The sequence below is a fragment of the Sciurus vulgaris genome, assembly GCF_902686455.1.
Source record: "Sciurus vulgaris genome assembly, chromosome: 1".
In the NCBI taxonomy this organism is placed as follows: Eukaryota; Metazoa; Chordata; class Mammalia; order Rodentia; family Sciuridae; genus Sciurus; species Sciurus vulgaris.
Window position 1 is genome coordinate 67,871,370 of NC_136461.1, and position 72,089 is coordinate 67,943,458.

General features: G+C 35.4%; 1 pseudogene across 1 annotated transcript; it reads right to left on the reverse strand.

Annotated features, from left to right (window-relative positions):
* Nucleotides 1-25,064: 25,064 nt before the first annotated feature.
* On the reverse strand, nucleotides 25,065-28,276 carry LOC306664789 (PDZ domain-containing protein 11-like; annotated as a pseudogene). The gene is made up of 3 exons: nucleotides 28,193-28,276; nucleotides 26,779-26,931; nucleotides 25,065-25,478 (listed from the first exon to the last, which is right to left on the reverse strand). The product of its transcript is annotated as a PDZ domain-containing protein 11-like (transcript).
* Nucleotides 28,277-72,089: the final 43,813 nt, after the last annotated feature.

The window sequence follows — 72,089 nt, forward strand, 5'->3', positions numbered from 1 at the left end:
TAAAATCACCTAGTACTATTGTGTTATGGTCTATTTGGTTTCTGAAATTGAGAAGGATTTGTTTGACATACATGGATGAGCCACTGTTTGGGGCATAGATGTTTATGATTGTTATATCTTGCTGATTTATGCTTCCCTTAAGCAGTATGAAATGACCTTCTTTATCCCTTTTGACTAACTTTGGCTTGAAGTCCACATTATCGGAAATGAGGATGGATACCCCAGCTTTGTTGCTGAGTCCATGTTCATGATATGTTTTTCCCCATCCTTTCACCTTTAGTCTATGGGTATCTCTTTCTATGAGGTGAGTCTCTTACAGGCAACATATTGTTGGATCTTTCTTTTGGATCCAATCTGCCAGTCTATTTCTTTTGATTGATGAGTTCAGGCCATTAATATTCAGGGGTATTATTGAGATATGATTAGTATTCCCGGTCATTTGGCTCATTTTATTTATTTATTTATTTATTTTGACACGACTTGGTTCTTCCTTTATTTGACAATTCCTTTAGGATAGTTCCTCCCATTGCTGGTTTGCTTCTTTGTTTTTCATCTCTTCCTCGTGGAATATTTTGCTGAGAATGTTCTGTAATGCTGGCTTTCTTTTTGTAAATTCTTTTAGCTTTTGTTTATCATGGATGGATTTTATTTCAGCATCAAATTTGAAGGTAAGTTTTGCTGGGTATAAGATTCTTGGTTGGCATCCATTTTCTTTCAGGGCTTGAAAAATGTTGTTCCAGGCCCTTCTAGCTTTTAGGTTCTGGATTGAAAAATCTGCTGATATCCGTATTGGTTTCCACCTGAATGTAATTTGATTCCTCTCTCTTGCAGCCTTTAAAATTCTGTCTTTATTTTGTATGTTAGGTATTTTCATTATAATGTGCCTTGGTGTGGGTCTGTTGTAATTTTGTATATTTGGAGTCCTATAAGCCTCTTGTACTTGATCTCCCATTTCATTCTTCAGATTTGGGAAATTTTCTGATAGTATTTCATTGAATAGATTGTTGATTCCTTTGGTCTGTTTCTCTAAGCCTTCCTCAATCCCAATAATTCTTAAATTTGTCCTTTTCATGATATCTCATAGTTCTTGGTGATTCTGTTCATGATTTCTTGCCATCTTCTCTGTTTGTTCATCTTTGTTTTCAAGGTTAAATATTTTATCTTCAATGTCTGAGGTTCTGTCTTCCAGGTGTTCTACCCTATTGGTTATGCTTTCTATGGAGTTCTTAATTTGGTTTATTGTTTCCTTCATTTCAAGGATTTCTGTTTGGTTTTTTTTCAATATCTCTAACTCTTTATTGAAATGATCTTTGCTTCCTGTATTTGCTCTTTTAACTGTCGATTGGTGCAATCATTCAATGCTTGCATTTGCTCTTGCATCTCGTCATTTGCTTCCCTGATCATTTTAATTATGTACATTCTGAACTCCCTTTCTGTCATTTCTTCTGCCATGTTGTCATTGAGTTTCATTGATGTAACATCTAGATTTGTGTGCAGCATTTTCTTTCCTTGTTTTCTCATATTGTTCAGGTATCAGTTGACCGCTGTGATATTGCAGATTTCCTCTATTGACTTATAATGTCCCTGAAGATTTCTAGTATATTCCCTCTTAGCCTTCAGTAGCCTGAAGTCTTGGAGGAAGTTGATAATGCAGTGCTCCCCAAGGAAGCTGACTCCCTAGGAGTGGTGGCCTTCCGGTGGGGTATATTCTCTGCTAGCGTGTAGAGGTACCTTCACTTGCTGATGAATGGTCATCCAAAGGGGAAGTAGGATGTGGGCTGATGCAAGGCCAGTTTGGGCCTGTGTCTCTGGTTTTACAGTCCTTTTGGGCGAACCTCACCCGACAGGGAAGACTCACCCGGTGGGGAGGTCTCGCAAGTCGGTTCCCCTCCCAGAGGTTCCGTTCAATTCACAACTACGCCTGGGCTGGGCAGCCTTCTTCTGCAATGTTACCAGGGACCCGGACCTATCTCCTGGGCCTGGAAGCCTCGCCCTTCCCAGACGAATCTCCTTAGGCTGCCTCTCCTCAGAGAAGCTGCCTGCAGTCCTGGAGCCTTCACTCTGCCCCTCAGTTTGTCTGTGCAGCTCTTCCACCAAGAAGCCGCCTAGGCCCTGGGACCCTGCTCTGCACTTTTCGCCTGACTATGCGGCCCCTCCTCTGAGCAGCCATCTGGAGCCCCTTACAATCGCTCTGAGTCCCAGTGACCCGCCACATGCCTTTTCCTCCGGCAGCCACCTGGTGTTCCGTGCGGTCGCTCTAAGTCCAAGTGACCCACCACGCACCTCCTTCTCCACCAGGCAGTCACCCAGAGATCTGGTTTGTTCGTCACGAGTCCCAAGAACTCACTGTGCACCTCCTTGTCCCGACTGCCACCCATAGCCCTGGTGCAGTCACTTCAAGCCCAAGCACCCCGCCGCGCTCCTCCTCCTTCTCCAGACAACCCCCCTGTGTTTAGGAGCAGATGCTCTGGGTCCAAACCACTCACCACGCTGCTCCACCGGATAGCCGCCCGGAGCCCTGGTGCAACTGCTCCAAGTCCAAGTGACGTGCCGAGCCCGTATTTCTCCTTCTCCTCTGGGCAGCCCCTTGTGTTCAGGGGTGGTCGCTTTCAGTCCAAACAGCTCACCGCGCACCCTCTCTTTTGGGCAGCCTCCCAGAGCCCGGGTGGGTTGCGCCGAGTCTAGGTGCTGTGGTGAGCAGCCACCTCTCCAATGCTCCCATTTGTCCCTGTTCACTGATCCAGCGGGGGGAGGGGCATCTCACCAGCAGCTCTACTTCACAAATTTCCCTGCGTTCGGGGCTACCGCCCCGTCCGGGACGCCTCCCCAATGGGAGACACTCACCCGGCTGCTTTGAGTTGGTCCCAAGTCTCTCTATATCTCCTCTTCTTGAGTCCTGAGTCCTGGAGCAACACGAAACTCAGCCACCCTCTAGTCCGCCATCTTGAATCCCCCGATAATCAATAATTTGACTATACTCTCTAATAGAGACAAACTATGTAAAACTAATGCTATCAGAGGTTATCTTAGTTTTAAGTTGATAGATTTCAAGCATGACTTTTCAAAGTTTCCAGTGAAAATAAATATCAAGTATCAATGAAAAAAAATTTTACTGTTGCTCAAATAGAAATTACTTTCAGAAAGCATAAATCATTTTATTTATCCATATAAGAAAGTGATTTCCTACAAAGAATTATATACTCACAAAAATGTTTCTTTGAGTTGCAAAAGTGATCCTACTCTGAGCCTCCAGGATCCATAACTCTTGGTATCACACTGCTGAAATGCTTCATCAGTGATAGTATTTCTTTGAGAATCAGGAAGATTAATTAAAAGACATTCTAATAGAGCAGCAATTCAGATGCTATTCAATACTATTGTGGTAAATCCCTCCAGACACCCACACATTAGTGGCTGGCCCTTGGAATGCTGCTATGGAAACACAGTGCATCCATGACCATGCACTGCAGCAATAATGGAGGGTAGTGGTGCTTGATGGATTCAATGTTTGTGCCCCTTTAAAATTTATATTTGGAAACACAGACTCTTAGTGCCATTGTATTTGAGGATGGTGCCTTTGAAATGTGAATAGATCATGAGGGTGGGACCCTCATGACTGAAACCTCAACATGCTGGCTGCCTCATCTCAAACTTAGAACTTCCAGAACTGTGGGAAATATGTAGCTGTTTACAAGTCACCTGTGTGGTTCTTTGTTATAGCAGTCAGACTGACTAGGACAGGAAGAAAGCCTCCCTGTTTTCCACCTCCTAATTCAAATGCAAACTGCATCTATATGAGAGGAATTCATTTGTGTCTTGAAACCTAAGTGCAAGGGATTCTGAGATATGTAATTTCAATTTTTCAAAATGTGCTTAAGAGAAATAATACTAGAAAGATGGGTCACTGAATTATATGTATTATATTGCTATACTCACTCCACTGTTCTGCTCACACTTTCAGAAACGTACTTCAAAACCCTTCATATAAACTAAAGTGGGTCACTTTGTAAACTGGACATCATCTGGTAACCTCTTTTTTCCCACCAGTTTTTCTGCAACTGTTCTTGTATTTGAAACCTTTCCTCTCTCCCAAATGACATACTAGAGTTTTACTTCTCATATTTTTACCTAGTTCTCTTTGAGCATGACAATATTGTTCCACAAAAGATAGTTTCTTCCATTCTGTATCCATTTCTGAATATTTCTGTTCCTTAGGATTTGGCTCCAATTATATTACGGATATTCTTCTGAAAATATGAACAACTCCCCCTCATCTTCATTCCTAGTTTGCTCTTAGGTTGTGTTTGAAGATAGTCTTTTATTTACTTATAGATAGCATTACCTAACAGTACCAACAGTGTTTGATACATATTTCAGTTTTCCTTGTATCAACTAGCATAATGTTTTTGACATGGTAAATAACAAATATGGGTAACCTTATTGAATAAAGTGATTTTGTTTAAAATTTTATAATTTGAAAACTAAGTTGTTTTCCAAAGGAAGTACCAAAGTATATTGAGAACAAAGTTAAATTTTCAAGGAAATGGATAGTTTGATATTGTGATAATATTATTTCCAATCATTGTGGTGCATGCTTGTAATCCCAGCTACTGTCGAGGCTGAGGCAGGCGGATTTCAAGTTTGAGAAAAGCCTTGTCAAATAGTAAAATTCTTCCTCAAAATAAAAATTTAAGAAAGGGGTTGTTTCTCTGTGTTAGAATGCTCATTGAGTTTAATCACCAGTACACACACACACACACACACACACACACACACCCCAAGATTATCTCTGTATGTTGAATATAACATAAAATATGTTCAATAAGGGTAATATGAGAAGCATAAATTTACTTGATGTGCATATCTGCATGGCTTTATGAATTCATGATTTGTGTGGACACAAAGTGTTTGTCTAAAAGACAGTAATGACTTAGATTTAAGACCCATCAGTAAGCAGAATGTAAATGTGGTTGAATATAAGAAATTTGAGAGATATTCTCAAAATGTAAATCTGTTCAACTTAGTTTAAGGGTCTCCAAGGGCTTATCCATTAAAACATTATGAAATGAATTGGAGGAAAAAATTACTGACTATACCAGAGCAAAAAAAAAAAAAAAATGCCATTTAAAAGAATAAGTTCCGATGACCCTGACGAGGTCAACTAATTTCTATCATGCATTCATTTTATTCCCAGATGTTTCAGTTCCCAACTGAACTACTCTGGCAAATGAACTATGAAGCTACTGGTGTTATTTATTTGTTTAGTCATTTATGTATTTATTCATTTATTTTACTTTTTAGCTGAATAAAGAGTTTTAATAACAACTTTTGGCAAGCTATGTAAAAGCATTATGGCATATATATTGCAAAAGTATATCACTAGACAGGATCATAGAACTAATGTAGGAATTGAGCAAGAAGCTGTGCATTTCATTGTGCCAGTTAAAGCTAAAGCAACAGGCTTTATTTCAATTTAAATAAAACCTGAAGGTAGGACTTTGAAAACTGGCTCAAACTATCTGGCATTCTGCCTACTAGAAAAATCTTCAATAGTGTTCTTTGGAGTATATTAGCTTTCCAAATTTTTTCTTGGTTAGCATTAAAAATTCTCCAAATGGTAAAATTCATCAGTATTTTGCAATTGTTTCATCTGCCTCCCTTTTTCTGGCATTTTATGAATCAGTTCATTCAAATCAAGGAGCTTGAATTCATAAAATGAATGCTGCACATTTTGCTGACAGTTTTCCTTTCTGAATTTAATATGATATTGTCATTCAAAACTTGAAAATTCCATTTAATTATATGCTATTGCAGAAAACTGAGCTCAGGGCAGTGAACACTCTAAGACCTAACGGGAAATTTTTTAAAATGTGCTGCTTAACTCTATTTTTGTGTAAGTTTTCAGAAACTAGAGGTTATCAGTCAAAGTGAAAGGTGGATTAAGAAGCATTTGTAGGCTGTGATCTGCTATGGGAAAGAGTCTGCTTTACTTTTTCTTCATAGGAAGAAAGTCCTCCCTCCACAAACATGCTTAGAATATAAAGAAAAGTTCAAGATCCCAAATGGACTACCATTTCACTTCTTATTTGTTTTGGTTCTTGAATTTTCATGTCTTGATGTCTAAGCAAAGTAACTTTCTCACGCCCAGGTTATGACTCTGGGGTTGCTGCACTTTCTCATGCACACATTCTACCATGATCCCCTTCCCAAATGTCTTTACCAAAGGTAACTAACAGATATTTGCATGCTCCAAAAGTGAAATTGCTGAGTTAATTTATTTGCATACATCTTTTGAGACCCATAATTTCATGAGACCTCCTGGGTTTGTTAAACAGATTCCTCCAGTCATTCAAAACCAGATGGTGTCAGCTGTCTGCTCAATTTCCTTGGACCTGCATTCAGGAAATTCAGCTACCCTCCTTGTCAGTCTGTTGGAGACAAAAACCATTAGTGATTGAAAAATGTTCTATATTGAGCATATCTAAGAGTGTCTTCCAATGAAAAGGAAAATTTCAGTTGGAAAACTCGAATTATCTCTTGCATTCTCACATTTTAGCTCATAACTTGTTTCTGCTGTTAGACTTCACTTATGTATACTTCCTTTGCAAGATAAATTTCCAACAATCACACACTTGTTACTTATTATATAATTGTTTCCTTTTTTGATGCTGCTTTTATAAAATACCCTTCCAACTTATCTGGCTTTAGTGCATTTTTTTTTTAATTAAAAAAATGCTTTAATTAAATGTGTACCTGCTTGAATGTTCATTTTATTGCATTACAGGACAATAAATTTTTCAATAAAGAAAAACTAATATTAACTTTAATAGTGTTCTGTTAGATTTACTATTTTCTTTCTTAATGTTTTCTTTAATGCATTGTAGTTATACATAATAGTGGACTCATTTTGACATAATCATGCATGCATGGATTATAATTTACTCCATTTCATTCCCACTACTTCATCTTTCCATTCCCTCCTCCCTTTTATTTTTTAAAAAAATGCAGCAATGATTTAGTTACCACTTACTATGTGCAGAGAATCACACTTAGGTACTATGATAGATATAAGATTTAGTCACTCGCTTTCTTTCTTTTCTCTTCCTTCCTTCCTTTTCATTCCCCCTTTTTTTCTCTCTTTCTTTCTTTCTTTCTTTCTTTCTTTCTTTAGAAAAAATGCAGCAATGATTTAGTTACCATAATTTCATGAGACCTCCTTTCTTTCTTTCTTTCTTTCTTTCTTTCTTTCTTTCTTTCTTTCTTTCTTTCTTTCTTTCTTTCTTTCTCTCTCTCTCTCTCTTTCTTTCTCTCTCTCTCTCTTTCTCTCTTTCTTTCTTTCTTTCTTTCTTTCTTTCTTTCTTTCTTTCTTTCTTTCTTTCTTTCTTTCTTTCTTTCTTTCTTTCTTTCTTTCTTTCTTTCCCCATGTGAAATAGTAGAAGTGTGAGAGAAGCCAAGTTTTCATGTATTGTTTTGTCTTTTTTTCCTGGAAGTAAGAAAGCCCTTCAACTCACCCTTAATCTGAAAGGTCAAGGCAAAAAGTACTTCTTATAGGAAGAAAATTATTACTCATTTCAAGTTAAATATGGAATTCTTTTGATCAGTTATAAATATGGTTAACAGATATGACAAGACTTCTACACTTTACTTTGACATCAAACTATAAGGATTTATAAGAGTTAAATAATTGAATAAAACCAAATGTTGGCAACTGAAATTAAAGGAAGACTAAAATTCCATTTCATGAAATAATCTTTACATCATCTCTTAAATAAGCCTCTCAAGATTAACTACCAGAATTTTTAAATGGTAAATGTCATAGTTTGGTTTCTTCAAAAAAATTACCAGAGAAAAGGATTTAGGTACAAAGGGTTTACTTGAAAGCAAGGTGAGGGAATAAGGAAGTGAGACAAGAAGGGAAAAAGCCAGTGGGAGATGTGTCAATGAAGGGATTACTATTGTGGGTAAGGAAGCCAGGTTCCATAAGGAAGAAACTGAGAATATCACAGTCCATTTGATATGCAACTCCCATGATATGCAACCCGCTTGCTGAGATTTAGGGAAGTTGCACTGTGATTCACTAACTTTCATCTCTCATTGGTGGATATTTGCTCCTGGGTAAGTGGGGAGAACATTATCTATCACCTTTTAAAATTCTGAACCTATGCTAGGCTAGGGATACACCTGCAGCTTGAGAAAGCTCCACGGCAAAGGAAAGCACATTCTCAAGGTGAGAATTTACTTCTGGGTAGAGGAACTGACCCCTGAAGTTACAGAGTATAAATCGACAAGATATTGATAATATGGGCTACAGTAATTTTGATGCAAAATTCTTTATCTACTTTAGAAAATTAAAAGATTTATTAAAATTCAGTTCTTGTAACTCAAGAACTTTTAAATACATGTCATGCGTATTGGTCAGTTTTCTGTTGCTATGACAAAGTAGTTGAGTCTGGGTAGGTAATTCATAAATAAATAAGTTTACTTAGCTCATAGTCTGGAGGTCTAAGAGTATGAAACTAACATCTGCTTAGCTCTGGCAATGACCTTATGACAGATGGTATCACAGTGGTATAACCTTGTGTGGAAGTGCATACAGAAGACATCAGATGGTAAGAAAGAAAGAAATGCAGGGACTAGGCTTATTCTTTTCATAACAACTATCATGGGTACAAACCAGAGTCTTTCAAGAGCAACATGAATTCCTTCTGAGAGTGGTAATTAAAATGACCTAATAAGCTTCCTCCAGGCCCCACATTTTAAAGGTTCCTCCAGTTCAACACCACTACAATGGGGGCCAAGTTTCCAGCACATAATTCTTTGGAAGACAAACTCAAACCATAGTCAAACATCAGCATTATTTAAAACGGAAAATGGCATTTGATGAAAAATTTGAATACAGACAATCCATTCTTGATGGAACACATACTTATTTTAAAATATTAGTAAATTGTGTTTTCCCTATTCATATGTTTCAGAGTTTTCCCAAAAGATGTTATTTTGGTTTTGAGAACAGAGATGATTAGGTAATTTTATTAAATGTGTTATTTTATCTCTTAAACCTATTTCATGAAAACAAAAAGATATTTAATTACACAATTACATTATGCTCTGTGTCTAATTTTGGAAATACCCTTAAGAACAAGTGAGAGAGATAAAGTGAAATATTTTGGAAATGACCTTGATAACAAGCAAAAGAGATAGAGTAGTGGTATGAGTTTTCCAGCAGACTTTCTCCCCAGTGAAATAAATATTTACTGTTGAAAATTATTTTAATATACACGCACAATATTTAAAGTCTCTGGAAATTATCCTAAAGGCATGCAGCAAAAAGAGGAACATCTATTTATGAAATTCTACTAAATCTCAGTAAGAATAATGATGTCTGTGGCATTTAAGTTCCTGCTCTGCCACACCTCCACTGAACAGAAGTTTTACCCCGGGTGCAACAGGCCAAGAACACTGGGTTCCCAATTCTGCCCTAAATAGGACAGGAGTTCCATGTCAAAAGAGACAAGTTAGAAGGATGAAAGGCTTTTGCCCTTACTCAGGGACCCTCTGGTAGAGTATGGATAAAACTGTGAGAAGCAGGCAGCTGTTCCAACCTAGTTCCAGTGCAGTGGCACAGAAACCTTGCTTAGGGAGAGAAGCAGGTCAGAAACACAAGGCTCTACACAGTTCAGTCCAAGGTACTCACTTTATTTGGATCAGAGTGTGGGGAAAACTCACTCTGGAGGGTGTTGTTGAAACTGATAGAGACATGCTGATGATCAGCAGAGGAAGCTGGTAGTAGCATGAGATTCACAGACAATCAAATGGTAGTCTAGCAAGTAATTAAACAGAGAGAACAAGGGAAAGAGACACTCAGAATAGCATCTTGTGTCTGAACAACTGCAAACTGGACAACTTTATGAAAAGGGCATGCTATAACTGAATGAAACTATGTAAGAATTTAGGCCCCAGATCACTATTGGAAAATAATTTATTAATCAGCTGACATTTAGTGGAGAATAAGAGCTGGCGTTGGTATCAACAGCAGACCAGACCAAGCACTCAGGAAGAGTGCATGTTTGGCCAAGGCTTTGTCATCTGTGGCTGGAAATGGGAGAAGCCAGAGGGTATCAGTTTTCAGAATTACTGCAATGAATTTATCTAAATGTCTAGTTTCCAACAAAATAAGTTATGACAGCCCCCCCAAAAAAAGAACATATGATGCATGTATAGACAAAAAACAGACCTTAAAAATTGCCTGTAACAGATTTCAAATATTCAATTTAGTAGACAAAGACTTAGAAGAAGATATTATAAATATGTTCAAAAAACAATGAAAAGCAAGTCTAAATATGAAAGGAAGGGAGGATAATAATGTCTCCATCAAGTGAATAGCATATATAAAGAGATAGAAACTACTTTTCTTTTACAAAGAGCAAAATGTATATTCTTGCATAGAAAAATGCAATTACCAAGATAACAAGTTTATTGGACAGGCTCAACAACAACAACAAAAAAAATTGAGTTAAGAAAAGAAAACAAAAATCAGCAACTCTGAAGACTGAGCAGTAGTGATTATGAAATCTTGGAAGAGAAGGGGAAAAAGAATAAAGATGAATGAACAGAGATTCAGAGACTCAGAGAAACAAGACATCACTAAGTGCGCAAATATATGCATGATGGAAGGACCAGAAGGAAAATAGAAAGAAGAAAAAAATATATTTGAAGAATATTGGTTGAAAAACTTTTCAAATCTGCTAAACAAGTTTAATCTACTCATCCAGAGACCTCAACAACTTTAAGAAAGATCAATACAGAAAGTACATACCCAGACACATCATAGCCAAAAGGTGGAAAGTCAATGCAAAGGAAAAAATTCTGAAAGCAGCTAAACAAGCAGTATATTCCAGAAAATTTCAATAAAATTTATAGGAAGTTTTTTTTTCAGAAACAAGAGGGTAGCTAGCAAAAGATAGAATTTAAAGGAGAGAGAAAATAGCAAGTGTCATGAATATTATACCCACCAAAACTGTCTTTCAAACATGAAAGCAAAATAAAGACATAACCAGGTAAAGAAAAACAGAACATTCATTGCTAGTAGACTTGTCCTACAAAAAAAAATAGTAAAGAAAGTATTTGGGGCTCAAAGTCCATGATCCCAAATAGGATTTCAAATCTCCAATAAAAACCTAATGTCCTCAATAATTCTAATTATGTAGAAAATTGTACACATACACAAAATAATTATTGATTGTAATAAGAATGAGCTTTATTAAGAGTACTAATGCAAATAGGTTGAACAATTTGAGAAAAAAGCTGAAATTGTCAAATTAAAAATAGTCTAAGATCAACATATATTCTATCTATATGACACATAAGACACTTTAGAAACAAAGACATATATAGAAAATGAAAAGATGGAGTATATCTTATACCCCTGGCTTATTATTTGCTCTCTCTCTCTCTCTCTCTCTCTCTCTCTCTCTCTCTCTCTCTCTCTCTCTCTCTCCTAACTACTGTGAGGTAAGCAGCTTTCCTTCACCACGCCCTTCTACCACTATGCTCTGCCTCATCTGGGTCGGAGAGCAATAGAATTGACCAACTATGGACTGAATCCCTGAAACTAGAAACCAAATAAATGTTTCCTTCTCTTAAACAAATGGATGAAAGTATAGTATGATAGTATGCAAATAAGTAACCACCAAAAGCAAGGGTGATTATACTAAAATGAAACAAAATTGACTATAAACAAACAAAAATGTCTCTACAGGCAAAGATGAAAAAACTGAAGGGAGACATAGGTAATACAATGACCATTTTTACATGCTATTCTACTCTCAGTAACGAATAGAACAACCAGACAGATGATTATAAAGAATATACAGCACTCAAACGATACTAAAAGCCAACTAGACCTAAGAGACATCTATAGAACACTGTTGCCAACAAAAGCAAGATACATATTCTTCCCTTGTCCCAACCTGCACGACAATTTATTCAGGAGTAACTGAACGGATCAATGAGGGGGTCGAAAAGAAACAAACAGACACATGGATAGAGAAAAAACCAGGGCTTGTTGGTTCAGCCAACCTCTGATAGAGGAAGATTGACTGTTAGCAAGCTCAGTACATTTATTGTATAAGATTTATCATTAAACAGATAATTGTGGGAAAGTTTCTTCAAAGCAAGCAGAGCTAAGGTCATGAGTATAAGCAGCTTGATTGTGACTCTCAGCTTATATCCATAACTTTCTACCCTTGAGCAGCTGGCATCTGAAATTTAAGGATAAGAACTGGATAGCTCTGTGATTGGCACAGTACCCTCTATAGAACAGGGCATCACCATAGCAACTGGACTATCTCAATGGGCATCTTCACACAGAGAGTTCTCCAGAGGGGGACCACCTCTGTCACAGGACAGTTTTGAAGCCCTTAATTCAATTGCTGCTCCTGATATTCCCTCTTACACATGAAGTCCTCTTCAGAGTATTTCATATGCTATGCAATAAATCAAGCTCAAATAAGTGAAAAAGAATTTAAACAATATGAAATATGAATTCTGACCACATGGAATTATGACAGACTTTTAAAAAATATGAAAATGTATATATAACTGGAATAAAAAATTTCTCCTAAGTAACTAATGGGTGAAAGAAGAAATTGCAGAAAAAATTAGATAATGTTCCAAGTAAGTGAAAACTAAAGTAAAATATATTGAAATTTATGGCATGCAACTGAATCAGTGTTTAAAGGAAAATTTACAATTGCAAATGCTTATATTAATAATGAAAATGTTATCAATCAGTAATCTTGTCTTTCATCATAGGAAACTTGGAAAAGAAGAGAAAATGAACAGCAAAGCATTCATAAGAAAATATTAAGGATGTTAAGGGTGATAAAAATAGAGAACAGAAAAGGACATAGAAAATAAAAAAAAAAACTAAACAATTGGTTCTTTGAAAATTAACACAATGACAAAAATACTACAAAAAATAAGAGCAAGAGAGAAAGAACTATAATTACTAGTATAAAGAATGAAATTCAGGAAATATTTACCAACTTTACAGTAGATAAAAATAAAGAAGTATAAAAGACTACTATGAAAACCTCTGCCCATATATTCAATTGGAAAATAAATACAAACATCAGTCTCTGCCTCTGGTTCCTGCCACACAGATACTAAAACCTCTGTGGCTAGATGAGGACCCTGAGGGGAAACTCACATTACAATATTTGGTCTGTGACCCAGGTCCCCAACAATTTGTAATGTCTGGATGATCAGAATGAGCTTTGTTCTAATGAAGTACCTCTTCAGGTGTTCTCCTGGATGGGTGCTGGCCAACAGAAAGAACATAGGAGGCCTTGAACCTTGGGGCTTTCAGCACTGTTGTCCATTCCCCAGAGAGGGGAAAGGGCTGAAGAGTTAGTGATCAATCAACCTGCATGATAAAAATCCCTGGACCAAGGGTTACTGAACTGATGAGCATAGCCACGTGAGAGGAGGATGGCCACCTGACTTCATGGGGACAGAATCTTCTGTGCTTAGGAGATACTGTTGTGGGTTTCCAATCCTTGCTCTAGGTTTCTTTCATGTGGTTCTCCATCTGTATCTTTTATCAAATCCTTTATTAATAGAATAAACCAGTTAACCAAATAAACCAAGTGTTTCCCTGAGTTCCAAGAGTTATCACATTAAATTATCAAACCTGAAGAGGAGGTTATTAGAACCCTAGTTCATAGTTGGTTGGCCAAAAGTATTTGCAATTCATGTCTGAAGTGTGGGTATGTCTGAGAAACTGAGCTCTTAACCCGTGATATCTGACTCTAAATCCAGTAAATAGTGTCAGAATTGATTGAATTACAGAACAGTTGCTATCTTCTGGAGAGATGCTTAGGGTGGTAGAACCCCACCTTATCTCACAACATACACCAAATTTATTCAGAGAAACATTCTGAACAATGACTCTGAGAGTAGGATAAGTAATTTGGATTTTCCTGTATTGAAAGAGATGAAATGGATAAATCCCTCGAAAGATGTACTGCTGGAATTGACTCAAGAGGAAATATATGGCTGAATATACATATAATAAGCAAAAAGACTGAATTTATATCTAAATAAAATGATTAAAATTAAAATTAAACAAATCTTTCTACTTTGAGTAGGAGCTTATAAAAAAAAAGAAGAAAGGAGGTTAGGATATGGTGATAGATTAGAATTGAAGACATGAATATGAACCCACATTAGTTTAATGTAGACACAGATGGTTACATGTAGAAATATTTAGAGATACATGTGTGTACATGCATTAGTGTGTGCTCATATATTCCTTTGTACTGTCAGTTGAGAAGGATTAGAAACAAGACATATTGGCAACCATAAACATACTAAAGCCCAGATCTAGGTTTCTAATACTATTTTCAAAAAAAAAGTAATCAAATTCATTGTTGAATAGGCTTATTCTAGGTCGGTGATAGGAAATATTCATGAGTATGGAGTGTCTCATAAGGTCCCAAAGTAAATAAGTGCTAACATAATATGCACAATGATAGTGGCATGTCAAACATATATGAGAGCCAAATGGAAGCTTCCAGTGGTCAAAACAGGAATAAATCAAATAAGAAAATAAATAAATCTGTATGTGATTATAAATTAACATATGAAATAATTATCCATAAGTCCATCCTGAACAACTCAAGTGACTGTCAACTGAATGGATGATAAACAGAAGTTTAAAACAACTATTGCAAGTAGATTTCTAAGTATGCAAATAATTTCACTTAAGAGACTTAACTTTTGGAACTGGATGCTTAGTAAACTATCTTATGCATTTGTAATAATAGAAATGCCTGCACAAGTCAGGGAATAGTCAAGGAGAATGAATTACTGGATCCTCTGTCATTTTCTAATGGACGTATGGAAATGACCAGCAAACCAAAATGCTGTCATATATTATCATAATTTTCCCTCAAAATATAGAAGCAAAGGGAGGCATTAAAAAAAAAAAAAAACCTGCACTACTCTTTGGTAATGCATTCCTAGGGTGTCTTTATCCAGTATATCAACATATTGGAGCCTTGGGAAGATAATCAGATTAATCATCTATGGATTATCACAGATGTAACTGTACTTTGTCACTGAAGAGCATAAGAAAGTCTATAATACATCATATGAAATGAAATACAGAACTCTGACAAATTTAACATTCTATCATTGTCTTAAAAGCACCCTCCTTCAGGCAAAGATCACTAATTTGGTCTCCTTCTAAACCTAGGCTTACATTTGACAGCTAAGGCTTTAGGACATGAAGAGATGGGTACTAACTAAAACCTAGAGCTGCCTAATACATCTATAATCTGAAGCCAAGTGCCTAAGAAATTCGTCATGGATAGCAAAAGATAAAACCTGAGTCCAACCTCCCCAGAAAATTTTTCTCTCCCGTTTTTTCAAGAACCCTCAAAATATTATCAATAGTAAATGCAAATGAGTTGATGATTAAATGACATATGAAAGTCTGAAGATTGAGTTTAGGGCTAAAAACTTTCAAAAAGATAGCAGCCACAGTATAATGGAAAATTTGTTTTCGCTGTTTAATTTTTTGATTGTTTTAGCAGTAAGCTGCCACTTACATAATTAAATAAAATATTTACATATTCTTTAGTAAGATAAACGCATACATGCTAAGACTGACTTTTAAAAATTATTTCCAGTTACAAAGAGAAATTTAACAGGTTCTCTGTGATGATGAACATACCTGACTTCCTCATACAGTCACTTTGCTTTCATTTATTAAGAAATACTATGCTTAGTAAAACAGTTGATTCCAGTCTGGAAATTGCCTGAATTAGGTTTTTTGTTTTTTTTTTTTTATTGTAAACAAATGGGATACATGTTGTTTCTCTGTTTGTACATGGCGTCAAGGCATACCATTTGTGTAATCATAAATTTACATAGGGTAATGTTGTTTGATTCATTCTGTTATTTTTTCCCTTCCCCCAACCCCTCCCACCCCTCTTTTCCCTCTATACAGTCCTTCTTTCCTCAATTCTTGCCCCCCTCCCTAACCCTAACTCTAACCCTAACACTAACCCCTCCCACCCCCCATTATGTGTCATCATCCACTTATTAGCGAGATCATTCGTCCTTTGGTTTTTTGAGACTGGCTTATCTCACTTCCCATGATATTCTCCAATTTCATCCATTTGCCTGCAAATGCCATAATTTTATCATTCTTTATGGCTGAATAATATTCCATTGTATATATATACCACAGTTTCTTTATCCATTCATCAACTGAAGGGCATCTAGGTTGGTTCCACAATCTGGCTATTGTGAATTGAGCAGCTATGAACATTGATGTGGCTGTATCTCTGTAGTATGCTGATTTTAAGTCCTTTGGGTATAGGCCGAGGAGTGGGATAGCAGGGTCAAGCGGTGGTTCCATTCCAAGTTTTCTAAGGAATCTCCACACTGCTTTCCAGAGTGGCTGCACTAACTTGCAACCCCACCAGCAATGTATGAGTGGACCTTTCTCCCCACATCCTCACCAACACCTTTGTTGCTTGTATTCTTGATAATCGCCATTCTAATTGGGGTGAGATGGAATCTTAGGGTAGTTTTGAGTTGCATTTCTCTTATTACTAGAGATGTTGAACATTTTTAAATATGTTTTTTGATTGCTTGTAGATCTTCTTCTGTGAAGTGTCTATTCATTTCCTTAGCCCATTTGTCCACTGGATTATTTGCATTCTTGGTGTTGAGTTTTTTGAGTTCTTTATAGATTCTGGAGATTAGTGCTCTATCTGAAGTATGATTGGCAAAGATTTTCTCCCACTCTGTAGGCTCTTTCTTCCCATTGCTGATAGTTTCCTTTGCTGAGAGAAAGCTTTTTAGTTTGAATCAATCCCAGTTATTGATTCTTGCTTTTATATCTTGTGCTATGGGACTCCTGTTGAGGAAGTCTGGTCCTAAGCCGGCATGTTGAAGATCTGAACCTACTTTTTCTTCTATAAGATGCAGGGTCTCTGGTCTGATTCCAAGGTACTTAATCCATTTTGAGTTGAGTTTTGTGCATTGTGAGAGATAGGGGTTTAGTTTCATTCTGTTGCATATGGATTTCCAATTCTCCCAGCACCATTTGTTGAAGAGGCTATCTTTTCTCCATTGCATATTTTTGACAACTTTGTCTAGTATGAGAAAATTGTATTTATTTGGGTTTGAGTCCGTGTCCTCTATTCTGTACCATTGATCTACCTTTCTATTTTGGTACCAATACCATGTCGTTTTTGTTACTATTGCTTTGTAGTAGAGTTGAAGATCTGGTATCGCGATACCACCTGCTTCACTCTTTCTGCTAAGGATTGCTTTAGCTATTCTGGGTCTCTTATTCTTCCAGATGAATTTCATAATTGTTTGCTCTATTTCTGTAAGGTACATCATTGGGATTTTAATTGGAATTGCATTGAATCTGTATAGTACTTTTGGTAGTATGGCCATTTTGACAATATTAATTGTGCCTATCCAAGAACATGGGAGATCTTTCCATCTTTTAAGGTTTTCTTTAATTTCTTTCTTTAGTGTTCTGTAGTTCTCATTATAGAGGTCTTTCACCTCTTTTGTGAGATTGATTCCCAGGTATTTTATTTTTTCCAAGGCTATTGTGAATGGGGCAGTTTTCCTAATTATTCTTTTCAAAGATTCATCACTTATGTATAAAAATGCATTAGATTTATGTCCATTGATCTTATATCCAACTACTTTACTGAATTCACTTATGAGTTCTAAAAGTTTTCTGGTGGAATTTCCAGGTTCCTCTAAGTATATAATCATATCATCAGCAAATAGGGATAGTTTGAGTTCTTCTTTTCCTATTCATATCCCTTTAATTCCTTTGGTCTCTCTAATTGTTCTGGCTAGAGTTTCAAGGACGATATTGAATAGAAGTGGTAAAAGAGGGCATCCCTGCCTTGTTCCAGTTTTTAGGGGGAATGCTTTCAGTTTTTCACCATTTAGAATGATATTCACCATGGGCATGGCATTGATGGCCTTTACAAAGTTAAGGAATGTTCCCACTATCCCTAATCTTTCTAGTGTTTTGAGCATGAAGCAGTGCTGTATTTTATCAAATGCTTTTTCTGCATCTATTGAAATAATCATGTGATTTTTGACTTCAATTCTATTGATATGGTGAATTACATTTTTTGATTTCTGGATGTTGAACCAACCTTGCAACCCTGGGATGAAACCCACTTGATCATGGTGCACTATCTTTTTAATATGTTTTTGTATGCGATTTGCTAAAATTTTGTTGAGAATTTTTGCGTTGATGTTCATTAAGGATATTAGTCTGAAATTTTCTTTCCTTGAAGTGTCTCTGTCTGGTTTAGGTATCAGGGTGATATTGGCTTCATAGAATGAGTTTGGGAGGGTTCCCTCCTCTTCTATTTTATGGAATACTTTGAGAAGTATTGGAATGAGCTCTTCTTTAAAGGTTTTGTAGAACTCGGCTGAGAACCCATCTGGTCCCGGACTTTCTCTGTTGGTAGGCTTTTGATGACTTCTTCTATTTCATTAATTGAAATTGGTCTATTTAAATTTTGTATGTCTTCCTCGTTCAATTTAGGCAATTCATATGTCTCTAGAAACCTGTTGATGTCTTACAAATTTTCTATTTTGTTGGAGTATAGATTTTCAAAATAGCTTCTAATTATGTTTTGTATTTCACTCCTGTCTGTTGTGATATTTCCTTGTTCATTCTGAATTTTAGTGATTTGGGTTTTCTCTCATCTTCTCTTTGTTAGTGTGGCTAAAGGTTTATCAATTTTGTTTATTTTTTCGAAGAACCAACTCTTTATTTTGTCAATTTTTTGTATTGTTTCTTTTGTTTCAATTTTGTTGATTTCAGCTCTGATTTTAACTATTTCTTGTCTTCTACTACTTTTGGTGGTGGTCTGTTCTTCTTTTTCTAGGGCTTTGAGCTGTAGTTTTAGATCGTTTATTAGTTGAGTTTTACTTCTTTTATTAAATGTGCTCCATGAAATAAATTTTCCTCTAAGTACTGCTTTCATAGTGTCCCAGAGATTTTGATATGAGGTTTCTTTGTTCTCATTTACCTCTAAGAATTTTTTAATTTCTTTCCTAATATCTTCTGTTATCCATTCATCATATAATAGCATATTGTTTAATCTCCAGGTGTTGGAGTAGTTTCTGTTTTTTACTCTTTCATTTATTTCCAACTTCAATCCATTATGATCTGATAGAATACAAGGTAGTGTCTGTATCTTCTTGTATTTGCTAACATTAGCTTTGTGGCATAATATATGGTCTATTTTAGAGAAGGATCCATGTGCTGCTGAGAAGAAAGTGTATTCGCTCTTGGTACGATGGTATATTCTATAAATGTCTGTAAAGTCTAAATTATTGATTGTGTTATTGAGATCTATGGTTTCTTTATTCAATTTTTGTTTGGAAGATCTGTCCAGTGGTGAGAGAGACTTGTTAAAATCACCTAGTATTATTGTTTTGTGGTCTATTTGGTTTCTGAAATTGAGAAGGATTTGTTTGGCATACATTGATGAGCCACTCTTTGGGGCATAGATGTTTATGATTGTTATATCTTGCTGATTTATGCTTCCCTTAAGCAGTATGAAATGTTCTTCTTTATCCCTTCTGAATAACTTTGACTTGACGTCCACATTATCTGAAATGAGGACGGATACTCCAGCTTTTTTGCTGTGTCCATGTGCATGGTATGTTTTTTCCCATCTTTTCACCTTTAGTCTATGGGTATCTTTTTCTGTGAGGTGAGTCTCTTGCAGGCAACAAATTGTTGGATCTTTCTTTTTAATCCAATTTGCCAGTCTATGTCTTTTGATTGATGAGTTCAGGCCATTAACATTCAGGGTTATTATTGAGATATGATTTGTATTCCTGGTCACTTGGTTCATTTTTTAAATTCTATTTATTTATTTATTTATTTTTGACACAACTTGGTTCCTCCTTTATTTGACAATTCCTTTAGGATAATTCCTCCCTTTGCTAATTTGCTTCTTTGTTTCTCATCTCTTCCTCGTGGAATATTTTGCTGAGAATATTCTGTAATGCTGGCTTTCTTTTTGTAAATTCTTTTAGCTTTTGTTTATCATGGAAGGATTTTATTTCATTGTCAAATTTGAAGGTAAGTTTTGCTGGTATAAGATTCTTGGTTGGTATCCATTTTCTTTCAGGGCTTGAAATTGTTACAGGCCCTTCTAGCATTTAGGGTCTAAATTCAATTCTAAAGCAGAATTGAAAAATCTGCTGATATCCGTATTGGTTTCCCCCTTAATGTAATTTGGTTCTTTTCTCTTACAGCCTTTAAAATTCTGTCTTTATTTTGTATGTTAGGTATTTTCATTATAATGTGCCTTGGTGTGGGTCTGTTGTAATTTTGTGTATTTGGAGTCCTATAAGCCTCTTGAACTTGATTTTCCATTTCATTCTTCAGATTTGGGAAATTTTCTGATATTATTTCATTGAATAGATTGTTCATTCCTTTGGTTTATTTCTCTAAGCCTTCCTCAATCCCAATAATTCTTAAATTTGGCCTTTTCATGATATCCCATAATTCTTGTAGATTCTGTTCATGATGTCTTACCATCTTCTCTGGTCAACTTTGTTTTCAAGGTTAAATATTTTTTCTTCAATATCTGAGGTTCTGTCTTCCAGGTGTTCTATCCTATTGGTTATACTTTCTATGAAGTTCTTAATTTGGTTTATTGTTTCCTTCATTTCAAGGATTTCTGTTTGGTTATTTTCAGTATCTCTAACTCTTTATTGAAATGATCTTTTGCTTCCTGTATTTGCTCTTTTAATTGTCGATTGGTGTGATCATCAATGCCTGCATTTCCTCTTTCATCTCATCATTCAATGACTGCATTTGCTTTTTCATCTCATCATTTGCTTCCCTGATCATTTTAATTATGTACATTCTGAACTCACTTTCTGTCATTTCTTTTGCCATGCTGTCATTGGATCTTATTGATGTAACATCTAGATTTGTTTGGGGCATTTTCTTCCCTTGTTTTCTCATATTGTTCAGGTAAGGGTGGACCACTAAGATATTGCAGATTTCCTCTATTGACTTATAATGTCCCTGATGATTTCTAGTATATCCCCTCTTAGCCTTTAGTGGGCTGAAGTCTTGGAGGAAGTTGATAATGCAGTACTCCACAAGGAAGCTGCCTCTCTAGGGGTGGTGGCCTTCAGGTGGGGTATATTCCCTGCTAGTGGGCAGAGGTGCCTCCACTTGTTGACCAATGGTCATCCAAAGGGGAACTAGGCTGGGGGCTGAGGCAAGGCCTGTTTGGGCCTGTGTCTCTGGTTTTACTGTCCTTGTGGGAAAACCTCACCTGGCAGGGAGACTCACCCGGTGGGGAGGTCTCACTGGTCAGTTCCCCTCCTAGAGGTTCCCCTCAATCTACAACTACCACCTGAGCTGGGCTGCCTTCCTCTGCAACGTTCCCAGGGCCCTGACCTACCTCCTGGGTCTGGGAGCCTCACCCTTCGCAGATGAGTCTCCTTAGGCTGCCCCTCCTCAAAGAATCTGCCCACAGTCCTGTAACCTTTGCTCCACCCCTATGTGTGTCTCTGTGCGGCTCTTCCACCAAGAAGCCTCCTAGGTCCTGGGACCCTACTCTGTACCTAATTGCCTGGCTATGAGGCCCCTCCTCTGAGCAGCCACCTGGAGCCCCATACAGTTGCTCCGAGTCCCAGCACCCCGCTGCACGCCTCTTCCTCCAGACAACCGCCCGGTGTTCCAGTGCGGTCTCTAGGAGTCCAAGCAACTCACTGCATGCCTCCTCCTCCCGCCAACTGCCCGTAGTCTTGGGCAGACACTCTGAGTCCAAGTGACCTGCCCGGTTCCTCCTCCTCCTCCAGGTAGCCTCGGGTGTTCAGGAGCGGTCCTTCTGAGTCCAAGCGAACCACTGCATACCTCCTCTGGACAGCCGCCCAGATCTCTGGTGCGGCCACTCCGAGACCAAGCGACCCACTGTGCTCCTCCTCCGGGCAGCCCCCGGTGTTCAGGAGCAGTCGCTTTGAGTACAAACAACTCACCACTCACCTCCTGCTCTGGCAACCACCTGTAGCTCTGGTGCAGTCACTCCGAGTCCACGCGACCCGCCGCGCTCCTCCTCCTCCTCCTCTGGGCAGGCCCCAGTGTTCAAGGGTGGTTGCTGTGAGTCCAAACAGCTCGCCACACAGCTCCTCCTCTGGGCAGCCACCTGGAGTCCCAGTGGTTGCTCCAAGTCCAAGTGCTATGCTGAGCGGCTTCCTCTACAATGTTCCCAGTTGTCTGAGTTCACTGCTCCAGCAGGGGGAGAGGTGTCTCATTGGGCAACTCTACTTCACAAAGTTACCTGCTTTCTCAGACTACTGCCCCATCTGGGACGCCTCCCCAACAGGACAGACTCACCCGTCTGCTTTGAGTTGGTCCCAAGTCTCTCAATATCTCCTCTTTTGTATCCTGAGTCCTGGAGCAACATGAAGTGCAGCCACCCTCTAGTCCACCATCTTGAAACCCCCCTGAATTAGGTTTTAATATCATCCTCTGACAACCTATAGGAGGCAACACTTATTAACCAATACAATAGGGTGAAAGAGAAAAAATTATGTAGTAGACAGGATTATTCCTGCATATTTATTTATACATGTTCCATTTTCTAAATAAGGATTTGTCCATTCTTATAAAAAGCATGTGTGTGAGCAGGGAGAAATGGTGTGGAGGTGTGAGTACTATAAATATGGAAAGAAAACACAGATACAAAAAAAGTGTAATGTTTAGGGCAGGTTGGCAGCTGAACACAGATTTGATTTCCACTGGAACCTTATTGAAATGTTATTCATGCCAGGAGTTAAATAATCATCAAGAATCCATTAGAAAAATCAGGTGGCACTGACATCTTTCAGCAACACCTCTCCAGTCCTAAAAGTCATTTTTTTCATCAGGTCTTGTATGAATAGATTCTGTCAGCACTTATGTTTTGGCTCTCTAACTGCAAGTGTGCTGCTGGAAAGAACCTTCAATTGACCAAGTTGCTTTAAACATAACAGGACACGATTTTCTTTCTAAAAGTATGGTCTCTTGACCTTGAATTTGGAAAACATTCATTGACTTCCAGCTATGCTACAAAATGCCTGAATAATGTTGAACACTTTTCTGATGCCTCAACTTCTTTGTTTTCTCTTTTTAAAATGATGACAATATCTGACAATATTATAGAGTGAATTTAAAAATGCAACTACATAAGGTTTAGGTATAGATAATAAGAAAAATTTATATTTATAATAATTTACTTTCTGCAAATTGATTTCATGGAATTCCTCAAAGCAACACCAGCAGCACTAATTACATGTTATAAGGTTTGTCATAACTTATATGGTAAGAAAGCAGCAGAGATAGGGGAAACCTACTTGCTAGTTGCTTAATGATGAATTAAAATTTGTATTATTTTAAAGGCTACAAGGGGTTTTGGATGTAGACAATTTTATTTAATTACCTCAACAACTCAAAGACACAGTGTCATGTATGTGCATAAATAAGAACTGTTAAGTCATGACTACTTATGTCAAGGTACTTTTCAAAGACCTGTATGTATGTAGGACTTTGTTATTTTCATTATCATAACAAACATAAGAGATAGACATTAATTCTTTTTACTTTCAGATGAGAAAACCCAACATAGACAAACCTAACCTATTTAAGAAATAGCAGATTTATTAATCTATTATTAATAATTAACTTACTAATGTATTATTGTCTCAAAGCCAGAAACTATGATTTTACATGTTTTAATACTTCCCAACATACAAAGCTTAGATTCAAGCTGAACGATCTCACAGGTTTATTGACTAGTGTGTTATGAAGGACTATAATCTTGATTTTGAATCACTTGGACTTTCTTGAAAATTGTGTGTATGTGTGGGTGTGCAAAGTTAGCATTAAAATAAAAATTAACAGAGAGTTGAAATGGCCATAAAGATATGACATGTGTATATGAGGATGTATGTAATATTATTAAAATAATATTCACACATAAGTGAAATAGCTGCATAAATATGATCATCATGAAAATGAATTATAGTATTTACATTTACAAAAAGAAAAAACTCTGACTTTCTCAAATCCTGTAAGAGAAAATGTGTTCCCTTAATGTAATACTAAAACATACTGCAAAAATTGTAAAAATTTTATTTTCCAGAAAATGTAACATTCCTCATTTAGTTTATAACCTGAAAAACTATTTTTATACCTATGTTTTTATAATAAAAACCATGCCTATCTTCTTCACACTTTTGTTTCTAGTTACTGGTTCAGCTGCTGTTTTTTTTTTTTTTTTCAAAAGCCACAACCTTTATTCAGTATAGTAGTTTGCATTTGGGGGGACAGGATAGGAGAAAGAAGGAGCAAAAGCATCTTATTGGAATTCCCAACATGTATGAGACTGCTGATAGTACAGGATAGCATGAAATGGCCAGGCAATCAGATGGAAAGTTCCCAATATTTCTGAGTAATTTCTATAATTAAAATGTTAAGATGTGTTAGTGCCAAGCCCATAGTAACCTGTAAATGTCCATTGCCATTTTCTAGCTGGGTTCCCCACAGGCTAGGTTATACCTAGATATTATCATCTCTTTCCTTTCAGGGAATGAAACTTGCTTAGAAAACTAGGGAATTGAAAGTACAGTACAGCTTGGGTAGCACAGCTGCTAACTTTCTCCCACCCTCCCCATCCTACTATGCTAGGGAAGGGCTCAGAGTAGAACTTTTCCAAATGACTTCCTTGGGACCTAGCTAGCTTGTCTTGGCAGATTCCACATGGAGGGCCATGGGCTGCAACTCTTTAATGTACTGGCCTCTCTCTCTCTCTCTTTTTTTTTTTTTTTTTTTTTTTTTTTTTTTTTTTTTTGTGGTGCTGAGGATTGAACCTAGGGCCTTGTGCTTGCAAGGCAAGCACTCTGCCAACTGAGCTATATCCCCAGTCCATTTAACTTTTTTTTTTTTTTTGGCGGTGCTGGGGATTGAACCCAGGGCCTTGTGCTCAAGAGGCTGGCCTCTCTTTTTGGTGATAATAATTGTAGGGAAAGAAGCACAGGCACATGCTGATATTTTTGGGCAGTCTTTAGGAGCTCAACAGCCTTGCTTTGCTCAATATCTTGGAAATCCACATCATTCACAACTAGAACTTTGTCCCTTCTTGAAGTCCCAGTCCTTGTACATCTGAGTCAGGAATCACCTTGGAGATGAAGGTGCCTAGCAGGGTGGTCTTTCCTCCTCTAACATTAAATCCCAACTGAACTCCAGAAGGCTTCTTCAGTGTGACAACTTGTGGCAGAAACTAGGGAAATTCATTGTTGTGGACTGCAAGATATACTTCCTCATGAGGAGGAATCCATGCTGGAGGATTCTCATAAGCAGGCAGGGGAATCACTGTGTAGTCATCATAGTAATTTGACTGCCTATTTCAGGCAAGACCCCAACCTTCATGCCAGCATGCAGCCCTCAGCCACCCCAGGCTCAGATCACTGACAATTCCTGTGTTTAGTTTAGTTTTGTTTTATTTTGCTTTTTCTGTTTTTTTTTTTTTATGTAGTTGTAGTTGCATTTTAAATATTTTTTCCAAAGAAGTACAATTGATTTTTAGTAAAAGAGGAAATACTTAACAAATTCCAACACTCTCATATCAAATAGTTCTTTCAAATGTTCAATAAGTACCTGATCCAAAATTCATCTAAATAGGAGGCTCTGATGATATTAATTTAAAAAAATAAATAAGTACAGCACTCTTGTTAGAAACAATTTCAGTATATCACTTGAAGAATGTTCCACTTAAAATTCTGTTTTACCAAGTTGGTTGATTTAATCCTGCTTTATATTCAGATAAACTAGCTGTTATTTACTGCCTACACATTAGCTCTTCCACAAGCAAATGCAATTCCCAGCTTTTACTATCCCCTGCTTGGTTAGCCCATGGTTACTAAAAAGTTGGAAATACACCTGTCTAAATGAAGATAATGTGGATTGGATTAAAATATGTAGATCATTTGACAAAACAATGAATCAAAACCTGCAGAGAGGATGTTCGTTCTCTGCTTTGAGATGATATAACCTGTGCATGTCTTCCTCTGCTTATGCCATTTTCCTCCAGTTGAAATCAAGAAATCAAAGGTCATTTTACATAAAGGATGTCGTTATTTGGCAGAATAAAGGCAATAAGAAAATACTATTTTTATAGAATGACCTAGGTGATATCTTTATGTACTTAACAATTTAAGTAAAAGTTGTAGAAGACCTTAATAATCCCAGGAAAAACTGTGAATTAAATCTTCAAAAGTTTCTGGGATTTATTTCAGTAGACTCTGCAATTTATTATGAACAATAAGTTCGCCAATGCTGTTGAACCTGGAAAATAAATGAACATCTTTTCTGGATCATTTTCTGGAGATAGGAGAGAAAAAGAAAATAGCTGCTTCTACTGGAAGGATGGAGTGAGAACGGAAGCAAGAGAGCAACGAAGCGCAAAAGCTTCTTCTATCATTTCTTGATAGACACCATCCTTCTCTATTCACCTTCATCAAGTCTGCTTTCAACTTCTCTTCTGACAAATGCTACTGTAAGAGTCAAAAGGGCAGATGGACATTAATCTTCTTGCAGGTTTTGAAGAAGCACAGACACAAACATATTAGATGATACTAGGAGAAGGCCTCTGTCTCTTAAACCAAAGCCAAGTAACTTCTGTCCTGGAGAAGAATTACCACCAGGACCTCTGCTTCTGTAAGGAAGGACCCATGCATCTGAAAGGTAAAATGATTGTCCTGATTCAATGATGCATGAAGGTTGAGGAGATTATTGGTATCCACACTGGAGCTGATTTCCAGAATGGCTGATGCAGCTGCAGCATCCAGGAGCTGCAAAAGATAGATAGCAAACACAAGAAGGAAAATTGGTTTTCTGCCTTAACTTTCTGTGTAGACAGTAGTAACTCCCAACAGTCTCTAAAATGACTAGGCTACTAAAGTCAATGCAGCCTGCAACAACACCTCCTTGCTCAGATCAACCTTCATATAGTGTCTACAAAAATCTATATCCACTGAGATCCTCAGAATATGACTTATTTAGAATTAGTTGAAATTTAGATCATACTGAAGTGGGGGTGTGAGATAAATCTAATAACTCTTATCATTACAAAAGTAAGAAAAAATCATACAGAGATACATATAGGGAAGATACACACATGAAGATTTAGGTAGATATAAGAATGATAGAATCATAAATCAAAAAAAAAAAAAAAAAAAAATGCCAAGAATTGCTGAGGCCCTAAGTCTCAGAAGAAGCAATGGAGCTTTTTCCCTAGAGTCTTGGGGAGGAAGACAGCCCTGCTCATACCTTGAGCATGGACTTCTAGCCTCCTGAACTGAGGGAATAAATTTCATACTTTCAAGCCACTTTTTACTAATTTGTTACAGGAACCTTAGAAACTAACGTGGATGTCATGTCTTGTTTTCAGCAAAGTCTTCTCCGTGTCTTGTGCTTCATCACAGTGTCTCATCTGACTCAGAAGTTTCTTTCATGCTATCTCATGATCCTTTCTGAATCACATATCAATGTGATTCTTCATTTAGTTGCCTCTCTTTTCACAAAACGGTGAGATGTTTGAGGGCAAGGAATCTGTCTTATTTATCCTTCTATCCCCAGGACTTGGTTTGGGGACAGAAAGTCTAAATAAATGCATATAGAATGAATGTTGGATGTTTAAAAAATGAATCATAACCTACATTATTTTTAGTATCTTCCCTGTAAATCTACAGGCATTATATAATTTCATAATAAAAAATTTGACCTGCTGTTTATAGAAACAATCATTTATTGAGTTAGGTGTCAAGAATACTATAAAAAGGCTCCCAGCCTTCAAAACATGCAACCTAATGGAATGAACTAAAAATAAACATAATTTTATGTCTTGTAGATTTAATGTTCTCTGAAAAACACATGTGTTACACTATGCAAGAATGTTCAGAGTGAAAGATTACATCATGAAAGCTTTAACCTCATCAGTGGATTAATCCATGTGGTAGATTAATAATTTGAATGGACTCTTGGGTGATTACTGTAGGCAGGTGGGATGTGGCTGGAGGAAGTAGGTCACTGGCGGCATGCCCTGAGCTATACCTGCTCATGGCTCCTTCTTTTTCTTTTTCTGCTTCCTAACTTCCCTAAGCTGAGCAGTTTTTCTCCACCATGCCCTTCCACCATTCCGCCTCACCATATGCATGGAGCATTGGAGTTGGCTAACTATGAACTGAACTTCTAAAACTATGAGCCCAAAATTAGCCTTGTCTCCTCTAAGCTGTTCTTATCAAGTATTTCAATCATAACAAGGAAATGCTAATACAAAGAACAAAATAAATAAAAATAAAAAACTTAGCAGAGTCAACTCTCCCTTAGGATTCTAATGAAGGTCAGATAGTTTCCAACTTTTTCCTTTTACCAATGAAATATAATTTCCTACTCTAAGAAAGAAATGGTGTTCCTTTCCTTGTAATTTTCCTTTGTGTTTGGAAAGGGAGGATCATTATCACCAGGATGTGATGGCAACGGGATTCATTAGTTTCAAGTCCACTAGACTTTACCCTTGAATAGTGGCTCTGAAACTCTTTTGTGTCTGATAACCACCATAGAGTCCTTGGATCTACCCTGAGGGGTTCTAGGTCAAAATTAAAAAATATATATATTTCTCTTAATATCCTTCCCAAGAGATATGTTCTAACTATGTCTTGGAAAACACTGATTATAGAATTCTAAAAACATTCAAAAAGAACACATAATAATTTTTGCAATTGATATGTCTTTGTTCATAACATTACCATACTGTGAGATATGTGACAAACTTTGTTCCACCAATACTGAAACATGTTCTTCAAACTTATGTTCACATTTCACAAATTTTCTTTACCATTTAGTATCATCCTATTTCTGTTCTGTCTACATAGCACTTGTAATGCAATTGCCATTTCATTCTACTTTATAATTTTGGCTCTATATTTGCTTCCATTCAAACAACCAAGCACCTTGTGATGCACATGATTGATATTAAATACCTTATTTTAAATAAATGTGTATTTAAGTTAATATTGAAAAACCACAAGTAAATAAGTTCAGAAACCTGAATATATCTCTACAATCAAGTATCTAAGAATACTTTCTTTTGTATCTACACAGAGACATTGGCTTATATATATTGTTCTAACAAAAACAACGTAGAAATTGTAAAGCATTATAAGTAGTATTGTGCCTGTTTCAAAAATTTTCTTGGAAAATTTAATATTCATACATATTATTATTTTGCCTGAGGAAGCTATTAAGCCCAAGTAATATAACTGCATGGGCTGAGAGCTATTCCAATTGCATATATATAACCAAAAACCACAGCAAGAAAGGGTTTCATTAGTTCATATTGATACTCTAGGTATAAAAAAAAAAAAAAAAAGTGCTTAGAAAAATCTTGAGGAGACAGATTTCTTTACTAATACTTTGAAAAACAAGTCCCTTTTAAATGAATTACTAATGGTGTAAAGTGAACTGAGTATAGCTTCCAGAGTTGGTTCAGGAATGTGAAGTTCTCTGAAATGAATGAGTGGCAGAAATACCAAAAGATTTTCTGATCACAAAATTTATACTGCTCTCTCTATATTTACTTTTTCATCACTCAGTCTTCCCAAACCTTGGTTTAAAATTAGATTTTTCTTTTGTACTTTTAAATACAAGTAATGATCTCCATTTCTTTCTACTTGCAGCTGCAAAATCCCACCTGGATTAATCCAGTGATTTATTGAAAATGAGGACATTGATCTTCCTTTACCCTTCCCTTCATAGCTCTGTATAGGCACTCTTGGGCTCATATCAGCTGTAGTATATGATATTTAAAACCCTGTAGAGACTTAGACTCCCTGGTTGAAAATAAATTGCTGCTCATTTTGGTCAAGCTCAATTGGTTTTCTAGAACAGGGCTAAGCTTGATGGTGATGTCATGACCACTCAGGTCCTGGTGGAAGAAATTGATGGATTGATCTTGTTCAGAATGTCAGAGGAGCATTGCACAAGAGCACAGGACATGAGCCACGGTGGGATTCCTGGGTTGTATTGGTGATGAGATTTAAAATCCCTGGCAAAAAGGAAACCATGACAGTTGTGATGATAAGTGCCTCTATAGGGTGGCTTCTTCAATTGTAACAGGTCAGGTCACAGAAATACTCTAAACAGCACGTATCAGGTAAAATAATTGCTGCCAGGTCATTTACAGAAAATTCCGAAGAGAGATTTCTTCAAAAACATATCATCTTTCTCAAATACAAAACGTACCTCAATTTTCAGGGGCTTCTTTCCAACTTTTAAATTTCTTTCACATTACCCATTTACTAAACATTAGTAAATGAGACCATCTTAAAATGAAATGATTCACAATCAATAGACATCTTATTCAAATAGCACTGACTACTGAAACTTATAGATGTAGAACTTTTAAAGTATTTTTAAAGTATTTTTGGTTGGTTCTTTTCCATACAGAAATCAGAAATTCAGAAATTAGCACTAAGCACTAAAGCTGTTTCTATACATTGCTCTCTCATTTATTGACTCATTCAACACCTATCATACCCATCAAACAATAAACAAGTACTATGACTTGAGATCATGCAGTGAATAACATATTATTTCCCACCATCAAAGAGTTAAATATATATTAACTTAGAATGAATACAGTCTGTTGAACGCTGTAATGTAGGAAAAAGTTGCTACAAAGAAAGTTCTGGTACTTTTTACACCAAGAATAGGTCTTTCTATTGAAAGGGAAACTCACAGAAGTTAGGAATAGGACATGGAGCCAGTGGAGACTTTCTTTTGGAAACGAAAGAAAATGGCTAATTTTACAATTTTATTCCAATTTATTGTATATTGCTGTACCATTGCTGGACTAATCAGATTCAGATTGAGCCTCATAATTCTTAAAAGAATCTCATTGGTTTGATATTAACAGAATATTTTCCTTAAAGTTACTCTTTGAAGAAGGTAAAACATTTCTTTTGCTAAAACATACAAAATGATTTGAATAGAACACAGAAAACATTTTTAAGGACCTAATTATTCTTTAAATATTTGATACTTCTCACAAGATATTGAAGTAAGTACTACAAAGACATAGAGATATGATAAAATAAAGTCCCTTTCCTTGAGAGTATATGGCTTAATAGGAGAGGTTAATATTGTTAATAAAAAAATAATGAAAGTTCAAAAGTTATATGAGACGTGTGAATACTAAAAAGATATACATGACAAAAAGCAAAAACATTGACTAATAATTGTGTTAGCTTTTCATTGCTATGATAATATACCTGAGAAAATAAACTTAAAGACTTAAAGGACAGATTTCTTTTGGTTCATGGTTTCCAAGGTTAGTCCATGTTCACTTAGTTTCACTGTGAGGCAGAATATCATGGCAGAAAGTCATGACAGAGGAAACTTCCTTGTTTAATGGTAGCCAGGAAGCAAAGAGATAGAGGAAGTTGCTGGGGTCCCAATATAAATGTCAAAGGCATGCTCCTAGTAACCTGCTTCCTCCAGTTAGGCTTCACTCTTCCAAAGTTTCCATTGCTTCCCTTAAGAGCCACTGTCTGGGAATTAGGCCTTTAACTCACAAGGTTTTGGGGGACATTTCAAAGCTAAATTATAACAAGGGTATTTTAGCTTGGTAGCTGTACAATCACAAAATAAAATAGATAAGGTGACTTAAATAACAGAAATATATTTTCTCCCACTTATGAAGGCTAAAAGTCAAAATCAATGCCTTGGCTGGTTTGATTTCTTCTGAGTTCTCTCCCTGGCTTTCATAGAGTCAGCTTCACACTGTGTCCTCCCATGGTCCGTCTTTCCTCTGTAGGCAAATGACCCTGATATCTCTCTGCCATATCTTCTCTTCACATGAGGACTTATATCAGAATGAATTAAGTTCACCCTAAGAACTTCATTTTAATTAAATTATTTCTCTCAAGGTCCTATGTCCAAATATAGTTACACTATGAATTATTGAAAATGAGGGCTTCAATATATGAGTTTTTGAGGGATACCATTCTTTCTGTAGAGGAAAATATATTATTAGTAACTTGGAATATAAAAATTGATTCTGTGAAGTAAGAAAAGTGATGCAGAAAATAGTTAATATGCTTAGATCAGAAATAAACATAAAAAAATCATCGAAATTCTTGAATATCAACTTTTGCAAATAATTATCATTCTGAAGTGCCTATCTTGTTTATGCCATACCCTCATTTGATACTTTTAATGACCTCTTAACATTTCAAAAAGTATTCCAAGAAATTAAGGTGGACATAAGATTCTTCATCATCTGGTTGTTATTACCCTCTTCAGACACTTTTCTTAACCTCTCTACTTTGAGTTTCAGACCGAAGGGTTACCAAGCTACTTGTGTTTCTCTGAATACATAATGCCACTCTATACTATGGGGGGTTGCCTACTTGACAAAACACCATAAATACTATCTAATCCATCACTTATTTTATTCAGTGTCCTACAAATCCCATGAACACAGTTGACTGTTTTCCTTATTTTAATCATGTTAAACATTTTTTATCCACTTACATACAGTCAATCTTCACTATTTGTAAATTCCATATTTGCAAATATAGATGCTTTTGCAAAACCAAACTCAGTACTCATGTTCATTTTCTCAATTGCACAGAGTGGCAAAAAATTTGAGTTGTTTAGTTTATGCTTTCCCAGCTGAGAGCTGACATCTTGCTTCAGCTCTCATACTGTAAACAACTGTGTCCTCTTCTTAGTTTTCTTTGTTTCACATATTTTGCATTTTTATACTTCTTATTAGTGATTATCTTGATTAAAATGACTGCCCAAAGCATAGCGCTAAAGTGCTATCTAGTGTTCCTAAACATAAGAAATCTGTGATGTACTTTAAAGAGAAAATATATATGCTAAATAAATTACATTTCAGCAAGAGTTATTGTGTGTTTGCATGAATTCAAATTTAAAAAATGAAGAATACAAACTTAAGTGATTTTAAAGAGAATGCACATTGGTAAATCATGACCAGGAGCTTGCAGAAATCTAACCCTGTACTATCCTTAGAAGCAATAGTTGAGTATTTGCTAACTTAGTGTGCATGGAAACACTACCAACATAACCACTGCAGATAATGTGAACTAACTATATATTTCTTGACGATTCTTCTGTCAGCTCCTGATGTGTAGTTTCATGCTTTGTTCATCTTAACATTTCTGGGACTTAAGCAATAATGATTAATACTATAGAAGCTAATTACAGATATTTATCAAGTGCTTGTTTAATAAAAGAGGAATAAATGTGTTATAATTGATCAAAGAATGACTGTGGACCTTTATATCTTTGGTTGACTAAATTGTAAGTTTTTGAGGTAATCATTCGCATGAAAGAGTTCCACTTAAAGATTAATTTAGAATCAGATAAGAGTAAAAAGGAGTGGAGGAACTAGATAAAATGAAAGAAATGCTAGTAAGAGCAATTATAAAATATCCGCAGTTACTACATGTTATACAGATTCTTCTCATCAAATTATATGCCAAAAATTATGAAAGGCGGCACACACCTATAATCCCAACTATTCAGGAGACTACAGATGGAGAATTGTAGGTTTGAGGTCAACCTGGACAAATTAGATAGGCCATATGTCAAAAAGGAGAAAGAGAGAGAGAGAGAGAGAGAGAGAGAGAGAGAGAGAGAGAGAGAGAGAGAGAGAGAGAGAGAGAGAGAGAGAGAGAGAAAAGAAGAATAAGAAGAAAAGGAGGAGGAGGAGGAGAAGGAAATGAAGGAAGGAAAGAGGAAAGACGGAAAAAGAAAAAAAAAAAGAAAGGAAAAATACTAAGAAAAAAAAAAAAAAAAAAAAAGGTTGGCGATATAGACCAGTGGTAGAGCACTTACCTAGCATGCATAAGCCGATAGGTTCAATTCCCAGGAACTCACATGTGGGTGTGTGCGCACACACACACACACACACACACACACACACACATGCATACGAACACACAAATAACAACAAAAAAATCCCATTAGATTTCATGTATGGTATTGCATTTTTTTTTGTATTCAAAATAATTTGGTTTCTCATGGATTATGGAACTAAAAGCACCACTGACTCAACTCTGCATAATATCTTTTATTATCTGAATATAGAATTGGGTCCCCTGGTGACAAATAGGATGAATATAAAATTACATGACTGTCGGGAAGAATTTCTTAAAATTCATATCCTTCTGGCTCAAATCGCAGATACTGTAGTCAGGAAAGAAGTTACATGTAGATGCTGATTTTCAGATATCCACTCCTGCACAAAGCTGTAGAGGTACTACAGCATTACTACCTTTGTTCCTAAAGGGACAACAGGTGGATTCACACACCAAGCACTGAGAATGTCATTTATCTTTCTCTAGTGGCAGAAACTTCTTTGTAAGTCTTAGTCTGCTCCAGCTAAACTAGGAAGTTGATTATTCCTAAATAGAAATATGCCCAGAATACAGTGGCAATTAAGGTAACTTCTATATTCAGTCATGATTAAATTATCATAAGAATATTGCATTTTGAATGACAGAGGTTGCTTAAAGTTAAAACTTGACAACAAGCATTTGTTATTTATGACAATAATCAATTATTTAATCTATCAGTTAAGTAAATGGCATCTGGGTCCTGTTCTATGCATCAAGAAAAAAAAAGTACAAGAGTAGTAGAATTAAATTAATTCATAAATTTGTTGTGTTTTAATTCAAACTGGGTTTTTATTCAGTTTATTTAATATAATAATAAGTATTGTTACAACTAATGAGACTGAATGATAAAAAGGACTTGTGTCCCATAAAAGTGATATATTTATAAACATCTAAATAATATTGATTTATTTATTCATACAATCAAAATATAAACTTCAGAGTTTGGAACATAGATATTCATAGATAATGGTCCTCTCTTCCAGGATGTCATGCACCAATATGAAAACAATTTCTATATGCAAATACATTCCAAAAACATAAAAAGGATTATTATAATTGTTACTACACAGGAAGCACATGAATCTCTGAGAAAATATAGTTCAGCCATTTTACTCAGAATAGGAGGTTGTGTTAGTTAAGTTTTCATTCTTTTGACTGAAAGACCAAGCAAGAATAACTTAGAAAAGGAGTAGTTTGTTTTGGATCCCAGTTTCAGAGATTGAGTCTGTGGTTGACTGACTCAATTGCTCTGGGCCCAAGTGAGGCAGAACATCATGGCAGAAGAACATCATGGAAAAAATCAGCTCAGGATATTTCAGCCAGGAAGAAGAGAGAGCTTGAGTGCAAGGAGCTAAGGATAATATAATCCCCTGGACATGTGCGTAGTAACCTATTTCCTTCTACCATAACTTATCTGCCTATAGTCACTACCCATTATTCCATTCAAGTGATTATTCATCAAACAGATTAATCCACCAAATATGTTGCAACTCTCATAATCCAATCATTTTACCTCTGAACATTCCTATATTTTCTCACACATAAACATTGGAGAAATGCCTCATATCCAAACCATAAAGAAGATTAAATGTTGCCAAGAAATATTTCTCAAAGGTAACAATTCAATTAACTCCAAAATATTTAAGGGAAAGCACAATGAAACCCCCAAAAAGGGAATAGAATTTTCATCTCCTCAAACTTTCACTGAGAGTATATTTCACTGAAGAAATGTTGTTGCATCTCATTGTGCTATCTCCCTTCTGACTGTAAGTTCTTCAGGACCAACTGTTCATCCGTGTATGAATGTTAATATTAGTTTCTGTTAAGATATGAGGTTTCCCTCAAAAACTCACATGTGAGACAATGCAAGGAAGTTTAAAGGTGAAATGATTGGGTTTTGAGAATCCAATCATTAATCCACTTGAATGGATTAACCAGATGGTAACTGTAGGCAGGTGGCTAGAGGAGGTAGGTCACTAGGGACATATATTTGGGGTGTATATTTTATCCCTGGTGAGTGCAGCTATCTTTCTTCTTTCTGATTTCTGTGTACTGAGCTGCCTTCCTCCTCCACAACCTTCTGTCCTAAGGCCCAGAACAATAGAGTTGGCCATCTATGGACTGAAACTTCTGAAACCATGAGTTCCAAATAAACTTCTCATCTAATTTTTCTTGTCACAATGTATCTGGTCACAGTGACAATAAAGCTGAAAAAAGAGTTTCCTGTGGCTGTCATTACAAAATATACAAACTTGGTGACATGAATACTGGGAATTTATTATTTCATAGTTCGAGAGACTAAAGACCTCCTGGACCTAAGAAGAGATAGAACCTCATGGCAAAATTGTGTGGCAGAGAAAAGCTCATGGCAGAAAAGCTCAGTTCATGGCATCCAGGAAGCACAGAGACAGAAAAACAAAGAGGAAGAACAAAACTCCAAGGGCATTTCCCCAGAGACCTATTTCCTCCAACCACAATCTACCTGCCTATAATTATCTCTCAGTACAGTAGTCTTTCAAAATTATTAATCCAGCAAATGAATTAATCCAATGATTATTTAGAGTCCTCGTAATTTAATTATTCACATCTTAGCTTTCCTGCATTGTCTTATAAGTGAGTCTTCAGGGGACAAATCATATACAAACCACAGCATTCCACTCATGTTCCCCAAAAGCTCATGTGCATTTTACAATAAAAATGTATTCAGTTCATCTCCAAGTCTTAACAATTTCAGAACTGCCTAAAAGTCTAAATTCAAAGTCTCATCTGAGACTTAAAACAAACTCTTGACAGTGAGTCTCTGTAAAGATTGAAATTAAGTTAAATACACCTACTATACAATGGAGCAGAGTAAACCTTTCTATTAGAAAAAGAAGGAAGAGGGGCACAGAAAGAATTGCTAGAACTAAAATAAGACCAAAACTCAACTGGGTAAATAAGTCTTGCAGGTCTGTGTCTCCACATCTAGTGTATTAGGCAGATTTTTCCCTGCTGCGACTAAAAACTATGACCAGAACAATTTTAGGGGAGGTAAATTTTATTTAGGTATTATTGGTTTCAGAGGTTTCAATCCAAAGACAGCAGACTCCGTTCCTTGGGGCTCAAGATGAGGCTGAATATCATGGAGGAAGAAGGAAACAGCTCACATGATAATCAGGAGCAAAGCAAAGAGAGCACTCTGCTCACCAGATACAGATATATACCCCAAAGTCATGCCAATGCCCCATGTAATCCAGTCATACCCTACCTGCCTTCATTTACCACTCAGTTAACCCCATAGGTGATTAATTCACTGATTGGATTAAGTCTTTCATAACCCAATCATTTCTTCTCTGAACCTTCTTGAATTGTCTAACACTCCAGCTTCTGGGGTTGCCTCACATTAAAACCATAATATCTGGACACATGACATAAGAGGAAAAGGGTATGAGTTGTGATCTCCAAAGAGTTTGGGAAACCCTATCTTTTTTTTTTTTTTTTTTTTTTTTTTTTTTGCAGTACTGGGGATTGAACTCAGGGCCTTGTGCTTGCAAGGCAAGCACTCTACCAGCTGAGCTATCTCCCCAGCCCGGGAAACCCTATCTTTATGGCCTTGCCAATGACAACCTGAATGGCCTCTCTCTTACACTGGTCTGTCCACACCATCAGTTTTCCTTGGCAGACATTCCATGGTGCTGTCATCTCTTAATCCTGGAGATCTCCACAGCAGCTTTGACTTGCTTCTGGTAGCTTCATGCATCACCCTCTCAGAGGCTGCCCATAGGGATTCTGACCCTGCTATACATTGTCCAAACTCCTAGGCCTTCATTTAAAATCTTGTTGGAAGCTTTTGTGACCCCTACCTCCAACATTTGATATTCTTGCAGAACCAGCACGATGTGGATGACTCCAAGGCCTGCAACCAACTCAAGCAATAGTTGAACACCCTTGGACCACAAGCTTATTAGTGCCTGAGTAACTGAGGATGGTGAAATGAATTCTTGGCAAATGACTTCTGAGGCCCCTATGTGCAAGGAGTGTACCCACAAATTCTTTTAAATAGGTTTCACTTTTATAACTTTGAACCTTCCATGGTTATGATATTGCAGATTCCTGAGATGTCTTCAAGGCATCTTTCCTGTTGTCTCTGTGCAATATACTTAGGTTCTCTTTAGTAGTGACAATCTCTTCTGCAACTATACATTCCTTAGTCCCAATTTTAATTGTGTTTCTTCTCTGGCCAAAGTGTAATTATACCTCTCTGTTTTCTGCTTCCAAATCTCACAGCAAATCTGGATAAAAGCTGTCAGTAATACCCACAACCGCTGCCTGAATAACGTGCTGCCTTGAAATTTCCTCCACCAGATTAATTATTCTATTACTTTTAAATTCAACCTCACACAAAGTCTCAGGACATGGCAAAATGTAGACAAGTTCTTTGTAAAGATGTGACATGAATGGCATCTAGCTCAATCCCCAAGAGTCCTAATTCTCCTCTGAAAAGTTGTATGTATCTTTTCTTCTTTACTTTTTGCATTATTATTTTCTTTCTGGTCTTTTGAACCCCCACTGGAATCATCTGTTGAACTCTGTTTACAACATTATAAGGATTCTCCAGCATGCATCACCAAACTTTTCCAAATTCCTCTGACAAACCAGTTCCAAAGGCTGTGACTAAAATACCTAACAAGAAAAACATAGATAAGGAAAAACTTATTTTGGTTCATGGTTTCAGAGGTTTTAGTCTGTGGTTGGCCACCTCCATTGCTCTGGGGCCAAGATAAGGCAAAGAAAAGTTGTTCAGCTTATGGAAGTCAGGAAGCAGAAAGAGCAATGTTCTGTCCAGCGGAACCGGCGCAGAGAAAGGAGACACCACTAATTTGTAGTTTGACGAGGTTTATTGCGTCCTCCCTGTTTCTCTGTCTCCTGCTTTCTTCTTCTCTCTCTCTCCCTCCTCTCCTCTCCTCTCCCCAGCTCCTAGCTTATCAGCCAGTAACAACAAAGCTTTTTCTCACGCAGGAGAGCAAGCATGGGAATGCCAGCATAAAATTATCTAAATCACGAGCTGTCCAAGTGCGGCATGATATTAGATAGCCAATCCTTGAGCCTGGCTTTACAGGTCATAAGTCTCCAAGGAACTAGTAACAGCAAAACAACCTTTTTAGGTACTTCCTTATTTTGTAGCCAGCGCCCTTTGGCTCTCTGCCAGGCGCCATCTTGTCCAAGACGGCCTTCAACAGAGCAAGTCACCAGGGACAAAATATAAACCCCCCAAACCATGCCCCCAGTGACTTATTTCCTCCAATCATACCCCACTTGTCTATGTTTGCCACTCCTACCATAATATGAAAGGATCGAATTATAATGCATTACATAAATTAATCCTCTGATCAGGTTATAACTCTCATGATCTAATCATTTTAGTTCTGAACATTTTTGCATTGTCTCACACATGAGCTTTTGAGGAACACCATGTCCAAACAATATCAGCCTCTGTATGAAATGGATGTAGACATCTTGCAGTGAATGTCTGCTAAACTGGCTACCTGCCCCATCCTACTTTTTTACTAATTGCTTCCTCTCCCACTCAGAACAATAGATACAATGTCAGGGACCTGAAAACTAGTGACAAAGCATTATATTACCCTTCCAATCTATAGTCATCATTAGGACCAAGGGTGACCAAGTGGTTTATATTAAACTAATGTGCACCTTCTTTAGGATTTTAAATTTAGACTATGTGCTTTCAACTTTAGATAAAATATACTGTGTTTAAAATAAGAATATGTATATTTGGTCTCTTCAGCCATACAGAGAAGAATGTAGAATAGCATTTAAAAAGAACAAGTATGTAGTAAGAAAATGAAATGAAGCAATTTCTAGAAACCCAAGGACAAGAGTGAGAGACATATAATGTTCTGGTTCTGCCAACTTCCTAAGAGTGCCTTTGGTTTCTGTTAAAAAACAAAACTCCTATGTTACTTTTCCTTTTTTATACTCTTACTTTAGATTATACCTTGAGAAGGAACAATCAGTAATAAAGATTTGATATGCAGTTCTTGGGATATAAATCCAGCTTTGCTGTAATAATGAAAATTTTTTCAATTCTCTCTATTCCAAAGTATATAAAGTATATAAAGGAAATATTAAAATAATGTGGTACATTTAATTACATATGTGTATTTATATAATATACGTCATTCAACTATATAAATACTTATGCTTTAGTCAACTTTTTCAAAAGACCTGAGCAAAAGTTTACCTTGGCTCATGGTTTCAGAGGTTCAGTCCGTGGACAGCAGTCTCCATAGCTCTGGGCCTGAGGCAATGCATAACATTTTGGTAGAAGGGTGTGGAGGAAGTAAGCAGCTCAGGTCACGTTAAACAGGAAGCTGAGAGAGCTCCAATCACCAGGGACAAAACATGTACACCAAAGTCACCCCCCCTCTCCAGTGACGTACCTCTTCCAGCCACATCCTACCTGCCACATTTACCACTCGGTTTATCCATATCAGGAAGTTAAGTCACTGATTAGGTTACAACTTTCCTGATCGAATCAGTTCACCTCTGAACGTTCTTGTATTGTTCCATGAATGAGCTTTTTGGGGACACCACATAACCAAATCTTAGAAACCTGTGTATACAAAAATTAAATATGCTTGCATACATATTAGATCCACTTGTATAAATGATGTATTACATAAACATAAATAAGGGTAATATAAATGTTATAAATACATCCATTAAAATTCACCACCAATCAATAAGATAATTATACACAAACCACACACACACTGTCACACACACACACACACACACACACACACATGCCTGAAAAGATTTAATAGCTAATAATTGTATACTTGTAAATTTTAGTATGACAAAATGAATACAGTGAAGGGGTGAACATTTCTGTCTTCTAGTGACTTTGAATGCTCTCCATAACTTACTAGGCAATGAACAAACTGGAACAAGTGCCTTTCCCTCCAAAGGGGAAGTAATTCAACCCAATCTCTATTTTCTTTGAAACTTTTAGGTAACTGCAATTGGACTTTCCAAACAATTACTCCGAAGAGGTGTTACCTAAGCTCAGCGCATGTCTATCACCTGGTTCTCTAGACAATTCCCACATCTTACCACAAATTAGAGCAGGAGATACTCTTTCCTCAAGCACATTGAGCATTCAATTATTCTCTCATCGCTGTAATCCTCTTACAGGGAAGATAAAAGAACAAGACAGCATTCCTCATCTTACTAGCATCGCTGTAACACTTTTGCCAATAGAGAACACTTTGTGGCTTATTAGTTTTCTAGGGCTGCTGTACCAAATACCATGAACTGAATAGTTTAAACAAGAGAAATGTATTGTATCACAAATCTGGAAGCTAGAAATCTAAGAACAATGTGTTGGCAGGTCATTTTTCTCTTGGAAGATGCTAGGAAAGAGTCTGTTCCAGATCACTCTCCTAGCTTCTGTAGTTTCTTACCATGCAGTAGCTTCACTTTGATCCTCACTCAGCATTCTCTCCATGTTCATGTTTGTCCCTGTGTCCAAATGTTGACTTTATAAAGACATGTGTTAGAGTGGAGTAGGGTGTAGTTTTTCAGTCTTAACTTGATCATCTACAAAGACTCTATTTCCAACTGAAATCACACTGACATACACTGAGTGGGGTGTTAGAAATTTAGCATTATTTTTCGTGGGGAAGTACAATATCCATGACATAGTGGTTTTGGCCTTCCACCACCACTAAACAAGTATTAATTATGGAAGGCCACCAGGGTGAGAAGAATAATAAACACTGAATCTTGGCTAGTCTGCAAATTATTTCATATTCTGACATGGAAAAATAGATAATTCAAGGATATAGGTACAGAAATAATGGAATCAGGACATTTCTTCCAGGATTTGACTCCCTTTGGTTCTAGCTGAGGATGTTTTCAAATCCTATAGGAGACCAAATGTCACTGTTAGTTTTTAAAAATATTCAAGATTGAGAAAATATGCATTTAGTCCTTCATAGCCACAGCTTTTGCATTTGCAGATTCAGCCACATTTTGAAAACATTTTTAATTGAATCTATAATAAACCTCAATACTTTTCTCTTGTCATTATTGTCTAAAAAGTATGACTACATGGAATTTACATTGTATTTTGTTTTATAAGTGATCTACAGATGATTAAAAATATATGGGGAGATTATGTATGTTATATAAAAATGCCACCCTCTTTTGTACAAGCAATTTATGCATCTGTGAATTTTTGTATCCACTAACATGAGGCAGTGGAGGTCTTTAACCAACCAATGTCCTGAGAGATAACAGTATTTTAATCACCCTAAGTGTTAGAAGAGTACAAACATGAGTAAGACACATGACTTCACATTTTTCTTTTTCTTTTCTTTTTTTCTTTCTTTCTTTTTTTTTTTTTTTTTTTTTTTTTTTTTTTTTGGTACCAGGGATTAAACCCAGAAGCATTTAATCGCTGATCCACATCCCCAGCATAACACTTCATCTTGAGGCCCTACCATTTTGGCAAGGAAAATAGATAGTTATAGGATAAAGTACAAAAACTATGATTAGTTGTTTAATGAAATTAAATTATTTGTAGTACAGAGATTTAAAATATTACACCTATCTGAGATAGTAAAGAAAAGCTTTATAGAAACATAAGCATCACACAATAAATAGTGGGAAGGAAATAAAATGACCTTTATGCACAACCCTGAAAAATTAAAAACAATTTAGGTGGTAGACGATATGATGACTATAATTATGCAGTTAAAGAACAATAACAATATTAGAAGTTGAGATTATTATATTCCTTTTAATATTTTTAAAATTCTATATCACACCAATTAAAATGCTAAAGAACTCCAGACCTATACCACAAGTGTAGTCTTCAAATTGTTTTTTGACTCATCAACATTAGGTGATTTCTCTTATCTTTTTAATATGCTAAATGAAAGATTTAATTTATCCTTTTCCACACTTTCTATTCTCAGTATAGAAGTATCATTCTGTTGTCAGCTTTATATAACTGACTCATAACCACAGTTTTTCATAACTTCCCACTACTGAGACTATTATTAATATTATTCCAAACTTTCTTTTATGTCTCCATTTTATTTCTATGTAAAATTTTTGATAGTATTATGTATACTTTATACTGTCAAGAATGAAAACAGATCTAAAACATAAAATTATCTTTTATAATTATAATCAAGTTTTCAATGGTTTGTCCATAGGTGGACTTTATGTGCTAAAATGCATAAATATCATTTATGTTATTATAACTGTATAATTATGATTCATTGCAGGAGTGAGTATTTTGATATGAATATATTAGGCTCTCTAAATTTCTAATGCCTTAAGCCCTCTGCTACTCAAATGGGAATGTTCAAATGGATTCTCTACACTTCACTAATTGCTCAAAACCATGCCAATTTAATTTGTTTCATATTTGGATCATGCTTTTCTTGCACTGTTTTTAATTTTCTGATTTTTCAAATAATTTTGGACTTAGACATGTTGGAAGCAGGTACTGAGAGTTCACATATACTACTCAGTCAGATTTCCTCATGTTAAAACTTATCTAACAATAAAGCAATTATCAAAGCAAGGACATTAAATTGTTGCTGTGGATTTTATTTGAATCTTACTGGTTTTCCTCAAATATCCTTTCTATTTTCCCAGGTTCAAAGTAGAATCCATATTGAATTTGTTTCTCAAGTTTCAGTATATTCCAATATGGGACAATTTTTCAATATTTTATTTACTTTTTATGACCTTGAATATTTTAAAGAGTATCAGTGAATTATTTTACAGAATAGCTCTCTATTTGGTTGTGTTGTGTTTCCTCATGAACAGATTGTCATTATGCCTTTTAGGTGGGAATAGCATGGGGTTAATGTGTGTTCTTCTCATTAACTCTTATACATAAGTGCATGAAGTCAACATATTATTTTATCAGTACTTTTAACCTTAATCACTTATTTATGGTGGTATCTGGTAAACTGTAGCACTATATAGAGTTATGAGGATTCCCTTTGTAATTGGTAGATATTTTGCAGGATATCCTTTGAGATTGTATACTTATTCCTGTTTTCCTTTATTTTTCTTTTCTTTTCTTTTTTCCTTTATTTTTCAACTGCCAATTATAGAATGCATCAGTGAATCTTGTGGTATTAGCAATTTAATATATTTTTTCCTAATGGTGGTTTCATAGTTATCTCATTCCTTCTACATTTATTAATTTGATTTTTTTTGCATAAGAGAGCTCTCTCTTCTACACTATTTAATTGCTTATTAAATTATTTATTTGTATTATACTGGATTAAAGTTTATTTTTATTATTATATGGCTTTTAAGAAAATGCCATCATTATTTCACTTATTGATCAAGCTTTTCCATTATGAACCATTGCTATACTCTTTGAGTTGAGCTTACATCCTTTTTAATTGACCCTACCCTTTCTAAATCACTCTGTTATATTGGTGGATAGAAAAATGTCCTGGTAACATGCTACATTTTCCCTGGCCTGGCCCTGGAATCAGTTTTTTCCAAGAAACCAGTTTCATTTCATCAGAGGGGGTAGAAATTAGTAACCAAGATTTGGGCCCTAGGTATTCACTGCTATAAAGGGATCATGTGTCTAGGATCTCTGAATATCTAAACAGAGGAAGAGGAAATACATTATGTATACTTATATGATGGTTAATCTTGGTCAACTTGATTGAATCAAGAGATGCTTAGAAAAATGATAGGACACAGTTTTGAATGTGTCTGTGAATGTGTTTCTAGAGACACTTGGCATGTGAATCAATGAAATGAGGGAGAAAGAAACACCCTGATTGTGGGTGGCACCATCCAATAGGCTAGGGCTTGGGTAGAACAGAAAATGGAAGAAGGGGAAACCTCGTGCCTGAGTGCAAGCTCAACTCTTCTTGAGTGATGCACATTTTGCTGCTCCCATTGCCCAGAGTCACCAGACTTCATATTCAGCAGCCTTTGAATGTGAGTTTGTTCCAGAGACTCCCAGAGAACTTCAGGACCTTCATTCTCAGACTGGGCCTGCTGTTCTGAGACTTGCCTATGGGTAGTCACTATGGGACTACCCAGCCTCTGATTGTGTAAGCCAATGTAATAAATCCCTTCGTAATTAGGTATGCATTCCATTAGTGCTAGTCCCCTGTGGAAAACTTGTCCGTAATGACTTTTTCTGAAAAACCTGCCTCTCTTTAGCTACAATATATTTACATATGTGTTTAGTTCTAGTATTCACACAATATGGTTGCAAAGTTGCTAAGATGTGTCCCTGAAATAAATGTATTTATTAGTTAGAAAACAGTGTCTGTTTAGAGTTCTTTTTGTCTTTTAGCCTTATAGAAGCAGTTACTAAAAGTTACTTCAAAACACTGTTTTCCAAAATTACTAAGGTTAGGTCTTTTATCACCATTTCTCTTGAGTGTGATTAAAAAATGTTGCTTTTTTTTTTTTTTTCCACATAAGGGAGTTTATTAAGCAAACAAAGTGTCTCCCTGCAGGGTAAGAGAGAAAATGAGGAAAAGAGAAAGGACATGCGCTAGAGAGAGTGGAAAAGTGAGGAGGAGAGAGAGAGAAAGTGAATAGGAGAGAAAAAGCAAGAGACTGTTGCATTAAAAAAAAAAAAGTTCCTTTGTAAAATAATTAGGTTCATTTTTTTATTTGTTCTATTTATATATTTTTTTATTTGTTTATATATGACAGTAGAATGCATTTTGACATATCTTACATAAATGGAGTAGAACTTCTTATTCTTCTGGTTGTATAGGATGTAGAATCACATCAGTTATGTAATCATATATGCATATAGGGTAATAAAGACTGATTCATTCTACTCTCCTTCCTACTCCTTTATCCCTTTCTCTCCCTTCATTTTCCTCTGTCCAATCCAAAGTACCTCTATTTTTCCCTAGTAGTAATTCTATTGATTTTGATTTAGCATCTGCATATCAGAGGAAACATTCAGTCTTTGGTTTTGGAGGACTGGGTTATTTTGTTTAGCATGATATTCTCCTGTTCCGTCCATTTACCAGCAAATACCATAATTTCATTCTTCTTTAATGCTGAGTAATATTCCATTCTGTATATGTACCACATTTTCTTTATCAATTCATCTCTTGAAGGACACCTGGGTTGGTTCCATAGCTTAGCTATTGTGAGTTGAACTGCTATAAACATGTGCGATTGTGTCACTGTAGTATGCTGACTTTAAGTCCTTGTGTATAAACAAGGAGTGGGATAACTGGGTCAAATGGTGGTTCCATTTCAAGTTTTCTGAGGAGTCTCCATACTGCTTTCCAGAGTGGTTGCACAGTCCCACCAGCAATGCATTAAGTGTGTCCTTTTCCCCCATGTCCTTGTCAACATTTATTATTGCTTGTATTCTTCATAACTTACTGTTTGTATTCCACATAGTTTTCTGCACACACTCCAGTTAAATTTATTATTTAATTAATTCATTCATTTATTGTGTATTGGGAACCATTACAATGATTGTAAGAGTCAAAAATATACATATATATGTTTCTTAGTTATATCCTTCCCATATAATCTGTTCTAACACCCCCTTTTCTTACTCTATTGCAGCTTCTATAACAAAATATAATTAGTACAATAAATGGGAGATACTTAGGGTAGAGGAAAGTGGCCAGGGAAAAGAAGAGGAAAGATTTTTGGGGAAGAAAAATTAATCAAATTATATTTTACTGTATATATAAATATACCACAATAAAACCCATTGTTCTATATAAACAATATACACCAATGAGAATAAAATAAACACAATCGAATTACTTAACTAACAAATTATAAAGGGAAAAGTATACAACAAATACAACTATAAAAAAATCTTATTAGTTTTCAAAGAAAAATAATAGAAAGGAAAAGAGATTAAGTAATTTGTAAACAATAGAATAGTCTCCTCACAGTTCAGGAGACTGCGAGTTCAAGATCAAAGCACAGGCAGTTTCAATGTCTGCGGAGGGATTGCTCTCTACACCTGGAAGGCCATTTGTGGCTTCAGTGTCACATGGTGGAAGGGTGAACGAGGGTTTCTTTTATAAGGACAGGAATCCTGTTCATAAGTATGAGGCCCTTGTGACCTACTTGTCTCCCTAAGGTCTCCCAACTTAATACTGAAACATTGGGGGTCATTTCAACAATTGAATATGATGGGGACACAAACATTGAGACCACAGCATTCTGCCCCTAACATCCCCAAATTCATGTCCTTCTCACGTGGAGAATACACTCATTACATGGAGAATCCATTCATTCATCCCCAAAGCCTCAAAGTCTTAACTCATTCCTTTCAATGTCAAATCAAAAGTCTAAAGTCCAGAGTGTCCTCTAAATATTATCTAAATAAATATAGGAGAGAACTCGTGGTACAATTCCTCCTGAAGAACATTGCTCACCAGCTGTGAAACTATGAAATCAAACAAGTTATGTACTTCCAAGAAAAAAAAAATTGTGGAATAGACATAGAATATCCACTCCTATTTCAAAAGGAAGAAATAAGATGGAAGGAAAAAATAGTCTCCAAACATAGGAAGAAAAACCAACAATAAATTTTAAAGTTGGAGTGTAATCTTTGACTCCATTGGTCACTTTCTGGGCACTCTGGAATGTGGGTGGACCCCAAGGCTCTATGGGTCCTTGACCCTGTGGCTTTCCTGGGTGCCACTCAAGCTGTAACTCTCATAGGTGGCAGTCATGTGCCTGCAGTTCTTTCTGGCTGGAGAGTAGGGTTCACCCTGTCCCAATGACTACACAAGATATAACCCTCCTGGCAGCTTTCTGTGTTGGTTCGGCCCCTGTAACAGTTCCCTGCATGGGCTGAGAAACTTTCTGGACCTTTCTTTGAAATCTAGATGGAGGAACCCCATAGCTTGTGTGGTCTGTGCATGTGTGAAGATGGACCTGTTTGTATATCAACATCTTTCATCACTGGTGTCTTGGATAGAAGATGCCTGAGCTACACCTGGATTGACTGGAGCCACAGCTAAGATAGCCAAGGAGCTGATGTTATCAGGTGTTTTGTCACAGTAATGGGAAGCTTGCTAACAAAGTTGTATAGTGTTACTTTTTGTGACTGTATCAGAGTTCATTTAACTGCTTCCAAATAAATATGTGGGCATTTAGGTTGTTTTAAATATTTTACAGTTATAGACAGTGCTATTATAAATAACCTTGTGCATATATACTTATATATATATATATATATATATAAATGCTATCTTCATAGTGTTTTACTTTGCATTTCTCTAATTATGAATAAGTTTGAAACTGTTTTCTTATATTTAAGCTACAGTTTTGTGTTTTTTCATGTCTGTCTTTTTTCACATTTTTGTATTAAATTTTGACACCTTTCCCTCAATTTTAAAGAATACTATACTAAAAACTCTCTATGACATATGTTTCAAATATTTTCTTTGACATTTTCAGTTGACTTTTATGTTTTATGCTAATTTGCTGTTATTCTTTTCTTCATAGTCAAATTCATCTATTCTTCACTTATTTTGAATTCTTATTAGAAAGTCTTTCCCTCCACATTAAGTGTAAAAGAAAATTCACTCATGCTTTCTTATATCACTTGTATGGTTACACATTTTATTTTATTGGTACCAGGGATTGAACCCAGGGATGCTTAACCACTGAGTAACATCCCTAGACCTTTTCTCATATTTTATTTAGAGATAGGGTCTTGCTGAGTTGCTTAGTGCCTCACTAAGTTGCTAAGGCTGATGCTGAGCTCCCAATCCTCCTGCAGCAGCCTCCCAAGTCACTAGGATTACATGTGTGTGCCACCCCTCTGGCTGGTTACACTTAAAATAAATAAATAAATAAATAAAATAAAATTTATTCTCGTGTGTGGAGTAAGAAATAAATTTATCTTTTCACAATGAATATTCAGTTGTTTCAATATCATTTATTAAAAATTTGGTCTTTATCCCAGGATTAGGGATAGCATCTTTAATTTAATTATCTTATCTACTTGAGTCTACTTTCTTCTAGTAGTCATTTATCTATTTAGGAACAGACAACATACTGTTTTAATTATAGGGGCATGTCTTATAGAACTATTGTCTACTATTTTTTTTTAGTGTTTGACTAGGATATTCTAATATGTTCAATTTTCAATGTGACCAAATTGTTTAACTCCAAATTAGTTGCTATATTTTGATATTATTTTTCTACTTTAAATTGAACATATTCTAATATGTTTAATTTTTAATATGATCAAATTGTTTAACTCCATAAGATATTAGTTGCTATTTTTATTGTGAGCACAATGAATTTATGTATTAACTTAGTGAGAACTGACAACTTTATAATGCTGAATTATACTCTCCAAAAATAGAGATTTCCATCAATTCAAGTTTAGTATTTTCAGTTTTAAAATTGTTTTACAAAAATTTGTATAGTTTTTATGCAATTTGCATTTATTCTTAATATTTAATCTTCTTGGTTACAATTGCAAATGAGATCTAGTTATATGATGTTACCTAATTATTTATTGTTTTTCTTTAAGAAAGTTATGATTTAGTTATGCTTACTTTATACACCAATACTTTTCTGAACTTCTTTTTGTTTGAGTTAGTTTTATCATTTATTATCTTGAATTTTCAAGTATATTACCGATTAGAGAAGAGCTGGTTTTGTCTTGCCCATTATCTTTCACTAGTTGACATCTGTTTTCTCATTGCATTGACTGATTCCCATAGTACAGAGTTGAACTGCCAAGTGCCATTTATTGTCACTTTAAACAGCTTTCTGGTTGACTTTTATAGTGTCTGCTATCAGAATCATTAGTCCTTTATTTCCATTTGCATTTTCCTGGCACACATCTATTCCTACCTTTCTGCATCACTTTGAGAAACATCCTTTATGTGCAACATATAATTGAGTCTTGATGTTTTAGCTCACATGAATATCTTTTTTCCTTAATTAGGGGAAGCTAAGCCCATTCACATTTATTCACCTGAAAAATGTTTTTAATCACCACCTTCATTACACTCTATGTTTATTTTGTAGTATTAGCATACTTAAATCATATTAACTCCATTGATTTATACACCTATTTCAGTGAATTTTTTCTTTGCCTCTCTTCTATTGGACTCTTTTTATATGTCCTTTACTATTTTTATCTTCCTTTTATTCTTTTCATTTTCTGGACTGTTTTCCTGTCTTTCTTCAATGGTTTATTCAGTTTTAATTTGTATTTATTCTGCTTTTTGTCCTTGAAATTTATTTTTAATTTAGGAAGTATTTTTTTCCTAATTCTTCCTCCCCCCACCCACCAAGTTCAATCTAACCTTCTTTTTGTTCCTTTTTCCTTTTCTCCTTCTTTTCTTTTGGAGGGGTAGGAGGGGGGTTTCCTAGGGATTAAACCGGGGGCCTTTACCACTGAACTATATCCCTAGTCCTTTTTATGTTTTGAGACAGGGTCTCACAGATTTGTTGATGGTCTCACTGAGTTACCAAGGTGGTCTCCCACTCAAGATCTTCCTGTCAGTCTCTGGAATCCCTGGATTTACAAGCATGCACTACTATGCCTGGTGGTTTATTTCTCTCTCTCTTTCTTTTTTAACAATTTCTAATTTGAAAGGTTTTTACATGATCACAAATTTTTGAGCACATGTAGTCATCTTTTGGAATGTTGGTTTGCATACTTGCTTTTAATTTGTTTTGCTTTGTTTGGTTTAGCAGAAGGAATCTATTTTCTTCCCTTGGGATGTGTAAATTTGTATTCTGTCTTACCTCAGTAGTTTTGTATAGATTTCATTTTGTTTCTGTTCTTTTTTGTGGTTTTAGGGCATTTCATAATATTCCTAGTGTAATGACACACTCTCCTTTTTGTATAGCACCGTCCAGATATGTTAGTAGATGTGTGTCTGTTTGTTTGATGCTGAGGAAGGGTCATGAGTGCCCTGGTTTCAGATCCCTTTATTCTAGGAACACTACAGTTCCTCCCCTTTCCTACTTTTCGCTTTCACTAACCAACTGCCAAAGCACTTCTTCCTGTTTAGTTGTTTTCATCAGAGGGTCAGAGAGTCTCTTTACATCTAATCCTTTACTCCTGATTCTGTAATGACTTGCTGTTTCAAATCTCTTTCCATGTGTGATCAGAACCTTCCAAATTTCCACTATTTTAAAATTTTGTGTTATTTTACTTGACGCAGCCCATCATCTGCCATCCTTGTCAGCTGTCTTCTCTGTGTTTTTCTCTTCTTACTTCTTTGGTCAGATTTTAGGTATCACAATGCACTGAGGCAGAAAGTGAGAGGTAGAAGTATGAGCTCACACACTGTGACCGCCATTTTATTCACATTTATTTTGTGGTTTTGACATTCTCTGTCTTCAAGCTATGAGGATGGCATGGATTTTCACAAAGTGTTCATTTCCATATTTGTTTTCTTTTCATATGGGTTGGGAGAATATTTTTGAAGATACTTGGCTTGTTACTGTCTTTCTTTTCAGCTACTCAGAAGTCTGTGCTCATGGACGAAATTTGCTTGTTTTCTTGTTTATTTTAATATTTCAAATGGCTTTTTATTTTTCCTTATTATTGAAAGAATACTTTTTTCTTTTTAAAACCCATATAAATAATATTTTTCATTTTCTTTATCAACATATTTATAGCTGTTATTATTGTTTTAATTTCATCAGATTTTATGCCTAATTTTAAAAGATTGATACCTATTTAAATCCTGATTTTCACACCATTTTATTACAGGACTATTGTTTATTTTTCCAAGAATTTCTAATTACCACCATCTTTTTATTTTATTTCTTTTTATTTCATTTGTTGAGAAAGGGATTTTCTTTCCCCAGTCAGTAATGAAGGCTGCTGCCATCCATTAGAGTAACCTGACCTGCACCTGTCCTCCTAACTACCTCTCCAGAGCAGTGTCTTATCCAACAAGCAAACTTTGGAGAAGGAACAAAAGCTGTGGTCAGTTCTTATCTCCCTTTTGTTTCAAATCTGATATATTACAAAGTGAAGCACACAAATAAATCTTTTGTAAAAGGATATTTTAAAAGGGAGAAATACTTATGTTGTTACTAGATCAAAAAGTGACTGAAACCCAAGGACATCTGATAGAAGAATAGAGCATAGTCTAAGATAACAGACTTGAATGTGTCCACCACAGCACATCAGTACTGGGGACCCATCTAGAAGAAGACTTTCAAGGCTCCTGTTGGAGAATTCTCTGCAATTTTCTGATAGCAAAACAGGAAATATCTTCAGAAGTATAAACAGATAAAAGTGAAGGAGAAAGGAAGGTCAGCATAAAATAGTTGAAATATCTTTAGATGACATTCTAAGGTATTTTAATTATTATGTATAACATCCATGATGTGGTCCAAATACTTGTGTCCAAACCCCCAAGGTGATGGCACCAGGAAACAGGGCCTTTGGGAAGCTTTGCCCTCATGAACAGTATTAGTAACACAGAGTTAGTTAGTGCCTTCCACCATCAGAGGACACAGCCAGAGGGCACTGTTCATGAGCCAGCAGACTCCTTGATCTTGGATGTCCCATTCTCCAGAACTGTGAGAAACAAAATTCTATTGTATATAAGCCATCCAGTTTATGGCATCTTGTTATGGTGGCACACATAAACTAAAACAATGCCTGAGAAATTTAAGACTTTTTTTATTAAAAGAAGAGAATATTAAGCTATACAGGAATTATGTGTAAAGTTATATGACAAAACAGCTCAGGCTTGGGTCTGATGTTGGATTTGTACAACTCAAAGAAGAATGGGAGAAGCATGAATTTATTTCTGACTAGTAGAAGCACAAACTTGAAACATTAACAACCTGAGTTCAAAATTTGCTGAGGGTTATTTTCCAACTGAAGTAAAGGTGAGTAATTAATGGGAAACAAAAGTATTCTAAATATTTTAAACTAGGTTAAAAAACGATCATGATCCAAATGTACAACATGCTTTTGTTATAATAAATACAAAAATATGCTTTTTGATGGAGGATGACATTTTTCCAACATGTTTAGATTCACCCGTGAATCTGGGATTTTGAAATTAACTTACAGAATCAAGTCAATTTTATTCCAATTTATTTTCTTTTTTGAAGTCTTTAATAACATTCAAATGCATTTTATTTGATTCATAAATACATGAAAATAGAAATATTCCATGAAAATATACAACATACAAATGGAGAGTTTTAAGACATGACTGCTAGTGAAGAGTATGAACAAGATTTGAGAGAATTTGTAGGACAGTTTAAAATTGAATGTGTTTTCTTCCTTGCTCAAAATTCGAATTTGGTTTTGGTTTTTGTTTGATATGTGATATGTTGACATAGTAAAAGTTCTTGACATTATCAAAATTTTGTTGTTTCTTTTATAAACAGATTGAAATGGGATTTTCTCCCACTTTCTAGCTTTTTAATTTTTTGTTTCTTTTTTTCCAAATCAGTTTTTAATTTTTTTAAACTTACACACTTTGAATTTAACTTTTTGGAATATTAATTTTTGGAATATTAATTAACTAATATATTACTGGGTATTTGATAATAGGATTGGGTTGTATTTTAAATTTGAAGCTTCCTTATTTTTCATCTCTGTATTATTATAACATAATCCACCGACACCATTGCTAGACATAATTTAAGTTGGAAAATGGGTAGAAAATGGATTTTCAACTGTGGTACAGAGCAGCATTGAAATGCATTTGATTTTTGCATCACATTAATACATTTCAGAATCTTCTGGAAGATGGTAATACAGTGGTAAACTCAGGCATATAGGAAAACTGTGCTGAGAACCTTCTGTTCCTTGCGTGAGAATCTAGACACCCTCTGTTTCTGGGTTGCCCAAGTAATTTAAGTTAACAAATCCAGGGAAATTTGGAATATTAGATTAAGAACCTCCTTCCTCTGGCTTCTTAGTCCTTCAAATCCCAGCCTGTCAGGCCCTCCTATCACTGGAGCTCTCAAGAATGCATTTGTGTTTGTGGAAGGCATTTTCTTAGAGGACTTTAGACATGGAAAATAAAGTTTCACCCGTATTTGTACGATTTGCATTGAAATATATGCTAGATCAATGATATTATTCTGACTGCCAGTAGGGCACAATTCATTTATAAGGCACCAACATGACTGTACTGATGAATAGTGATTGAAACTCCTGCCCAGGTTCTTAGTGTATTCAATGAAAAGTGTGGCTTGTGAGAGGAAAATTGAAAGCCCAGACCCAGGCTATGTAGAATAGTGTGCACACCATTAATAGGTAGCTCTGGCTAAGGTATTTGTTTTTTATTCTATGAAAATTCGTGAAGCTCAAAACAGGTTATTATCAAAAGAGTGGCAAAGTTTGATTCATGCAATAGAAATCTGCTGTTTGGAGAATGAATAGCAAAGCAACAAAAATGGAGGCCATGAGATTGTACTTCTCTTGCTCAGCTGCCTCCAAATAGCAACTTGTACATGGTATTCTCTTTGCCTTTTTGAAGAAGAAGATCTGCATATTCTCTTAGGTGTTCTTAGCTCAGAGGCATCTAATTTTAGCAGAATCCACAAAATATGAACATTTCCATATTTAATGGCACACAGCAGGAAAGCCCCTTGAGCAAGGAAGACTTGGAGTTTTGCCAAGCTTTCAGCAGGAGGGCTCACTGAAAAATCACTAGGGTTGGATATGTGTCCAAAAATGAGCAGAGTAGTAATAAGTCTTTCTCAGGTCTAAAGTACAAATTTGAGAATCCTATTGGAATTAGAACTTGGCCAAATTTACCAGAGTAAAGAAATTATGTATCATTTCCTTTATGTAGTTATCTCCTATCGAGCATATGAGTGAATTTACATGATGCCAATATACAGGTACTTTTCTTCAACTTTGTACAGAAATACTTTAGTACAGCTACTTTCCTTTGTAAGTAAGCATGAAAAAACTGTACATTTCCTCATTCCTCTTAAGTATTTTGTTTAATATGTCCTAGTCCGTGTGACAAACAGTGCTCTACCGTGTCTAAACTGTGTGTGCTTTCAGTCTAAATTTGATAATTGGGGCTAGCAAATGGCTAGTTGTTTCCTACACAATTGTGTAGGAATCCTAAATGAAAGAGAGGAAACATCTCTGTGAGATTAATATTTCTATAGTTTCAAATTAAAATGCTTACAGCTGACACTGGTTAAAGGAAAATGTGCTTTGGAAGACTACTGTTAGGAAAACTTTGGAACATAGCGTAGAACTGTTATTGCAGGAACATGTAGGACAGTCATAACATTAGCTCTTGTTATGAAACTAAGCTGTGTGCAAATGTAGGAGAAAGTTCATCTCTCATTCTGGACCTTTATTTTTCTCCCTCAACTGACATCATTCCTATATGCCACTCAAGACTATTTCTGGCTGAAACAGAAATACTTATTTCCTTTAATTAATCACCTATAGGACTGTGCCTTTACCACTTTGTCTTTTTATAGATTTTATTTTTAATTTTTATTAAAGAATACTTTATAAGTATTCAGTTTATAAAATTTCAGAAATAGACCTATATGACTAAGCAGTTCCTACATCAAGAATGGGACTGGAGAACATTATCCTAAGTGAAATAAATGACTCAGAAATTCAAGGGTGGACTGTTTTCTCTCAATGTAGAAGCTAGAGAGGGGAGAGAGAGAGAGAGAGAGAGAGAGAGAGAGAGAGAGAGAGAGAGAGAGAGAGAGAGAGAGAGAGAGAGAGAGAAATATTGATTTAAAAAAGGGATAAAGGGATTTCATGATAGCAGAACAGAGACCAATCGAAAGAAGGAAAAGGATTTAGAGAGAGGGAAGGCAGAGGAAGTACTAGAAACAAAACCTACCGAATTATGCTTTGTTCATGCAGGAACATATCAGAATGAATCTCACCATTTAATGTAAAAATATATATATAATATATGCACAATTTTAATTCACTAATTAAAATATCACAATAGAAGGGAAATTAGTAGATAGAGCAGGTAGAAGGGGAAGAGAGGAGAGGAGAGAAAGGAAAGGTAATGGCAAATGATATTGATCAAATTACATTATGTACAGGTGTGAATATGGCATAATGAATCATACTAGTATGGGTCATTATATTGCACCAATAAAAGTTAAAAAGGCAATGGAAAAATTACCGGCACCATGGAGCCCCTAGCTTTTATTCTCCTTGGTTTTTATCCCACCATGAAAATACTGATTGGAAACTGCATCTGTGGATCTTGTCAGCCATTAACTTCACTATAGAACAATCTCCCAAGACTTTCTTCTTAGATTGGTCCAATCCCTCAGAGAAAGAGCCTGCAATCTCTTCTGTGGAGGATAACCCCAAGGCTCTCAGCATGCTGGTAGTCCAGCGAGTTTATCCAATGCCTCTCAATATCACACATTATTCTCACCTTCAAATATGCTTAACAGCTCTAAGTCTTATTCTAATGATAAGAATTACTTTATCATTCTCCAAAGAATAAGCTTAATTTTTTCTTCTCAAGTTGAAATGAAGCAATATTTTACAAAATGGATCTGAGGTTTTCTTTGCTTCTTAATCAACATTTCAAGCAACCCTCCTGATGTTAGCCTTTCTTTTTATATCCAAAGGACTTCCCCTCCCACAAATCTAGAGCCCTCAGATGATTCTGTAAGGTACTCCTAGAATTTTGCCCTTTAGGGTAGGACTTGTTCTTAGGTGTAATATGCTATATATTACTTTACCATTGTTTTCCTGGTTCTAATTTTTTTTTTATTGTTGTTTTCTATTTGTCTTACTTTTGTAAACATCCACTTTACTGCTATTACAGTGTAGTATAGGGTGGAAGCAAAATAAATTCGTATGTTCAATAGTGTAGATTTCATCTTTGTTCAGAAATACATTGCACATTTCCTTAAATGTTATGTTTCTCCTGCTATTTTTCAAGAGACGGTAATTCACAATTTCATGAGGAGCCTATTACATTGAACTTTGTAAATTAGACTCAGATAAAGCTTTCTCCTAAAGAAGTTTATCTTAATGTTCTTTATTTTTCACTGCACTATCTAGGCCTGTTTTATATCTATGTTCTGGAACTTTTTAGGTATATTTTAAGGTAAGAACCACCTACATCTATTTCCTTTGAAAGTTTTCATGAGAGATTAATACTTGGAGGGTAAGCATATGTACAAATCGTTTTATTTTTCATTTTTAAAGCACTTGATTGATTGCATTAAAATTTGAGTAAAAAAATCTCATTTCTTCAAATTTTGAAGGAATAGGTACACTATGTTCAAAGCAACTCTTTTGTGTCCCTTGCTTTTGTATGTGACTTCGTGTTTATGTGTGTATTTGTTTGTGTGTGTGTGTTGTCTATTTTATGTATGCAACTTAATTGTTTTTTGGGGGTGGGGGTTTCGGTATACTGTGTCAGACCCCTAATACTGATTTGTTTAAAAATAATTTTGGGGGAATTTTTTGTATTATTGATTTAATCATATATATTCATTTAAATAACCCCTGCTTTTCTTTCTGTTATTATTAATGGCAAGTTGATCTCCTTGGTTTGATCTTAATATTTACATTTTTCCACTTTCAGTTTCTATCTCTTTAACTTTAGATTTTACTTTTGTAATAATTTCCTACCCTGCTAATTATATAGAATTGTTAGTTTGTAAATGAAAATTTTTTATTTTAAAAACTCTTTCAAATTCTCTAAATGTTCCTTTTTCAGATCCTCCTATTCTTGCTTTTATGGGCACCATATTTTCTTGCATCTCTCTGATATAGAAAATGTATGATTTTTGCATTCTTCTCCTTGTCTGGTGTCTTTCCTATGTTGTTTTGGAGGAGAGATCATTCATATTAATTTATGTTTCGTATCAGAGGCTTCTGTAAAAAGTGTTGAATTGTGCTTAACTTATTCATATGTCGCACCAAAATACTAAAATGTAGACTGGTTGCTCTATGTATGGATATGAGCCTTATTGATTTGTGAGGTTCCACTGTGGAATGATGAGTTGAATTGCCTTTTTTTAAAAAAATTACTTTATTCTCTTTTCAATATATGAAATCTTTTCTCTGGGACTGTTCAGGTATTCTGCAGAAACATCTTTGATCCTCTTACATTTTGAAAGCAGGAGAGGGAAGTAGCTTCTGTTCTCACAATTTGGCATGTAGACTTTACTTACTGTCTTATTTCTTTAGCCTGGTCTTCATCCTTCCCCTGTGCTGTGCATAGGGTACCAGTTGTGTGAGGCAACGCAGGAATTGGTGTTCACTCTGCAAATCTCTATTGCTTCTATTGTTAGTGTGAGCTTTGCTTTCACCTACTCCAGGACCTGTGTTTTCACACACTGAAGCTCTCAGAAGTTCACAAATTTGCTTTTCCTGGCCATTTGCATTTAAATTGTGACGTCCTGTACTCTGCAATATTATTACTTCTCCATTGACTTTCCTCTTCCAAATTCCTTTATTGTTGCCTCATCTTCCATTTTCTTTGTCCTGATATTCTCCCTCACGATGACTTTGCCAGGGATGCAGTGTTTTATAAATAGGCACTTCTAGGGCTTTCCCATGTTTTGTTTACTTTTCTTCACAAGCATTTAAGATAGTATGTAATGTAAAGAGTTTAGAGAATCAGTTAGATATCAAAGGACTGATTATTAAGATCAGTATTTATTAAACAACCACAAATTTTACAATGTAAGTATTACAGACAAAGTTTTCTATAAGGTTTAGAATACCCTCCAATTGGACATACTTAAATTCTGTCCAACTAGGGTGTTTTTCTCCTCCTTATCTGCCTTCAGATTCATATGTATTCTTCAAAATGTTGGCCTGTCAACATGGGGCCATTGCTTTTAAGAAGAAGACTTCTCTCATCTGTTGGTAATTGGCCCCTATTTTTTACTACTTTTTTTATATTGCACATATACTTATGACTGAATATATCAATTTGTATGTATTTGTTTTTATGTCACTGAAAGCAGTGACCCAATATTTTTTCTTCATTTTTATCCCTTGGGACTAATTCACTGGCTACACAATCAGCCTTCCACAAATATTTACTAAACTGAAATGAACTGAGTATATTCTTCCTGGAAACATAGGAATAAACAGGAAGACACATTTCGATCTCATTGCCAGTTGATTTTAGATATTTTAATTTAACTACAAACCCTGAAGAATTTGGTTTTGTTTCCCCAAAAGGTTTTTCTTGTTGATTTCATTGTATGGAAGGAAAAATGTGATTTTCTACAAAGAAAATAAGGACTAATAGGAAACAAGTTGTCTTCTCATAAAGCTTTGAAACACATTGGAATCATAATTGGCACCTCGATTGTATTTATTCTCAGTTGTAAATCATCCAAAAAGGCCATTTGAATGATGGACCATATGGAAAAAACCAGAGCAGATTATCTAGTCAACCTCTTTTTAATATTTTTCATTGGCTACTCCAGCAAGTGAGGTTCATCCATTTTTCCCAGTGCATTTCTATCCTTAATGTGTGTGTACTTGTGTGATATATATATATGTATATATATATATACACACACACACACACACACACACACACACACACACACACACACAAACACACACAGATCTGCATGTAAACCAGGGTCAAATGCAATACTATATTTCAAACAGGAGAGGATTTACCACTTCCTAGAATCTGGGAAGAATTCTTCCCTTTATGGTTAATGATTTTTAGGTTTTCACACTTTCAGTGAAAACTTACTTTTTATAGAAAATAAAAAAAAAAAAAAACCTATCCATTGTAGAAAATGTCTTTTGGTTTCAGGATAGGGGAAAAATGAGGTGGTGAATGAAAAATGATTTGCTCTTCTGTCAACCTTCAAAGAGGTGATTTTTCTCTGGTCTGGTTGGCAATGAAATTTATTTTGATTCAGTTCTATCAGCGACAGGCCAAAGTGCAGTGTTTCTTTTCTTTTCTTCTTTGTTTTGTTTTTCTTTAATTTGAAATTAATCAAATCAAACATTGCCATGCTGTACCTTGTAGCTGATATGAAATGAGAAAGCCAACTTGTAGCTGTGGTCTGGATTACTATGCTTCACTGCTATTGATTGGGGCAGTTACAACCTTGCTGGTTGAATTTTAAATGTGCCCTGATGCACCCAGGCATGTGTGATCATCTAAATACAACTTCAGACATTTTAGCAATTAGAAAAAAGCAATTGCTCTGAAACTAGTTGGAAATACAAATTGCTTGTCAAATGAACAGGGTGTGCTCACTTTGCCAGGGAGAATATGATGGAGAACAGTTGGGGAGAGGGAAGATTTAATAGTTAGCAGTGCTGTTAGATAATTAGTCTTTCTGTGTTAAAAAGCCCAACTTTTATTTCTATGATTCTTGAAATGATATAGGGTGATTTAACTGATCAGTTGAATTTGAAAAAGAACAACTTGTACAGAAATGCACTTTGGCCAAAGTGCTGTGATTGAGGAATGTATATATGTCTTTCTGTATTTCATCTATATCTGTATGTCCCAGAACATAATATTCAGCATAATTAACAATATATATATACATATATATATATATATTGTGTTCTCTCTATAAAGGTTTCTTAACACCCCAGTGATTAAGTAGAAAATAGGACATCTGTTTTAAACATGCCCTATTTTACCTAAACTGAAACATCAGGGATGTCTTGTCACTAGAGGGCAGCCATAATCTGTTACAGTCCAAAAAAAATCTTCCTGGATATCCATGTCCAGTTGTGAATGTGAAGGGCATGATTTGGAATCATGAACTGTTTGTCAGTTATACTTATTTTAGAAAGAGGACACTATTACCTATGTTTAGACAAATGATCAGAACTGATCTGATTAAAAGGCAAAGCTAACACACATTTGTAATACTGTTGGAGTAAATTATATGTAAATATGTACCCCAGTTGTCATAGGAAAAAAAAACTGAATGCGTTTTAAAAAAATTAAAAAGCAATACGTATTTTCATGTGCATGAACTGACCTTGTCCATGTTTCTATTTGTTCACTTTTGTTTCCAAAACCAATGTTCCAAGCAAAGAAAAGAAAATTACTGAACAAGTAACTATAGAATGCTTATGAAGATGCTTGTTTCTCTAAAATATAGCTAGCTTCAGAATGCATGTAGTTCTACTGGAAAGACTTGGAAATCAAAAGCAAATGAACACTTCATATCAACAGATGTTACCAGGATTTTGTAACGGGTACAGTACTGCATGCCAACCTAGAAAAGAGCACTGCCAAGTGAGCTTACACATGGTAGAGTTTAAATCTCTTGCCTTAAAAGAGATCTCCATGCCCAGCCAATATAAATTGAAGATTATGCAGTCATTTCAGCTTCTGTCCTTTCCCTTGGAAATCACCCACCTACTTAATTAAAGATTATTTGCGGGACTTAATGGCCCCAGTAGAGGGCAGTAATTAGCAGATGCTGTAGTCCTACTGTAGGAGATCTATATAACCTTTTGTGAAGGAAAATATTGTAGCTGATGAGAATATTCTATAAAAGAAGATATTTTCTCACTCTTTGCTTTAGATGTTACTGTTCGTATAGCACAAAGTAACGCCAAATGCATGCCTTATTAATACTGTCTTATGTTTACACTGAGACCAGTTTTCCTTTAGGGAAAGAATGAATGAAAAATAAATGAGGTTAATATTACCTTCATCTAAAAATTGCATTTCAAAGGAATATCTATATCTATCTCTCTATATCTCAAACATGTAATATACTACCATTATTTTATTCCGATACTCATAGATGTTTCTGTGCTTCCTAATATAAAGGTGCTACAGAGTTCATAGTAGCACATTGCTATTTTATATTTCTCCTAATAAACATTCACTGAGAGTAAAACTGCAGTCACATGGAGGACCACAAAGATATTTTATTTTGTTTTTATTCTTTTTAGTGCATTATAATTGTATGTAATATTTGGGTTCATTTGAGGACCACAAAGTTTTAAAGAGATTGGAAACCACTATTCTCATGATCTAAGATAAAACTTAGATATGCATGGAAAACAAAAATAGTTCTCTTGCAGACTTATTCATAGGGGTTCGTTTCTTTGCTCCACTGACAAATTTTAACTTTACAACCTGTTCTAAAAGGTATCAAATACAAGAATAATGGGGTTCCAAAGTTGTAAAATGATATTTACTTTACTAAGCCAAATTTTAATTCATTCCATGTATTTTACACTGTCCACGAAGAGTTTCAGGATATTTTTATACTCTTGAATTAAAGTTAAACATGCCAATGTCCAAGAACAATTAAAGTTATTTAGTTTCCCAAAAGTGGTAGTGCAATTTAAATTGAAAAGAGTTCTTGACTGGATGTAAAAAGACCTGACTTTCAGTCCTGGTGTGTCCTAATACACGGTGTGACCTTAAACTAGACACTTACTCTTGACCTCATTTCCTTGTCTACTAAACGAGTAGGTAAGACTGGCTGATTCTGCAGGCTCATTTGCTCTCTCACAGTTGTACTTTTCTTTGGTATCTACTTGATTCCACCTTGGGAGTAGTTATTTGTACACCTGTCAAATCCTGCTCATAGAATATAAGCTCCATCCTAGAAAGCAAGGAATACTTCAGTTGTCACACAGTAGACAGCAAAGGAACCAGCACACAACAGCTGGGAGAACAGCAAATATTTATGCAAATAAAAACAGGGCATGGGAGTACTACCTTATTCTGGCAATAGAAGTACATTTCTCCATGTTTCCTGCAATTATCAACACAGCACTAGAACCATACACACTGCTGACTAGAATTTATATTTTATCAATACTTACATAAATGATAACCAGTTGAAAAATGTGCTATTACTTCGTACATCAGAGCAAAATTGAATATGTAGAACTTGAAGTTACACCTTTCATTTTATAATGCTTTGAAGTTTCCAAAGGTCCAAAGATCCGTTTGTTTTTTTTTTTTTTTTAAGGAGTTAAATCCCACTGCAGCCCAGAAAATTTAAACTCTATTCTCTAGCTTTCCATTTTACAAACTCTTCTCTTAGACGTGATGTTTTCTGGATATTTTAATCTTTGTGTTTTAGTCAGCTTTTTTGCTGCTGTGACTAAATGATCTGACCAGCACAATTATAGAGGAGGAAAGGTTTACTTGAGGGCTCATGGTTTCAGGGATGAAACCTCTGTTGGAGTATTCTTAGCCCATAGAAGGCCCGCTCCATTCCTCAGGACTCGAGGTGAGGCAGAAGAGTGTGGCAGAGGGAAGAAGAGTGCATCATTAGGAAGCAGAGAGAGAGAGAGAGAGAGTGTCCACTCTCCAGATATAAAATATATATCCCAAAGCCATGCCCCAATTCCAATCTCCTCCAGCCACACCCTACTTTTTCAATTGATCCCATCAGGGACTAAATCACTGATTGGGTTAATACTCTTACAACAAATAATTTCTCCTCTGAACCTTCCTACATTGTTTCACATGTGAGCTTTTGGGGGACACCTCACACCCAAACCGTAACACTTTGAAAAAGGTTTATCTCCACCCGATAATATTAGCTCATGTAAGCCCATCATTTAACTTTTGAGTTTATAAGAATATATAGTATCTAGGATATTTTGAACATTCCCCCTCTATGCAAGTTCTAGAGAAAAAAATATGTATACATACATATCTGAAGAAAAGAAAAATATTGATATATCTAAGTGTTTCCAAACATTTCTCCTGAAAACTTAAAGAGATATTTTTAGATGTAAATAAATACATGTTATATGTCTTGTTATATTGCATATGTTCAGGTTTTCTTTAAACTAATGTAAATATTGAAATTAAGACAAAAACCAAAATTGTTTTAATTGTCCAAATTTCTTTAAATGCTACATATATGCAAATAAAAATAGTTCTTTATAAAAGTCATTTGAACTTTAATAAAGATTGAAAAATGCACATAGAAAGGAGTGTGGCAGATCTAGTCTTCATCTGGTTCCATTTTTCTTTAATGACTGAGCTGTTCATATGAGGAAATGAGATCTAGGCTTTGGGCTTTACCTCTTCATTGAGTATAAATGGGTAACAAAAGTCCTCTGTATGTAATCCTTAAAATCACAAATATATTTGTCTGAGAAGATGACCTTCCCAAGCCATTTTCATTTTCCTGAAACTCTTTGCTACTCTGGCCATAAGGTTTAAGAAACCACTCAAGATTCTGACGACCAACCACAGTGACCCATCTGTCTGCAAAATCATCCCCGGTACCCTCTTTTGCGTTATTTTCCCCTTATTTATCCTGACACTCTGAAGGCCTTTTCATATCTCCCTGAGTGTGCACACATGGGACAGAGGGGACTGTCCCTCGTCTGCCCTTATTTGATGTGGTTGGTTAGCTTGTCCTAGAATAAGTTTCTCTTCCCTGGGGATAACCACCTGATAAGACCCTGCTGGGCCCTGTCTCAAAGGAAAGAACAAATCTGCGTAGTCTTAAATCGACTGGACTAGGGGTTAAATGCTGAAGTGACCCTGGCACCTGGAGACACTGCTTCTCTGACCCTCAAGCTGCTGGGCCTGTGAATGACTGCTGAGCTGCTGGAGGTGTCACAGAGAGACTCAGTAGGGATGAGAATTTTTAATGATTTATGAAAGTTTTCTTAGTGCTGAGAAGTATACATTTTATAGTACATTTTAGAAATTATTGCATAATGGAACTTCTGTTAACTACATTGTAGAAACATGTGCACAATAATGTTTATTATCACCAAGATTTGCAATATGCATGGGCACTTACATGCATTCTATTTCCTGTGGATCTCAGAGCATCTTACTGACAGATGTCATCATCTCCATCATCTCAATCATAGCTAACATCTAATAGCATTTACCATGTGTCACTTACTATGTCACTTACTGTGCTAAACCATCCTATGTGTTTTCTTATGTAATCTTTACTGTAACTCTATATTATTAAATCCATATTGTAGTTCTCAATTTTGTTATTGTTATTATTTTCATCACACAGGTATAGAAAAATATACCTAGATTGTTAAGATCTAGCCCAAAGTTACATAGATTATTGACATTAAAACATTGCTGTCTTTAGAATAGCCTATACTCCAACACATAAGAGCATACTACTTACCCCTGAATATTTTATGAATTGCTAATGTTTGCAAGAACTTAATTAACTTGGGAGATGAACTCTTCAGAAGCCAGCTAAGAGGGTCAAAGAGACTAGAGTCTCTAACACAGGAGCACCTGCAGCTCTTATTCTCAGAACACCTGATGTAGCACAGACACTCAACAAACAACAGAAATAGTACTGGGTCCTAATAAAGGACAAGATGCAATCACTAGTCTTCAGTCATGGGAACCTGTTAAAAAGTGATTCATACCAAAAAAAAAAAAAAAAAAAGTGTGTTCTTCTAGTGGGGGATTGTGAAGCTTAAAAGCCGTGACATACAGCTAGGCAGTTTGAGTTCTAGATCGATGGCAATTACTTATTAGTTGCAAAATTAGGGCCAAACTGCAGATTTGATATTAATCTTATCCACCGATACTATGTGATTATTAGGATGAAGCGAACTCGTCTACATGGTAGATTAAAAGAATATAAGGCAGACATATCATAAGATCCATATAACATCATTGTGATTGTTGGTTTGGGGGTTTTAGAAATCTTGGATGAAAAGGCTATTAAGTCATCCAGCCTGAACTCATTACTTCATCTAACTACTTTTTAAAATTTCATTTCAGGAAATTTCTAAATGTTAAATTTCTTCCATATCATGAATTAAATTGGTCTCACTGTAATTTCTCTCCATTAATTTAGAGCTCCACAGACTAGATCAATTCTTACATTAAAGACTGATTTTCAAACATTTGAAAACCTCTGAATTATTTGTGTAGTTTTCTTTTCCTTTTTAAGAGGACCCAATACCATTTATTTTAAGCATTTTTCTTAGGGTATGATTTTCCAGGTCCTTCTTCTTATTAGTCATCATTCTTGGAGTATGTTTCAGTTTGAAAATGTCTATGTTGAAATGTGGAGTGGGGAATGAGAGGCCATATTCCCGAGGAGTCTGCTTTCTGAACAGTAATGAAATCTGTACCATTCAAGTTCTAGACACCAATATCAATATAATCTAAAATGTATCACATGTTGATGATTAGGCAGAAATTTAGTCTGCTGAAACTCTTGAGCATTTTGCCAGGAAGCTGCTTGTGAGTCTCTGTGCATACTTTCATTGATTTCTATTCTATTTTTTGTTGGTTTTATTATTCAAACTTGTCAAAGTACTTTTGTCTTGCTATTTATTAAAGTGTTAGCTTCATTTACCCTCGTTTTGATTACCTATTTACTTAGAGAATATGTTTTTAGCTTTTAAATACAAGAACTAAGAGAATGAGAAATAATATACAGCTGAAGCACAAATTTAGAGACATATTTCTAGGTGGGCATTCATTCCTTATTTAAAAATATATGACTACCAAGATTATGTCAATTCTGGTTTTTCTCAAGCACAAAACTTTATATATATACATATTTATATATCAATTATATATATTTATATATGTATATACATATGTATATATTAGTTGTTGATGGATTTTTATTTTATTCATTTATTTATATCCAGTGACTGAGAATTGAACCCAGTGCCTCACACATGCTAGGCAAGTTCTCTACCACTGAGCCACAACCCCAGCCCTCAAGCATAAAACTTTAAAATGCATGTCTCTTTTAACTTAGCGACCTCATTTGTAGGAATTCATCCTGTAAAATAAAACCACAAATGCATTAATAGATGCAAAGAGTGCTCATTTTAGGAGTTTAATTAGTGGAGTTGCCTATTTTGTGGAGCTTAGGTTCTAAAGTGTAAAGCATATCTGTAAATCACCAGGATACTAGAATCACTCTCAGCACAGAGAGATGTTTACATTGTAATAGTTTCAGGAGAACTGAGGTTGATCAAGAAAAAAAAAATTGCTTTATCTCTCCTATGACTTTCTCATTCCTCTATATAAACTTACTGGTAACTCAGTCTCAAAGGAAAAAACCCACTACATAAATGATTTCTTCCCCCTTACTCTGTCCTTCCCATGTAACAATAAAACCTCATGTGCTCATCTCTAAGTCATTTTTAAAAGGGTTAAGTAAATTTAGAATGTTGATGTATACACTTAAAAAGCACATATACACTAATACTCTATACCCTCAGTTACAGCAATGGGTACTTGATAAATACAGGGAGAACAAGATTATTAACACATATCCTGTGAATGCATTTAATGGTTTAATTTTTATAATGGCTATTTGTTATCTTTAAAAGTGCTGAGTATGATTTTAGAAATCAAGGATATTAGAATCCCATCTCATGATTTTCCAAACATTTACAGAAATACTGAATTATTGAATAACAATTACATATAACTCAACAAACAGTAAACATTTGGCTTACAGAATTTGAATATAGATAAAACTTCTTCAATTATTTTGAGGAAAAAAACTAGACAGGAAGACAGTAAAATACAAAATTTATTCTAATTTGATTCCTAGAGCAAACTACAAAGGAAATTTTTCATTAACCTCTACCTTGAAGATTGTAAGTTGGTCAGGTGAGCTTGAAAAGATATTGTAGGGAGAAGGGACAGTTTGTACTAAGACATGGAGCATACCTGGGCAAGGTCAATTGAACAACCGATCAACTTAACTAGGAAACAGCTAACTGGTGTGAGAGATCAAGAGGTAAGAGGTGATGCTGGAATGGCGGGCTGGAACTGCAATGGGAAGGCCCATGTTTATCGTTCTATAAAGTGCGTCCTGTAGACACTGGAGAAAAGCAGGATGACATTTAGTTAAGAGAGGAACATGATCTAGTATAGAATTTTTTAAAAGTTTTTTTAAAATCTTTTGGAGGCTCTTTGGATGCTGACATCATTGAAGAGAGGCTGGAACCAGATAGACTGGCTAGAAGGCTGTTAAAATAATTCAGCGAAGAGATGAGGAATGCTTGGGCTGGCGAGCAGCAGCAGACATAGGGAAGAGCAGACCAATTCATGAAGTGAGTCAGACTCCAACTACAAGTTATTTCAGTCCTGGGGGACGTAATCAATCTGGGCTTGGTAACATGAACTCATTGAAGCAGCTAAGTGCTCTCTTACTATCTCCTCACTTATCTCAGGATTTGATTCCCTTGTTTGTCCTACCCTTTTGAGATTGAAGATCTTTTTTATTTATTTATTTTTTTCTGATTGAGAAAACAGAAGCAAAATAGGAGTTTAGTCCTGCCAATGTCATCTGCTAATATTACACCATCTGGTCCAGGAAGCAGTCCTATTCTCGCTCAGTCTTTCTTTGAAATTATATTTAAATTGTCCTTAGTGTTTTCCAAAGGGCTCATTTCACCCTGTGGTGATACTATTTTTGCAGGTTTCTGACACTTTTTCAATTTTGCCCTTGGTGGTGTGTCTTGCTTCCCGGCTTCCATTTTCTTCAAGAGTCCAGAAGGAGCAATGTTGATTTACAGTTTGTGGTAAATTTCTTTGACCCAAAATTTCAACTTCTCTCATCCATGCAAGATTAAATAAATACCCATTCTGTTAGTGGAAATTGTAAAGTGGCAGGGTTAACATGAACACACATTTAATATCATCTTTGTTTGTATTTTAATTATTGTTTACTTTTCAATTCAGACTGTCCTTCACTTATATTTTTGTTCTTTATTTTTATATACCCTTTCTTTACTTTTCATTTGCTTAGCTCCAACTTTCTATACTTTATGGATTTCTCCTCTCTCCAAGGATTTTCTTGTTATCAGTTTCTATCTTGAATGATCCACTTTCAACTGAAAAGTCTGATTCCTTCCTAGTTTTTCCCTCTTCCCAGATTACAACTCTAATATGAATATTACTGATATCCTAAAGTCATGAATGCAGTACTCACTATACATACCTTTATTTTAATAGCATTTTAAAATCCCTTAATTTATTTTAGCTCACTTAAAAATTCTTTTCCCCTACTCTGGATAATATAAATTTTGGAGTTATCAAAATACAAATGTTTAATTTTTAATAAATGATGTTTGTTACAAATAAGAAGGCATTCTAGTTTCATGTATATAACTAAGAAAGAATAAAAAGATTTGGGATTTTCCACATTGCAGGTGTGTAACTTCTTTGTTTAAATCACAATTTTCCTATGACTTACATTCCTTCTTATACATAAAATAACAGAGCTGATTTTTCCAAAGCAAATCACAGATGTGTTAAGTAGTAAATAAAATGACATATGTAAGACTTATACAAATATAAATCCTTTTTAAAAAAAATTATACTCAAGACAGAAATTTGTTTGCTGTTTGCATTGTACATAATTCTTTGTCTAAAATTTGGGGAATCTAAAAAATGGAATTATTCACATGATTTCATTCTCTATCTGATGCTATGAAACAAAGCTTGCTAACATTTTCTGATTTTTTTTCAAGTCAGATTATCACTGAAGTTAGAAAAGAACATTTAGTTTAGTTCTATTTTTTTCACTTATTGATGGAAAACATTCTTAACTCATGGACTGAACTGATTTTGTATTATGTATTCACAGACAGATGTCTTTTTGTGAGGAAAGGAGACACAAATAAAACTATATTTAAAGTGTTACTCTCTAAAAACAAGGATATTACAAATATTGTTCTCAAAGCCTGTGGATTTGGTTTCAAGATTTAAAACTATCTTTCACAAAGGTGCATAGAATTGATGATATTAGCACTTGATCACAATTTCAACAACAAACAATACAGAATTAAACATGCTCTCATATGAGACTGATGATTTCCAAATCTATTCACTTTCTCACTCAAATGTACATTACCTTTACTGAAATTAAAGAAGATATTTACATATGGAATCCATTTATGGTTAAGAAATCCTGAGAAACTGATAGGAAGAACTCAAATAAAAAGTTTGGTTGCTTTTGATGAGACATTCCACAGATCTGATGTAATATTAGTGGCAATACATATGCTGAAGTTAATCTGGCTCAGGACTGCAGATTCAAACTTCAATGGAGAGCATGGGAAGACATCAGTTCAGGATGTAAGGTACCTTCTGCCCATTTGGGAAAAGCAGATGTTCCTCTTTTAATTTAGTGTATATCCCCTTGTATTTTAAAGAAAAGTAGTTCCAAAGTATTACTGACCTATTAGAAATGAAACAGCAAAGTTTTTCCACTGAATGAGGGAAAGTCTGACAAAGTTAGCCTGCTAAATAGAGGGTCAGCTTTCCTAATGAACTAGAGGGCATGGGCATACATGAAGGTGAAATGTTGTCTGATTGTTGTAGATGCACCCAATATTTTCCACATTTGGCCTTAAGGGAGAAAAAGCAAATAGTGGTGACAATCAACTTTAGCATTTAGGCTCTGCCAGTTACACAGTTTCAGTGAAAGTTGCATGTCACCAGGAAGATGCCCTTGGACCTTCTTCTATTTAATCAACATTGGGCATTGCTAAGAACCAATTTCAATTTAGAGTTCAATCCATAGTGCCTCTCATTCCCATTATTCTGTCAACTTCATTACTAACATTCTCCCTTTTACCTAAAAAAAAAAAAAAAACAAAGTAGACATTACAGATATCCATCTTGAAATTTCATTCTCTTAACCCACATGGGACTGAGCTCTAGACAAATCCACTAAGTTTCTAATTCCAAGAGATTCTTGATTGATTTTATGTTTGTGAAATAGAGTATGTACTCTTATACATAATAAACTGTCACAGCAAAGTTAGCATCATCTCACATATCTTGTAGATTTCTTTGACTTTTAAAATGGTCACCAATACAACTGTAATGTTAGTAGTTATTATGTATTTAAATGGAACTCTGGGTCTGTAACTGATTGACAACAAGATCAATAACTTTAAGATCAAATGGGAACAGAGTCCTTTTTTTTCTTTAATAGGGGCTTCTTTGTTTTATCCGTATGCCTACAGCTAGATCCTGTTTTCTGCCTGTAGACAGTGATTCCTGCTGTGCACTGTTGAGAAAATGAGGAGACAAAATGGAGAATCAATTGAGGAAAAAAAGCTTTAGTTGACAAAGCTTTATAGTAGATCAATGGAATCTAGCTAGTTAAGATATCTTTAGTAGCTGAGATAAAATTTTATAATCACTGTAAATACTTACACATTTTTGTGTCTTCCTCATCCCAGTATTTGGAGAAAATCTTCATAAGTATGCAAGATTTCTTTGATGACATGTAAATGGGCATTTACTTTGTTATATTCCACACAACCAACTTAATAAAGTAATGATTCAAAGAAAATGTAACTCCATAAACATCCCACAGATTTATGCGCAATACATCCACTTAAGAATTAACTTCTTCCAAGAATGGAAAAAAGTGCAGTTTGAGGTGTTCATAATTGCTTTACCTCTTTATTACTTAGTGCTTAAAGGAATTACTTATTTTACAGTTATCATTTTATCACTTATTTGTTTAAACAGTATTCTTCACTAACACAGGATGTGGAAGATTGACATAAAGCACTAGCATTGTTTAGTAGACTGATCCTTAGATGTGCTATTTATTTAATTAGGTTTCACTAAATTTGCATGCCAGAAATAATTCGTTTAGAATTCCTAATAGCATTCAGAGAAATATTTTTTCACTATTTTAATATACCTTTATTTATTTAAAAAATGTAATGAACATCTTTCTAACTGACTCTTGCTCAAATGAATGACATTTCCCAGCAATGTTACTTTAATATAAAATGTAGAAATAAATTATTTAGAAACTAATTTAAAGCCTACAGCCACTTTACAAAATAATATGAGCAATACCATTCACAAACTTTGACCTAAAAATACTACAGACTGAGATTATTATTTGGAAATAAGGCTAATATTACTATGTTAATATCATTTTTAGTATCATCATTGCTATTGTGTATTAAGGCTACTGATAACTCTGGTGCATAACTATTAAAACTCCAACAGTACAAAAATTTGAAACATGCTGATTGCTAAATCCAGGGACACTTAAAATTGAATATTCTGAAA